Genomic DNA, 72,089 nt, shown 5'->3' with positions numbered 1-72,089 from the left:
CTGTCTATGTTTTGAACCATTCCTGTGACACTAGTTATAGATTCCGATGTTTCACTTCAGGTTCACTGTATCCCTCTGACCTTCTTATTGACGATGAAACACAGAAATTGCTTTGGAGTTAAATATAAAAGGCACAATTCCGACTTAAGTACAAGAAAACTGACTCTTCTTACAGTCAATGTTTTGAACCATTCCTGTGACACTAGTTATAGATTTCGATGCTTCACTTCAGGTTTACTGTATCCCTCTGACCTTCTTATTGACGATGAAACACAGAAATTGCATCGGAATTAAATACAAAAGGCACAATGCCGACTTAAGTACAAGAAAAGTGACTCTTCTTACTGTCTATGTTTTGAACCATTCCTGTGACACTAGTTATAGATTCCGATGCTTCACTTCAGGTTTACTGTATCCCTGTAACCTTCTTCTTGACGATGAAACACAGAAATTGCATCGGAATTAAATACAAAAGGCACAATGTCGACTTAAGTACAAGAAAACTGACTCTTCTTACTGTCTATGATTTCAACCATTCCTGTGACACTAGTTATAGATTCCGATGCTTCACTTCAGGTTTACTGTATCCCTCTGACCTTCTTATTGACGATGAATCACAGAAATTGCTTCGGAATTAAATACAAAAAGCACAATGCCGACTTAAGTACAAGAAAACTGACTCTTCTTTCTGTCTATGTTTTGATCCATTCCTGTGACACTAGTTATAGATTCCGATGCTTCACTTCAGGTTTACTGTATCCCTCTGACCTTCTTATTGACGATGAAACACAGAAATTGCATCGGAATCAAATACAAAAGGCACAATGCCGACTTAAGTACAAGGAAACTGACACTTCTTCCTGTCTATGTTTTGAACCATTCCTGTGACACTAGTTATAGATTCCGATGCTTCACTTCAGGTTTACTGTAATCCTCTGACCATCTTATTGACGATGAAACACAGAAATTGCATCGTAGTTAAATACAAAAGGCACAATGCCGACCTAAGTACAAGAAAACTGACTCTTCTTACAGTCTATGTTTTGAACCATTCGTGTGACACTAGTTATAGATTCCGATGCTTCACTTCAGGTTTACTGCATCCCTCTGACCTTCTTATTGACGAAGAAACACAGATATTGCATCGGAATTCAATACAAAAGGCACAATGCCGACTAAGGTACAAGAAAACTGACTCTTCTTACTGTCTATGTTTTGAACCATTCCTGTGACACTAGTTATAGATTCCGATGCTTCACTTCAGGTTTACTGTATCCCTCAGACCTTCGTATTGACGATGAAACACAGAAATTGCATCGGAATTAAATACAAAAATCACAATGCCGACTTAAGTACAAGAAAACTGACTCTTCTTGCTGTCTATGTTTTGAATCATTCCAGTGACACTAGTTACAGATTCCGATGCTTCACTTCAGGTTTACTGTATCCCCATGACCTTCTTATTGACGATGTAACACAGAAATTGCATCGGAATAAAATACAAATGGCACAATGCCGACTTAAGTACAAGAAAACTGGCTCTCCTTACTGTCTACGATTTGAGCCATTCCTGTGACTCTAGTTATAGATTCCGATGCTTCACTTCATGTTTACTGTATCCCTTGGATTCCGATTCTTCACTTCAAGTTTACTGTATCCCTCTGACCTTCTTAATCCCGATCAAACAGAGAAATTGAATCGGAATTAAATATAAAAGGCACAATGCCGTCTTAAGTACAAGAAAACTGACACTTCTTACTGTCTATGTTTTGAACCATTCCTGTGACACTAGTTATAGATTCCGATGCTTCACTTCAGGTTCACTGTATCCCTCTGACCTTCGTATTGACGATGAAAAACTGAAATTGCATCGGAATTAAATACAAAAGGCACAATGCCGACTTAAGTACTAGAAAACTGACTCTTCTTACTGTCTATGTTTTGAATCATTCCAGTGACACTAGTTATAGATTCCGATGCTTCACTTCAGGTTTACTGTATCCCCATGACCTTATTGACGATGTAACACAGAAATTGCATCGGAATTAAATACAAATGGCACAATGCCGACTTAAGTACATGAAAACTGGCTCTTCTTACTGTCTAAGATTTGAGCCATTCCTGTGACACTAGTTATAGATTCCAATGCTTCACTTCAGGTTTAGTGTATCCCTCTGACCTTCTTATTGACGATCAAACACAAAAATTGCATCGCAATTAAATACAAAAGGCAAAATGCCGACTTAAGTACAAGAAAACTGACTCTTCTTACTGTCTATGTTTTGAACCATTCCTGTGACACTAGTTATAGATTCCGATGTTTCACTTCAGGATCACTGTATCCCTCTGACCTTCTTATTGACGTTGAAACACAGAAAACGCTTTGGAGTTAAATACAAAAGGCACAATTCCGACTTAAGTACATGAAAACTGACTATTCTTACAGTCAATGCTTTGAACCATTCCTGTGACACTAGTTATAGATTTCGATGCTTCACTTCAGTTTTACTGTATCCCTCTGACCTTCTTATTGACGATGAAACACAGAAATTGCATCGGAATTAAATACAAAAGGCACAATGCCGACTTAAGTACAAGAAAACTGACTCTTCTTACTGTCTATGTTTTGAACCATTCCTGTGACACTAGTTATAGATTCCGATGCTTCACTTCAGGTTTACTGTATCCCCATGACCTTATTGACGATGTAACACAGAAATTGCATCGGAATTAAATACAAAAGGCACAATGCCGACTTAAGTACATGAAAACTGGCTCTTCTTACTGTCTAAGATTTGAGCCATTCCTGTGACACTAGTTATAGATTCCAATGCTTCACTTTAGCTTTAGTGTATCCCTCTGACCTTCTTATTGACGATCAAACACAAAAATTGCATCGCAATTAAATACAAAAGGCAAAATGCCGACTTAAGTACAAGAAAACTGACTCTTCTTACTGTCTATGTTTTGAACCATTCCTGTGACACTAGTTATAGATTCCGATGTTTCACTTCAGGATCACTGTATCCCTCTGACCTTCTTATTGACGTTGAAACACAGAAAACGCTTTGGAGTTAAATACAAAGGGCACAATGCCGACTTAAGTACAAGAAAACTGAACCTTCTTTCTGTCTATGCTTTGAACCATTCCTGTGACAACACTTACAGATTCCGATGCTTCACTTCAGGTTTGCTGTATCCCTCTGACCTTCGTATTGACGATGACTCACAGAAATTGCATCGGAATTAAATACAAAAGGCACAATGCTGACTTAAGTAAAAGAAAACTGACTCTTCTTACTGTCTATGCTTTGAACCATTCCTGTGACACTAGTTATAGGTTCCGATGCTTCACTTCATGTTTACTGTATCCCTTAGATTCCGATTCTTCACTTCACGTTTACTGTATCCCTCTGACCATCTTATTCCCGATCAAACACAGAAATTGCATCTGAATTAAATATAAAACGCACAATGCCGCCTTAAGTACAAGAAAACTGACACTTCTTAATGTCTATGTTTTGAACCAATCCTGTGACACTAGTTATAGATTCCGGTGCTTCACTTCAGGTTCACTGTATCCCTCTGACCTTCGTATTGACGATGAAACACTGAAATTGCATCGGAATTAAATACAAAAGGCACAATGCCGACTTAAGTACAAGAAAACTGACTCTTCTTACAGTCTATGTTTTGAACCATTCCTGTGACACTAGTTATAGATTCCGATGTTTCACTTCAGGTTCACTGTATCCCTCTGACCTTCTTATTGACGATGAAACACAGAAATTGCTTTGGAGTTAAATACAAAAGGCACAATTCCGACTTAAGTACAAGAAAACTGACTCTTCTTACAGTCAATGTTTTGAACCATTCCTGTGACACTAGTTATAGATTTTGATGCTTCACTTCAGGTTTACTGTATCCCTCTGACCTTGATATTGACGATGAAACACAGAAATTGCATCGGAATTAAATACAAAAGGCACAATGCCGACTTAAGTACAAGAAAACTGACCCTTCTTACTGTCTATGTTTTGAACCATTCCTGTGACACTAGTTATAGATTCCGATGCTTCACTTCAGGTTTACTGTATCCCTCTAACCTTCTTCTTGACGATGAAACACAGAAATTGCATCGGATTTAAATACAAAAGGCACAATGTCGACTTAAGTACAAGAAAACTGACTCTTCTTACTGTCTATGATTTGAACCATTCCTGTGACACTAGTTATACATTCCGATGCTTCACTTCAGGTTTACTGTATCCCTCTGACCTTCTTATTGACGATGAAACACAGAAATTGCTTCGGAATTAATTACAAAAAGCACAATGCCGACTTAAGTACAAGAAAACTGACTCTTCTTTCTGTCTATGATTTGATCCATTCGTGTGACACTAGTTATAGATTCCGATGCTTCACTTCAGGTTTACTGTATCCCTCTGACCTTCTCATTGACGATGAAACACAGAAATTGCATCGGAATTAAATACAAAAGGCACAGTGCCGACTTAAGTACAAGAAAACTGACTCTTCTTACTGTATATGTTTTGAACCATTCATGTGACTCTAGTTATGGATTCCGATGCTTCACTTTAGGTTTACTGTATCCCCCTGACCTTCTTGTTAACGATGAAACACAGAAATTGCATCGGAAGTAAATACAAAAGGCACACTACCGACTTTAGTACAAGAAAAATAACTCTTCTTACTGTCTATGTTTTGAACCATTCCTGTGACACTAGTTATAGATTCCGATGCTCCACTTCAGGTTTACTGTATCCCTCTACCATCTTATTGACGATGAAACACAGAAATTGCATCGGAGTTAAATACAAAAGGCACAATGCCGACCTAAGTACAAGAAAACTGACTCTTCTTACAGTCTATGTTTTGAACCATTCGTGTGACACTAGTTATAGATTCCGATGCTTCACTTCAGGTTTACTGCATCCCTCTGACCTTCTTATTGACGAAGAAACACAGATATTGCATCGGATTTCAATACAAAAGGCACAATGCCGACCTAAGTACAAGAAAACTGACTCTTCTTACAGTCTATGATTTGAACCATTCCTGTGACACTAGTTATAGATTCCGATGCTTCACTTCAGGTTTACTGTATCCCTCAGACCTTCTTATTGACGATGAAACACAGAAATTGCATCGGAATTAAATACAAATAGAACAATGCCGACTTAAGTACAAGAAAACTGACTCTTCTTGCTGTCTATGTTTTGAATCATTCCAGTGATACTAGTTATAGATTCCGATGCTTCACTTCAGGTTTACTGTATCCCCCTGACCTTCTTCTTGACGATGTAACACAGGAATTGCATCGGAATTAAATACAAAAGGCACAATGCGGACTTAAGTACAAGAAAACTGGCTCTTCTTACTGTCTACGATTTGAGCCATTCCTGTGACACTAGTTATAGATTCCGATGCTTCACTTCATGTTTACTGTATCCCTTAGATTCCGATTCTTCACTTCAGGTTTACTGTATCCCTCTGACCTTCTTATTCCCGATCAAACACAGAAATTGCATCGGAATTAAATATAAAAGGGACAATGCCGTCTTAAGTACTAGAAAACTGACACTTCTTACTGTCTATGTTTTGAACCATTCCTGTGACACTAGTTATAGATTCCGATGCTTCACTTCAGGTTCACTGTATCCCTCTGACCTTCGTATTGACGATGAAACACTGAAATTGCTTCGGAATTAAATACAAAAGGCACAATGCCGACTTAAGTACAAGAAAACTGACTCTTCTTACAGTCTATGTTTTGAACCATTCCTGTGACACTAGTTATAGATTCCGATGTTTCACTTCAGGTTCACTGTATCCCTCTGACCTTCTTATTGACGATGAAACACAGAAATTGCTTTGGAGTTAAATACAAAAGGCACAATTCCGACTTAAGTACAAGAAAACTGACTCTTCTTACAGTCAATGTTTTGAACCATTCCTGTGACACTAGTTATAGATTTCGATGCTTCACTTCAGGTTTACTGTATCCCTCTGACCTTCCTATTGACGATGAAACACAGAAATTGCATCGGAATTAAATACAAAAGGCACAATGCCGACTTAAGTACAAGAAAACTGACCCTTCTTACTGTCTATGTTTTGAACCATTCCTGTGACACTAGTTATAGATTCCGATGCTTCACTTCAGGTTTACTGTATCCCTCTGACCTTCTTATTGACGATGAAACACAGAAATTGCATTGGAATTAAATACAAAAAGCACAATGCCGACTTAAGTACAAGAAAACTGACTCTTCTTGCTGTCTATGTTTTGAATCATTCCAGTGACACTAGTTATAGATTCCGATGCTTCACTTCAGGTTTACTGTATCCCCCTGACCTTCTTATTGACGATGTAACACAGAAATTGCATCGGAATAAAATACAAAAGGCACAATGCCGACTTAAGTACAAGAAAACTGGCTCTTCTTACTGTCTACGATTTGAGCCATTCCTGTGACACTAGTTATACATTCCGATGCTTCACTTCATGTTTACTGTATCCCTTAGATTCCGATTCTTCTCTTCAAGTTTACTGTATCCCTCTGACCTTCTTATTCCCGATCAAACACAGAAATTGCATCGGAATTAAATATAAAAGGCACAATGCCGTCTTAAGTACAAGAAAACTGACTCTTCTTACTGTCTATGTTTTGAACCATTCCTGCGACACTAGTTATAGATTCCGATGTTTCACTTCAGGTTACTGTATCCCTCTGACCTTCTTATTGACGATGAAACACAGAAATTGCTTTGGAGTTAAATACAAAAGGCACAATTCCAACTTATGTACAAGAAAACTGACTCTTCTTACAGTCAATGTTTTGAACCATTCCTGTGACACTAGTTATAGATTTCGATGCTTCACTTCAGGTTTAATGTATCCCTCTGACCTTCTTATTGACGATGAAACACAGAAATTGCATCGGAATTAAATACAAAAGGCACAATGCCGACTTAAGTACAAGAAAACTGACCCTTCTTACTGTCTATGTTTTGAACCATTCCTGTGACACTAGTTATAGATTCCGATGCTTCACTTCAGGTTTACTGTATCCCTCTAACCTTCTTCTTGACGATGAAACACAGAAATTGCATCGGAATTAAATTCAAAAGGCACAATGTCGACTTAAGTACAAGAAAACTGACTCTTCTTACTGTCTATGATTTGAACCATTCCTGTGACACTAGTTATAGATTCCGATGCTTCACTTCAGGTTTACTGTATCCCTCTGACCTTCTTATTGACGATGAATCACAGAAATTGCTTCGGAATTAAATACAAAAAGCACAATGCCGACTTAAGTACAAGAAAACTGACTCTTCTTTCTGTCTATGTTTTGATCCATTCATGTGACACTAGTTATAGATTCCGATGCTTCACTTCAGGTGTACTGTATCCCTCTGACCTTCTTATTGACGATGAAACACAGAAATTGCATCGGAATTAAATACAAAAGGCACAGTGCCGACTTAAGTACAAGAAAACTGACTCTTCTTACTGTATATGTATTGAACCATTCATGTGACTCTAGTTATGGATTCCGATGCTTCACTTTAGGTTTACTGTATCCCCCTGACCTTCTTGTTAACGATGAAACACAGAAATTGCATCGGAAGTAAATACAAAAGGCACACTACCGACTTTAGTACAAGAAAACTGACTCTTCTTACTGTCTATGTTTTGAACTATTCCTGTGACACTAGTTATAGATTCCGATGCTTCACTTCAGGTTTACTGTATCCCTCTGACCATCTTATTGACGATGAAACACAGAAATTGCATCGGAGTTAAATACAAAAGGCACAATGCCGACCTAAGTACAAGAAAACTGACTCTTCTTACAGTCTATGTTTTGAACCATTCGTGTGACACTAGTTACAGATTCCGATGCTTCACTTCAGGTTTACTGCATCCCTCTGACCTTCTTATTGACGAAGAAACACAGATATTGCATCGGAATTCAATACAAAAGGCACAATGCTGACTAAGGTACAAGAAAACTGACTCTTCTTACTGTCTATGTTTTGAACCATTCCTGTGACACTAGTTATAGATTCCGATGCTTCACTTCAGGTTTACTGTATCCCTCAGACCTTCTTATTGACGATGAAACACAGAAATTGCATCGGAATTAAATACAAAAAGCACAATGCCGACTTAAGTACAAGAAAACTGACTCTTCTTGATGTCTATGTTTTGAATCATTCCAGTGACACTAGTTATAGATTCCGATGCTTCACTTCAGGTTTACTGTATCCCCCTGACCTTCTTATTGACGATGTAACACAGAAATTGCATCGGAATTAAATACAAAAGGCACAATGCCGACTTAAGTACAAGAAAACTGGCTCTTCTTACTGTCTACGATTTGAGCCATTCCTGTGACACTAGTTATACATTCCGATGCTTCACTTCATGTTTACTGTATCCCTTAGATTCCGATTCTTAACTTCAAGTTTACTGTATCCCTCTGACCTTCTTATTCCCGATCAAACACAGAAATTGCATCGGAATTAAATATAAAAGGCACAATGCCGTCTTAAGTACAAAAAAACTGACACTTCTGACGGTCTATGTTTTGAACCATTCCTGTGACACTAGTTATAGATTCCGATGCTTCACATCAGGTTCACTGTATCCCTCTGACCTTCGTATTGACGATGAAACACTGAAATTGCATCGGAATTAAATACAAAATTCACAATGCCGACTTAAGTACAAGAAAACTGACTCTTCTTACTGTCTATGTTTTGAATCATTCCAGTGACACTAGTTATAGATTCCGATGCTTCACTTCAGGTTTACTGTATCCCTCTGACCTTCTTATTGACGATGAAACACAGAAATTGCTTTGGAGTTAAATACAAAATTCACAATGCCGACTTAAGTACAAGAAAACTGACTCTTCTATGTTTTGAACCATTCCTGTGACACTAGTTATAGATTCCGATGTTTCACTTCAGGTTCACTGTATCCCTCTGACCTTCTTATTGACGATGAAACACAGAAATTGCTTTGGAGTTAAATACAAAAGGCACAATTCCGACTTAAGTACAAGAAAACTGACTCTTCTTACAGTCAATGTTTTGAACCATTCCTGTGACACTAGTTATAGATTTCGATGCTTCACTTCAGGTTTACTGTATCCCTCTGACCTTCTTATTGACTATGAAACACAGAAATTGCATCGGAATTAAAAACAAAAGGCACAATGCCGACTTAAGTACAAGAAAACTGACTCTTCTTACTGTCTATGTTTTGAACCATTCCTGTGATACTAGTTATATATTCCGATGCTTCAATTCAGGTTTACTGTATCCCTCTGGCCTTCTTATTGACGATGAAACACTGAAATTGCATCGGAATTAAATACAAAAGGCACAACGCCGACTTAAGTACAAGAAAACTGACTCCTCTTACTGTCTATGCTTTGAACCTTTCCTGTGACACTAGTTATAGATTCCGATGCTTCACTTCAGGTTTACTGTATCTCTCTGACCTTCTTATTGACGATGAAACACAGAAATTGCATCGGAATTAAATACAAAAGGCACAATGCCGACTTAAGTACAAGGAAACTGACTCTTCTTCCTGTCTATGTTTTGAACCATTCCTGTGACACTAGTTATAGATTCCGATGCTTCACTTCAGGTTTACTGTATCCCTCTGACCATCTTATTGACGATGAAACACAGAAATTGCATCGGAGTAAAATCAAAAGGCATAATGGCGAACTAAGTACAAGTAAACTGACTCTTCTTACAGTCTATGTTTTGAACCATTCCTGTGACACTAGTTATAGATTCCGATGCTTCACTTCAGGTTTACTGTATCCCTAAGACCTTCTTATTGACGATGAAACACATAAATTGCATCGGAATTAAATACAAAAAGCACAATGCCGACTTAAGTACAAGAAAACTGACTCTTCTTGCTGTCTATGTTTTGAACCATTCCTGTGACATTAGTTATAGATTCCGATGCTTCAGTTCAGGTTTACTGTATACCTCTGAACTTCATATTGACGATCAAACACAGAAATTGGATCGGAATTAAATACAAAAAGCACAATGCCGACTTATGTACAAGAAAACTGACTCTTCTTACTGTCTACGTTTGAATCATTCCTGTGACACTAGTTATAGATTCCGATGCTTCACTTCAGGTTCACTGTATCCCTCTGAGCTTCTTATTGACGATGAAACATAAATATTGCATCGGAATTAAACAGAAAAGGAACAATGCCGACTTAAGTCCAAGAAAACTGACTCTTCTAACTCTCTATGGTTTGAACCATTCCTGTGACTCTAGTTATAGATTCCGATTTTTCACTTCAGGTTTACTGCATCCCTCTGACCATCTTATTGACGATGAAACACAGAAATTGCATCGGAATTAAATGGAAAAGGCACAATGCCGACTTAAGTACAAGAAAACTGACTCTTCTTACTGTCTATGTTTTGAACCCTTCCTGTGACACTAGTTATAGATTCCGATGCTTCACTTCAGGTTTACTGTATCCCTCAGACCTTCTTATTGACGATGAAACACAGAAATTGCATCGGAATTAAATACAAAAAGCACAATGCCGAATTAAGTACAAGAAAACTGACTCTTCTTGCTGTCTATGTTTTGAACCATTTCTGTGACATTAGTTATAGATTCCGATGCTTCAGTTCAGGTTTACTGTATCCATCTGACCTTCATATTGACGATCAAACACAGAAATTGGATCGGAATTAAATACAAAAAGCACAATGCCGACTTAAGTACAAGAAAACTGACTCTTCTTACTGTCTATGTTTGAACCATTCCTGTGACACTAGTTATAGATTCCGATGCTTCACTTCAGGTTCACTGTATCCCTCTGAGCTTCTTATTGACGATGAAACATAGATATTGCATCGGAATTAAATAGAAAAGGAACAATGCCGACTTAAGTACAAGAAAACTGACTCTTCTAACTCCCAATGTTTTGAACCATTCCTGTGACACTAGTTATAGATTCCGATATTTCACTTCAGGTTTACTGCATCCCTCTGACCATCTTATTGACGATGAAACACAGAAATTGAATCGGAATTAAATGGAAAAGGCACAATGCCGACTTAAGTACAAGAAAACTGAATCTTCTTACTGTCTACGTTTTGAACCATTCCTGTGACACTAAATATAGATTCCGATGCTTCACTTCAGGATTACTGTTTCCCTCTGACCTTCTTATTGACGATGAAACACAGAAATTGCATCGGAGTTAAATACAAAAAGCACAATGCCGACTTAAGTACAAGAAAACTGACTCTTCTTTCTGTCTATGTTCTGAACCATTCATGTGACACTAGTTATAAATTCCGATGCTTCACTTCAGGTTTACTGTATCCCTCTGACCTTCTTATTGACGATGAGACACAGATATTGCATCGGAATCAAATACAAAAGGCACAGTGCCGACTAAAGTACAAGAAAACTGACTCTTCTTACTGTATATGTTTTGAACCATTCATGTGACACTAGTTATGGATTCCGATGCTTCACTTCAGGTTTGCTGTATCCCCCTGACCTTCTTGTTGACGATGAAACACAGAAATTGCATCGGAAGTAAATACAAAAGGCACACTACCGACTTATGTACAAAAAAACTGACTCTTCTTACTGTCTATGTTTGAACCATTCATGTGACACTAGTTATATATTCCGATGCTTCAATTCAGGTTTACTGTATCCCTCTGGCCTTCTTATTGACGATGAAACGCAGAAATTGTTTCGGAGTTAAATACAAAGGGCACAATTCCGACTTAAGTACAAGAAAACTGACTCTTCTTACTGTCAATGTTTTGAACCATTCCTGTGACACTAGTTATAGATTCCGATGCTTCACTTCAGGTTCAATGTATCCCTCTGACCTTCTTATTGACGATCAAACACAAAAATTGCATCGCAATTAAATACAAAAGGCACAATGCCGACTTAAGTACAAGAAAACTGACTCTTCTTACTGTCTATGTTCTGAACCATTCCTGTGACACTAGTTATAAATTCCGATGTTTCACTTCAGGTTCACTGTATCCCTCTGACCTTCTTATTGACGATGAAACACTGAAATTGCATCGGAGTTAAATACAAAAGGCACAATGCCGACTTAAGTACAAGAAAACTGACTCTTCTTACTGTCTATGTTTTGAACCATTTCTGTGATACTAGTTATTGATTCCGATGCTACACTTCAGGTTTACTGTATCCCCCTGACCTTCTTATTGACGATGAAACACAGAAATTGCATGGGAAGCAAATACAAAAGGCACACTGCCGACTTATGTACAAGAAACTGACCCTTCTTTCTGTCTATGTTTGAAACATTCATGTGACACTAGTTATAGATTCCGATGCTTCACTTCAGGTTTACTGTATCCCTCTGGCCTTCTTATTGACGATGAAAGACTGAAATTGCTTTGGAGTTAAATACAAAAGGCACAATTCCGACTTAAGTACAAGAAAACTGACTCTTCTTACAGTCAATGTTTTGAACCATTCCTGTGACACTAGTTATAGATTCCGATACTTCACTTCAGGTTTACTGTATCCCTCTGACCATCTTATTGACGATGAAACACAGAAATTGCATCGGAGTAAAATCAAAAGGCACAATGGCGAACTAAGTACAAGAAAACTGACTCTTCTTACAGTCTATGTTTTGAACCATTCGTGTGACACTAGTTATAGATTCCGATGCCTCACTTCAGGTTTACTGGATCCCTCTGACCTTCTTATTGACGAAGAAACACAGATATTGCATTGGAATTCAATACAAAAGGCACAATGCCGACTAAGGTAAAAGAAAACTGACTCTTCTTACTGTCTATGTTTTGAACCATTCCTGTGACACTAGTTATAGATTCCGATGCTTCACTTCAGGTTTACTGTATCCCTAAGACCTTCTTATTGACGATGAAACACATAAATTGCATCGGAATTAAATACAAAAGGCACAATGCCGTCTTAAGTACAAGAAAACTGACTCTTCTTGCTGTCTATGTTTTGAACATTCCTGTGACATTAGTTATAGATTCCGATGCTTCAGTTCAGGTTTACTGTATACCTCTGAACTTCATATTGACGATCAAACACAAAAATTGGATCGGAATTAAATACAAAAAGCACAATGCCGACTTATGTACAAGAAAACTGACTCTTCTTACTGTCTACGTTTGAATCATTCCTGTGACACTAGTTATAGATTCCGATGCTTCACTTCAGGTTCACTGTATCCCTCTGAGCTTCTTATTGACGATGAAACATAAATATTGCATCGGAATTAAACAGAAAAGGAACAATGCCGACTTAAGTACAAGAAAACTGACTCTTCTAACTCTCTATGGTTTGAACCATTCCTGTGACTCTAGTTATAGATTCCGATTTTTCACTTCAGGTTTACTGCATCCCTCTGACCATCTTATTGACGATGAAACACAGAAATTGCATCGGAATTAAATGGAAAAGGCACAATGCCGACTTAAGTACAAGAAAACTGACTCTTCTTACTGTCTATGTTTTGAACCCTTCCTGTGACACTAGTTATAGATTCCGATGCTTCACTTCAGGTTTACTGTATCCCTCAGACCTTCTTATTGACGATGAAACACAGAAATTGCATCGGAATTAAATACAAAAAGCACAATGCCGACTTAAGTACAAGAAATCTGACTCTTCTTGCTGTCTATGTTTTGAACCATTCCTGTGACATTATTTATAGATTCCGATGCTTCAGTTCAGGTTTACTGTATCCATCTGACCTTCATATTGACGATCAAACACAGAAATTGGATCGGAATTAAATACAAAAAGCACAATGCCGACTTAAGTACAAGAAAACTGACTCTTCTTACTGTCTATGTTTGAACCATTCCTGTGACACTAGTTATAGATTCCGATGCTTCACTTCAGGTTCACTGTATCCCTCTGAGCTTCTTATTGACGATGAAACATAGATATTGCATCGGAATTAAATAGAAAAGGAACAATGCCGACTTAAGTACAAGAAAACTGACTCTTCTAACTCTCAATGTTTTGAACCATTCCTGTGACACTAGTTATAGATTCCGATATTTCACTTCAGGTTTACTGCATCCCTCTGACCATCTTATTGACGATGAAACACAGAAATTGAATCGGAATTAAATGGAAAAGGCACAATGCCGACTTAAGTACAAGAAAACTGAATCTTCTTACTGTCTACGTTTTGAACCATTCCTGTGACACTAAATATAGATTCCGATGCTTCACTTCAGGATTACTGTTTCCCTCTGACCTTCTTATTGACGATGAAACACAGAAATTGCATCGGAGTTAAATACAAAAAGCACAATGCCGACTTAAGTACAAGAAAACTGACTCTTCTTTCTGTCTATGTTCTGAACCATTCATGTGACACTAGTTATAAATTCCGATGCTTCACTTCAGGTTTACTGTATCCCTCTGACCTTCTTATTGACGATGAGACACAGATATTGCATCGGAATTAAATACAAAAGGCACAGTGCCGACTAAAGTACAAGAAAACTGACTCTTCTTACTGTATATGTTTTGAACCATTCATGTGACACTAGTTATGGATTCCGATGCTTCACTTCAGGTTTGCTGTATCCCCCTGACCTTCTTGTTGACGATGAAACACAGAAATTGCATCGGAAGTAAATACAAAAGGCACACTACCGACTTTAGTACAAGAAAAATAACTCTTCTTACTGTCTATGTTTTGAACCATTCCTGTGACACTAGTTATAGATTCCGATGCTTCACTTCAGGTTTACTGTATCCCTATAACCTTCTTCTTGACGATGAAACACAGAAATTGCATCGGATTTAAATACAAAAGGCACAATGTCGACTTAAGTACAAGAAAACTGACTCTTCTTACTGTCTATGATTTGAACCATTCCTGTGACACTAGTTATAGATTCCGATGCTTCACTTCAGGTTTACTGTATCCCTCTGACCTTCTTATTGACGATGAATCACAGAAATTGCTTCGGAATGAAATACAAAAAGCACAATGCCGACTTAAGTACAAGAAAACTGACTCTTCTTTCTGTCTATGATTTGATCCATTCGTGTGACACTAGTTATAGATTCCGATGCTTCACTTCAGGTTTACTGTATCCCTCTGACCTTCTTATTGACGATGAAACACAGAAATTGCATCGGAATTAAATACAAAAGGCACAGTGCCGACTTAAGTACAAGAAAACTGACTCTTCTTACTGTATATGTTTTGAACCATTCATGTGACTCTAGTTATGGATTCCGATGCTTCACTTTAGGTTTACTGTATCCCCCTGACCTTCTTGTTAACGATGAAACACAGAAATTGCATCGGAAGTAAATACAAAAGGCACACTACCGACTTTAGTACAAGAAAAATAACTCTTCTTACTGTCTATGTTTTGAACCATTCCTGTGACACTAGTTATAGATTCCGATGCTTCACTTCAGGTTTACTGTATCCCTCTACCATCTTATTGACGATGAAACACATAAATTGCATCGGAGTTAAATACAAAAGGCACAATGCCGACCTAAGTACAAGAAAACTGACTCTTCTTACAGTCTATGTTTTGAACCATTCGTGTGACACTAGTTATAGATTCCGATGCTTCACTTCAGGTTTACTGCATCCCTCTGACCTTCTTATTGACGAAGAAACACAGATATTGCATCGGAATTCAATACAAAAGGCACAATGCCGACTAAGGTACAAGAAGACTGACTCTTCTTACTGTCTATGTTTTGAACCATTCCTGTGACACTAGTTATAGATTCCGATGCTTCACTTCAGGTTTACTGTATCCCTCAGACCTTCTTATTGACGATGAAACACAGAAATTGCATTGGAATTAAATACAAAAAGCACAATGCCGACTTAAGTACAAGAAAACTGACTCTTCTTGCTGTCTATGTTTTGAATCATTCCAGTGACACTAGTTATAGATTCCGATGCTTCACTTCAGGTTTACTGTATCCCCCTGACCTTCTTATTGACGATGTAACACAGAAATTGCATCGGAATAAAACCCAAAAGGCACAATGCCTACTTAAGTACAAGAAAACTGGCTCTTCTTACTGTCTACGATTTGAGCCATTCCTGTGACACTAGTTATACATTCCGATGCTTCACTTCATGTTTACTGTATCCCTTAGATTCCGATTCTTCTCTTCAAGTTTACTGTATCCCTCTGACCTTCTTATTCCCGATCAAACACAGAAATTGCATCGGAATTAAATATAAAAGGCACAATGCCGTCTTAAGTACAAGAAAACTGACTCTTCTTACTGTCTATGTTTTGAACCATTCCTGCGACACTAGTTATAGATTCCGATGTTTCACTTCAGGTTCACTGTATCCCTCTGACCTTCTTATTGACGATGAAACACAGAAATTGCTTTGGAGTTAAATACAAAAGGCACAATTCCAACTTATGTACAAGAAAACTGACTCTTCTTACAGTCAATGTTTTGAACCATTCCTGTGACACTAGTTATAGATTTCGATGCTTCACTTCAGGTTTAATGTATCCCTCTGACCTTCTTATTGACGATGAAACACAGAAATTGCATCGGAATTAAATACAAAAGGCACTATGCCGACTTAAGTACAAGAAAACTGACCCTTCTTACTGTCTATGTTTTGAACCATTCCTGTGACACTAGTTATAGATTCCGATGCTTCACTTCAGGTTTTCTGTATCCCTCTAACCTTCTTCTTGACGATGAAACACAGAAATTGCATCGGAATTAAATTCAAAAGGCACAATGTCGACTTAAGTACAAGAAAACTGACTCTTCTTACTGTCTATGATTTGAACCATTCCTGTGACACTAGTTATAGATTCCGATGCTTCACTTCAGGTTTACTGTATCCCTCTGACCTTCTTATTGACGATGAATCACAGAAATTGCTTCGGAATTAAATACAAAAAGCACAATGCCGACTTAAGTACAAGAAAACTGACTCTTCTTTCTGTCTATGTTTTGATCCATTCGTGTGACACTAGTTATAGATTCCGATGCTTCACTTCAGGTGTACTGTATCCCTCTGACCTTCTTATTGACGATGAAACACAGAAATTGCATCGGAATTAAATACAAAAGGCACAATGCCGACCTAAGTACAAGAAAACTGACTCTTCTTACAGTCTATGTTTTGAACCATTCGTGTGACACTAGTTACAGATTCCGATGCTTCACTTCAGGTTTACTGCATCCCTCTGACCTTCTTATTGACGAAGAAACACAGATATTGCATCGGAGTTCAATACAAAATGCACAATGCTGACTAAGGTACAAGAAAACTGACTCTTCTTACTGTCTATGTTTTGAACCATTCCTGTGACACTAGTTATAGATTCCGATGCTTCACTTGAGGTTTACTGTATCCCTCAGACCTTCTTATTGACGATGAAACACAGAAATTGCATCGGAATTAAATACAAAAAGCACAATGCCGACTTAAGTACAAGAAAACTGACTCTTCTTGATGTCTATGTTTTGAATCATTCCAGTGACACTAGTTATAGATTCCGATGCTTCACTTCAGGTTTACTGTATCCCCCTGACCTTCTTATTGACGATGTAACACAGAAATTGCATCGGAATTAAATACAAAAGGCACAATGCCGACTTAAGTACAAGAAAACTGGCTCTTCTTACTGTCTACGATTTGAGCCATTCCTGTGACACTAGTTATACATTCCGATGCTTCACTTCATGTTTACTGTATCCCTTAGATTCCGATTCTTAACTTCAAGTTTACTGTATCCCTCTGACCTTCTTATTCCCGATCAAACACAGAAATTGCATCGGAATTAAATATAAAAGGCACAATGCCGTCTTAAGTACAAAAAAACTGACACTTCTGACGGTCTATGTTTTGAACCATTCCTGTGACACTAGTTATAGATTCCGATGCTTCACATCAGGTTCACTGTATCCCTCTGACCTTCGTATTGACGATGAAACACTGAAATTGCATCGGAATTAAATACAAAATTCACAATGCCGACTTAAGTACAAGAAAACTGACTCTTCTTACTGTCTATGTTTTGAATCATTCCAGTGACACTAGTTATAGATTCCGATGCTTCACTTCAGGTTTACTGTATCCCTCTGACCTTCTTATTGACGATGAAACACAGAAATTGCTTTGGAGTTAAATACAAAATTCACAATGCCGACTTAAGTACAAGAAAACTGACTCTTCTTACTGTCTATGTTTTGAACCATTCCTGTGACACTAGTTATAGATTTCGATGCTTCACTTCAGGTTTACTGTATCCCTCTGACCTTCTTATTGACTATGAAACACAGAAATTGCATCGGAATTAAAAACAAAAGGCACAATGCCGACTTAAGTACAAGAAAACTGACTCTTCTTACTGTCTATGTTTTGAACCATTCCTGTGACACTAGTTATATATTCCGATGCTTCAATTCAGGTTTACTGTATCCCTCTGGCCTTCTTATTGACGATGAAACACTGAAATTGCATCGGAATTAAATACAAAAGGCACAACGCCGACTTAAGTACAAGAAAACTGACTCCTCTTACTGTCTATGCTTTGAACCTTTCCTGTGACACTAGTTATAGATTACGATGCTTCACTTCAGGTTTACTGTATCTCTCTGACCTTCTTATTGACGATGAAACACAGAAATTGCATCGGAATTAAATACAAAAGGCACAATGCCGACTTAAGTACAAGGAAACTGACTCTTCTTCCTGTCTATGTTTTGAACCATTCCTGTGACACTAGTTATAGATTCCGATGCTTCACTTCAGGTTTACTGTATCCCTCTGACCATCTTATTGACGATGAAACACAGAAATTGCATCGGAGTAAAATCAAAAGGCACAATGGCGAACTAAGTACAAGAAAACTGACTCTTCTTACAGTCTATGTTTTGAACCATTCGTGTGACACTAGTTATAGATTCCGATGCCTCACTTCAGGTTTACTGGATCCCTCTGACCTTCTTATTGACGAAGAAACACAGATATTGCATCGGAATTCTATACAAAAGGCACAATGCCGACTAAGGTAAAAGAAAACTGACTCTTCTTACTGTCTATGTTTTGAACCATTCCTGTGACACTAGTTATAGATTCCGATGCTTCACTTCAGGTTTACTGTATCCCTCAGACCTTCTTATTGACGATGAAACACAGAAATTGCATCGGAATTAAATACAAAAAGCACAATGCCGACTTAAGTACAAGAAAACTGACTCTTCTTGCTGTCTATGTTTTGAACCATTCCTGTGACATTAGTTATAGATTCCGATGCTTCAGTTCAGGTTTACTGTATCCATCTGACCTTCATATTGACGATCAAACACAGAAATTGGATCGGAATTAAATACAAAAAGCACAATGCCGACTTAAGTACAAGAAAACTGACTCTTCTTACTGTCTATGTTTGAACCATTCCTGTGACACTAGTTATAGATTCCGATGCTTCACTTCAGGTTCACTGTATCCCTCTGAGCTTCTTATTGACGATGAAACATAGATATTGCATCGGAATTAAATAGAAAAGGAACAATGCCGACTTAAGTACAAGAAAACTGACTCTTCTAACTCTCAATGTTTTGAACCATTCCTGTGACACTAGTTATAGATTCCGATATTTCACTTCAGGTTTACTGCATCCCTCTGACCATCTTATTGACGATGAAACACAGAAATTGAATCGGAATTAAATGGAAAAGGCACAATGCCGACTTAAGTACAAGAAAACTGAATCTTCTTACTGTCTACGTTTTGAACCATTCCTGTGACACTAAATATAGATTCCGATGCTTCACTTCAGGATTACTGTTTCCCTCTGACCTTCTTATTGACGATGAAACACAGAAATTGCATCGGAGTTAAATACAAAAAGCACAATGCCGACTTAAGTACAAGAAAACTGACTCTTCTTTCTGTCTATGTTCTGAACCATTCATGTGAAACTAGTTATAAATTCCGATGCTTCACTTCAGGTTTACTGTATCCCTCTGACCTTCTTATTGACGATGAGACACAGATATTGCATCGGAATTAAATACAAAAGGCACAGTGCCGACTAAAGTTCAAGAAAACTGACTCTTCTTACTGTATATGTTTTGAACCATTCATGTGACACTAGTTATGGATTCCGATGCTTCACTTCAGGTTTGCTGTATCCCCCTGACCTTCTTGTTGACGATGAAACACAGAAATTGCATCGGAAGTAAATACAAAAGGCACACTACCGACTTATGTACAAAAAAACTGACTCTTCTTACTGTCTATGTTTGAACCATTCATGTGAAACTAGTTATATATTCCGATGCTTCAATTCAGGTTTACTGTATCCCTCTGGCCGTCTTATTGACGATGAAACGCAGAAATTGTTTCGGAGTTAAATACAAAGGGCACAATTCCGACTTAAGTACAAGAAAACAGACTCTTCTTACTGTCAATGTTTTGAACCATTCCTGTGACACTAGTTATAGATTCCGATGCTTCACTTCAGGTTTAATGTATCCCTCTGACCTTCTTATTGACGATCAAACACAAAAATTGCATCGCAATTAAATACAAAAGGCACAATGCCGACTTAAGTACAAGAAAACTGACTCTTCTTACTGTCTATGTTTTGAACCATTCCTGTGACACTAGTTATAAATTCCGATGTTTCACTTCAGGTTCACTGTATCCCTCTGACCTTCTTATTGACGATGAAACACTGAAATTGCATCGGAGTTAAATACAAAAGGCACAATGCCGACTTAAGTACAAGAAAACTGACTCTTCTTACTGTCTATGTTTTGAACCATTTCTGTGAGACTAGTTATTGATTCCGATGCTACACTTCAGGTTTACTGTATCCCCCTGACCTTCTTATTGACGATGAAACACAGAAATTGCATGGGAAGCAAATACAAAAGGCACACTGCCGACTTATGTACAAGAAACTGACCCTTCTTTCTGTCTATGTTTGAAACATTCATGTGACACTAGTTATAGATTCCGATGCTTCACTTCAGGTTTACTGTATCCCTCTGGCCTTCTTATTGACGATGAAACACTGAAATTGCTTTGGAGTTAAATACAAAAGGCACAATTCCGACTTAAGTACAAGAAAACTGACTCTTCTTACAGTCAATGTTTTGAACCATTCCTGTGACACTAGTTATAGATTCCGATGCTTCACTTCAGGTTTACTGTATCCCTCTGACCATCTTATTGACGATGAAACACAGAAATTGCATCGGAGTAAAATCAAAAGGCACAATGGCGAACTAAGTACAAGAAAACTGACTCTTCTTACAGTCTATGTTTTGAACCATTCGTGTGACACTAGTTATAGATTCCGATGCCTCACTTCAGGTTTACTGGATCCCTCTGACCTTCTTATTGACGAAGAAACACAGATATTGCATCGGAATTCAATACAAAAGGCACAATGCCGACTAAGGTAAAAGAAAACTGACTCTTCTTACTGTCTATGATTTGAACCACTCCTGTGACACTAGTTATAGATTCCGATGCTTCACTTCAGGTTTACTGTATCCCTAAGACCTTCTTATTGACGATGAAACACATAAATTGCATCGGAATTCAATACAAAAGGCACAATGCCGACTAAGGTAAAAGAAAACTGACTCTTCTTACTGTCTATGTTTTGAACCATTCCAGTGACACTAGTTATAGATTCCGATGCTTCACTTCAGGTTTACTGTATCCCTCTGACCTTCTTATTGACGATGAAACAGAGAAATTGCTTTGGAGTTAAATACAAAATTCACAATGCCGACTTAAGTACAAGAAAACTGACTCTTCTTACTGTCTATGTTTTGAACCATTCCTGTGACACTAGTTATAGATTTCGATGCTTCACTTCAGGTTTACTGTATCCCTCTGACCTTCTTATTGACTATGAAACACAGAAATTGCATCGGAATTAAAAACAAAAGGCACAATGCCGACTTAAGTACAAGAAAACTGACTCTTCTTACTGTCTATGTTTTGAACCATTCCTGTGACACTAGTTATATATTCCGATGCTTCAATTCAGGTTTACTGTATCCCTCTGGCCTTCTTATTGACGATGAAACACTGAAATTGCATCGGAATTAAATACAAAAGGCACAACGCCGACTTAAGTACAAGAAAACTGACTCCTCTTACTGTCTATGCTTTGAACCTTTCCTGTGACACTAGTTATAGATTACGATGCTTCACTTCAGGTTTACTGTATCTCTCTGACCTTCTTATTGACGATGAAACACAGAAATTGCATCGGAATTAAATACAAAAGGCACAATGCCGACTTAAGTACAAGGAAACTGACTCTTCTTCCTGTCTATGTTTTGAACCATTCCTGTGACATTAGTTATAGATTCCGATGCTTCAGTTCAGGTTTACTGTATCCATCTGACCTTCATATTGACGATCAAACACAGAAATTGGATCGGAATTAAATACAAAAAGCACAATGCCGACTTAAGTACAAGAAAACTGACTCTTCTTACTGTCTATGTTTGAACCATTCCTGTGACACTAGTTATAGATTCCGATGCTTCACTTCAGGTTCACTGTATCCCTCTGAGCTTCTTATTGACGATGAAACATAGATATTGCATCGGAATTAAATAGAAAAGGAACAATGCCGACTTAAGTACAAGAAAACTGACTCTTCTAACTCTCAATGTTTTGAACCATTCCTGTGACACTAGTTATAGATTCCGATATTTCACTTCAGGTTTACTGCATCCCTCTGACCATCTTATTGACGATGAAACACAGAAATTGAATCGGAATTAAATGGAAAAGGCACAATGCCGACTTAAGTACAAGAAAACTGAATCTTCTTACTGTCTACGTTTTGAACCATTCCTGTGACACTAAATATAGATTCCGATGCTTCACTTCAGGATTACTGTTTCCCTCTGACCTTCTTATTGACGATGAAACACAGAAATTGCATCGGAGTTAAATACAAAAAGCACAATGCCGACTTAAGTACAAGAAAACTGACTCTTCTTTCTGTCTATGTTCTGAACCATTCATGTGAAACTAGTTATAAATTCCGATGCTTCACTTCAGGTTTACTGTATCCCTCTGACCTTCTTATTGACGATGAGACACAGATATTGCATCGGAATTAAATACAAAAGGCACAGTGCCGACTAAAGTTCAAGAAAACTGTCTCTTCTTACTGTATATGTTTTGAACCATTCATGTGACACTAGTTATGGATTCCGATGCTTCACTTCAGGTTTGCTGTATCCCCCTGACCTTCTTGTTGACGATGAAACACAGAAATTGCATCGGAAGTAAATACAAAAGGCACACTACCGACTTATGTACAAAAAAACTGACTCTTCTTACTGTCTATGTTTGAACCATTCATGTGAAACTAGTTATATATTCCGATGCTTCAATTCAGGTTTACTGTATCCCTCTGGCCGTCTTATTGACGATGAAACGCAGAAATTGTTTCAGAGTTAAATACAAAGGGCACAATTCCGACTTAAGTACAAGAAAACAGACTCTTCTTACTGTCAATGTTTTGAACCATTCCTGTGACACTAGTTATAGATTCCGATGCTTCACTTCAGGTTTAATGTATCCCTCTGACCTTCTTATTGACGATCAAACACAAAAATTGCATCGCAATTAAATACAAAAGGCACAATGCCGACTTAAGTACAAGAAAACTGACTCTTCTTACTGTCTATGTTTTGAACCATTCCTGTGACACTAGTTATAAATTCCGATGTTTCACTTCAGGTTCACTGTATCCCTCTGACCTTCTTATTGACGATGAAACACTGAAATTGCATCGGAGTTAAATACAAAAGGCACAATGCCGACTTAAGTACAAGAAAACTGACTCTTCTTACTGTCTATGTTTTGAACCATTTCTGTGAGACTAGTTATTGATTCCGATGCTACACTTCAGGTTTACTGTATCCCCCTGACCTTCTTATTGACGATGAAACACAGAAATTGCATGGGAAGCAAATACAAAAGGCACACTGCCGACTTATGTACAAGAAACTGACCCTTCTTTCTGTCTATGTTTGAAACATTCATGTGACACTAGTTATAGATTCCGATGCTTCACTTCAGGTTTACTGTATCCCTCTGGCCTTCTTATTGACGATGAAACACTGAAATTGCTTTGGAGTTAAATACAAAAGGCACAATTCCGACTTAAGTACAAGAAAACTGACTCTTCTTACAGTCAATGTTTTGAACCATTCCTGTGACACTAGTTATAGATTCCGATGCTTCACTTCAGGTTTACTGTATCCCTCTGACCATCTTATTGACGATGAAACACAGAAATTGCATCGGAGTAAAATCAAAAGGCACAATGGCGAACTAAGTACAAGAAAACTGACTCTTCTTACAGTCTATGCTTTGAACCATTCGTGTGACACTAGTTATAGATTCCGATGCCTCACTTCAGGTTTACTGGATCCCTCTGACCTTCTAATTGACGAAGAAACACAGATATTGCATCGGAATTCAATACAAAAGGCACAATGCCGACTAAGGTAAAAGAAAACTGACTCTTCTTACTGTCTATGATTTGAACCACTCCTGTGACACTAGTTATAGATTCCGATGCTTCACTTCAGGTTTACTGTATCCCTAAGACCTTCTTATTGACGATGAAACACATAAATTGCATCGGAATTAAATACAAGAAGCACAATGCCGATTTAAGTACAAGAAAACTGACTCTTCTTGCTGTCTATGTTTTGAACCATTCCTGAGACATTAGTTATAGATTCCGATGCTTCAGTTCAGGTTTACTGTATACCTCTGAACTTCATATTGACGATCAAACACAAAAATTGGATCGGAATTAAATACAAAAAGCACAATGCCGACTTATGTACAAGAAAACTGACGCTTCTTACTGTCTACGTTTGAATCATTCCTGTGACACTAGTTATAGATTCCGATGCTTCACTTCAGGTTCACTGTATCCCTCTGAGCTTCTTATTGACGATGAAACATAAATATTGCATCGGAATTAAACAGAAAAGGAACAATGCCGACTTAAGTACAAGAAAACTGACTCTTCTAACTCTCTATGGTTTGAACCATTCCTGTGACTCTAGTTATAGATTCCGATTTTTCACTTCAGGTTTACTGCATCCCTCTGACCATCTTATTGACGATGAATCACAGAAATTGCATCGGAATTAAATGGAAAAGGCACAATGCCGACTTAAGTACAAGAAAACTGACTCTTCTTACTGTCTATGTTTTGAACCATTCCTGTGACACTAGTTATAGATTCCGATGCTTCACTTCAGGTTTACTGTATCCCTCAGACCTTCTTATTGACGATGAAACACAGAAATTGCATCGGAATTAAATACAAAAAGCACAATGCCGACTTAAGTACAAGAAAACTGACTCTTCTTGCTGTCTATGTTTTGAACCATTCCTGTGACATTAGTTATAGATTCCGATGCTTCAGTTCAGGTTTACTGTATCCATCTGACCTTCATATTGACGATCAAACACAGAAATTGGATCGGAATTAAATACAAAAAGCACAATGCCGACTTAAGTACAAGAAAACTGACTCTTCTTACTGTCTATGTTTGAACCATTCCTGTGACACTAGTTATAGATTCCGATGCTTCACTTCAGGTTCACTGTATCCCTCTGAGCTTCTTATTGACGATGAAACATAGAAATTGCATCGGAATTAAATAGAAAAGGAACAATGCCGACTTAAGTACAAGAAAACTGACTCTTCTAACTCTCAATGTTTTGAACCATTCCTGTGACACTAGTTATAGATTCCGATATTTCACTTCAGGTTTACTGCATCCCTCTGACCATCTTATTGACGATGAAACACAGAAATTGAATCGGAATTAAATGGAAAAGGCACAATGCCGACTTAAGTACAAGAAAACTGAATCTTCTTACTGTCTACGTTTTGAACCATTCCTGTGACACTAAATATAGATTCCGATGCTTCACTTCAGGATTACTGTTTCCCTCTGACCTTCTTATTGACGATGAAACACAGAAATTGCATCGGAGTTAAATACAAAAAGCACAATGCCGACTTAAGTACAAGAAAACTGACTCTTCTTTCTGTCTATGTTCTGAACCATTCATGTGACACTAGTTATAAATTCCGATGCTTCACTTCAGGTTTACTGTATCCCTCTGACCTTCTTACTGACGATGAGACACAGATATTGCATCGGAATTAAATACAAAAGGCACAGTGCCGACTAAAGTACAAGAAAACTGACTCTTCTTGCTGTATATGTTTTGAACCATTCATGTGACACTAGTTATGGATTCCGATGCTTCACTTCAGGTTTGCTGTATCCCCCTGACCTTCTTGTTGACGATGAAACACAGATATTGCATCGGAAGTAAATACAAAAGGCACACTACCGACTTATGTACAAAAAAACTGACTCTTCTTACTGTCTATGTTTGAACCATTCATGTGACACTAGTTATATATTCCGATGCTTCAATTCAGGTTTACTGTATCCCTCTGGCCTTCTTATTGACGATGAAACGCAGAAATTGTTTCGGAGTTAAATACAAAGGGCACAATTCCGACTTAAGTACAAGAAAACTGACTCTTCTTACTGTCAATGTTTTGAACCATTCCTGTGACACTAGTTATAGATTTCGATGCTTCACTTCAGGTTTACTGTATCCCTCTGACCTTCTTATTTACGATGAAACACAGAAATTGCATCGGAATTAAATACAAAAGGCACAATGCTGACTTAAGTAAAAGATAACTGACTCTTCTTACTGTCTATGCTTTGAACCATTCCTGTGACACTAGTTATAGATTCCGATGCTTCACTTCAGGTTTACTGTATCCCTTGGATTCCGATTCTTCACTTCAAGTTTACTGTATCCCTCTGACGTTCTTATTCCCGATCAAACACAGAAATTGCATCGGAATTAAATACAAAAGGCACAATGCCGTCTTAAGTGCAAAAAAACTGACTCTACTTACTGTCTATGTTTTGAAACATTCCTGTGACACTAGTTATAGATTACGATGCTTCACTTCAGGTTCACTGTATCCCTCTGACCTTCGTATTGACGATGAAACACTGAAATTGCATCGGAATTAAATACAAAAGGCACAATGCCGACTTAAGTACAAGAAAACTGACTCTTCTTACTGTCTATGTTTTGAATCATTCCAGTGATACTAGTTATAGATTCCGATGCTTCACTTCAGGTTTACTGTATCCCCCTGACCTTCTTATTGACGATGTAACACAGAAATTGCATCGTTATTAAATACAAAAGGCACAATGCCGACTTAAGTACAAGAAAACTGGCTCTTCTTACTGTCTACGATTTGAACCATTCCTGTGACACTAGTTATAAATTCCGATGTTTCACTTCAGGTTCACTGTATCCCTCTGACCTTCTTATTGACGATGAAACACTGAAATTGCATCGGAGTTAAATACAAAAGGCACAATGCCGACTTAAGTACAAGAAAACTGACTCTTCTTACTGTCTATGTTTTGAACCATTTCTGTGACACTAGTTATTGATTCCGATGCTACACTTCAGGTTTACTGTATCCCCCTGACCTTCTTATTGACGATGAAATACAGAAATTGCATCGGAATTAAATACAAAAGGCACAATGCCGACTTATGTACAAGAAACTGACCCTTCTTTCTGTCTATGTTTGAAACATTCATGTGACACTAGTTATAGATTCCGATGCTTCACTTCAGGTTTACTGTATCCCTCTGGCCTTCTTATTGACGATGAAACACTGAAATTGCTTTGGAGTTAAATACAAAAGGCACAATTCCGACTTAAGTACAAGAAAACTGACTCTTCTTACAGTCAATGTTTTGAACCATTCCTGTGACACTAGTTATAGATTTCGATGCTTCACTTCAGGTTTACTGTATCCCTCTGACCTTCTTATTGACGATGAAACACAGAAATTGCATCGGAATTAAATACAAAAGGCACAATGCTGACTTAAGTAAAAGATAACTGACTCTTCTTACTGTCTATGCTTTGAACCATTCCTGTGACACTAGTTATAGATTCCGATGCTTCACTTCAGGTTTACTGTATCCCCCTGACCTTCTTGTTGACGATGAAACACAGAAATTGCATCGGAAGTAAATACAAAAGGCACAAAGCCGACTTATGTAGAAGAAAACTGACTCTTCTTACTGTCTATGTTTGAACCATTCATGTGACACTAGTTATTTATTCCGATGCTTCAATTCAGTTTGACTCTATCCCTTTGGCCTTCTTATTGACGATGAAACACTGACATTGCATCGGAATTAAATACAAAAGGCACAACGCCGACTTAAGTACAAGAAAACTGACTCCTCTTACTGTCTATGTTTAGAACCATTCCTGTGACACTAGTTATAGATTCCGATGCTTCACTTCAGGTTTACTGTATCCCTCTGACCTTCTTATTGACGATGATACACAGAAATTGCATCGGAATTAAATACTAAAAGCACAATGCTGACTTAAGTAAAAGATAACTGACTCTTCTTACTGTCTATGCTTTGAACCATTCCTGTGACACTAGTTATAGATTCCGATGATTCACTTCAGGTTTACTGTATCCCCCTGACCTTCTTGTTGACGATGAAACACAGAAATTGCATCGGAAGTAAATGCAAAAGGCACACTACCGACTTATGTAAAGAAAACTGGCTCTTCTTACTGTCTACGATTTGAACCATTCCTGTGACACTAGTTATAGATTCCGGTGCTTCACTTCAGGTTTAATGTATCCCTCTCACCTTCTTATTGACGATGAAACACAAAAATTGCATCGCAATTAAATACAAAAGGCACAATGCCGACTTACGTGCAAGAAACCTGACTCTTCTTACTGTCTATGTTTTGAACCATTCCTGTGACACTAGTTATAGATTCCGATGTTTCACTTCAGGTTTACTGTATCCCCCTGACCTTCGTATTGACGATGAAACACAGAAATTGCATCGGAAGTAAATACAAAAGCACACTGCCGACTTATGTACAAGAAAACTGACCCTTCTTACTGTCTATGTTTGAACCATTCATGTCACTAGTTATAGATTCCGATGCTTCACTTCAGGATTACTGTATCCTTCTGGCCTTCTTATTGACGATGAAACACAGAAATTCCTTTGGAGTTAAATACAAAAGGCACAATTCCGACTTAAGTACAAGAAAACTGACTCTTCTTACAGTCAATGTTTTGAACCATTCCTGTGACGCTAGTTATAGATTTCGATGCTTCACTTCAGGTTTACTAAATCCCTCTGACCTTCTTATTGACGATGAAACACAGAAATTGCATCGGAATTAAATACAAAAGGCACAATGCCGGCTTAAGTACAAGAAAACTGACTCTACTTACTGTCTATGTTTTGAACCATTCCTGTGACACTAGTTATAGATTCCGATGCTTCACTTCAGGTTTACTGTATCCCTCTGACCTTCTTATTGACGATGAAACACAGAAATTGCATCGGAATTAAATACAAAAGGCACAATGCCGACTTAAGTACAAGAAAACTGAATCTTCTTACTGTCTATGTTTTGAACCATTCCTGTGACAACACTTATACATTCCGATGCTTCACTTCAGGTTTGCTGTATCCCTCTGACCTTCTTACCGACGATGAAACACAGAAATTGCGTCGGAGTTAAATACAAAATGCCAAATACCGACTTAAGTACAAGAAAACTGACTCTTCTTACTGTCTATGTTTTGAATCATTCCTGTGACACTAAATATAGATTCCGATGGTTCACTTCAGGTTTACCGTATCCCTCTGACCTTCTTATTGACGATGAAACACAGAAATTGAATCCGAATTAAATACACAAAGCACAATGCCGACTTAAGTACATGAAAACTGACTCTTCTTACTGTCTGTGTTTTGAACCATTCCTGTGACACTAGTTACAGATTCCGATGCTTCACTTCAGGTTTACTGTATCCCTCTGGCCTTCTTATTGACGATGAAACACAGAAATTGCTTCGGAGTTAAATACAAAAGGCACAATTCCGACTTAAGTACAAGAAAACTGACTCTTCTTACAGTCAATGTTTTGAACCATTCCTGTGACACTAGTTATAGATTGCGATGCTTCACTTCAGGTTTACTGTATCCCTTAGATTCCGATACTTCACTTCAGGTTTACTGTATCCCTGTGACTTATTCACGATCAAACACAGAAATTGCATTGGAATTAAATACAAAACGCACAATGCCGTCTTAAGTACAAGAAAACTGCCACTTCTTACTGTCTATGTTTTGAACCATTCCAGTGACACTAGTTATAGATTCCGATGCTTCACTTCAGGGTTACTGTTTCCCTCTGACATTCTTATTGACGATGAAACACAGAAATTGGATCGGAATTAAATACAAACGGCACAATGCCGACTTAAGTACAAGAAAACTGACACTTCTTCCTGTCTATGATTTGAACCATTCCTGTGACACTAGTTATAGATTCCGATGCTTCACTTCAGGTTTACTGTATCCCTCTGACGTTCTTATTGACGATCAAACAAAAAAATTGCATCGGAATTAAATACAAACGGCACAATGCCGACTTAAGTACAAGAAAACTGACTCTTCTTACTGTCTATGTTTTGAACCATTCCTGTGACACTAGTTATAGATTCCGATCTTCACTTCAGGTTTACTGTATCCCTCTGACCTTCTTATTGACGATGAATCACAAATATTGCTTCGGAATTAAATACAAAAAGCAAAATGCCGACTTAAGTACAAGAAAACTGACTCTTTTTTCTGTCTATGTTTTGATCCATTCCTCTGACACTAGTTATAGATTCCGATACTTCACTTCAGGTTTACTGTGTCCCTTAGATTCCGATGCTTCACTTCAGGTTTACTGTATCCCTCTGACCTTCGTATTGACGATGAAACACTGAAATTGCATCGGAATTAAATACAAAAGCACAATGCCAACTTAAGTACAAGAAAACTGACTCTTCTTACTGTCTATGTTTTGAATCATTCCAGTGACACTAGTTATAGATTCCGATGCTTCACTTCCGGTTTACTGTAACCCTCTGACCTTCTTATTGACGATGAAACACAGAAATTGCATCGGAATTAAATACAAAAGGCACAATGCCGACTTAAGTACAAGAAAACTGACTCTTCTTACTGTCTACGATTTGAACCATTCCTGTGACACTAGTTATAGATTCCGATGCTTCACTTCAGGTTTACTGTATCCCTCTGACCTTCTTATTGACGATCAAACACAAAAATTGCATCGGAATTAAATACAAAAGGCACAATGCCGACTTAAGTACAAGAAAACTGTCTCTTCTTACTGTCTATGTTTTGAACCATTCCTGTGACACTAGTTATTGATTCCGATGCTTCACTTCAGGTTTACTGTATCCCCCTGACCTTCTTATTGACGATGAAACACAGAAATTGCATCGGAAGTAAATACAAAAATCACACTGCCGACTTAAGTACAAGAAAACTGACTCTTCTTACAGTCAATGTTTTGAACCATTCCTGTGACACTAGTTATAGATTTCGATGCTTCACTTCAGGTTTACTGTATCCCTCTGACCTTCTTATTGACGATGAAACACAGAAATTGCATCGGAATTAGATACAAAAGGCACAATGCCGACTTAAGTACAAGAAAACTGACTCTTCTTACTGTCTATGTTTTGAACCATTCCTGTGACACTAGTTATAGATTCCGATGCTTCACTTCAGGTTCACTGTGTCCCTCTGACCTTCGTATTGACGATGAAACACTGAAATTGCATCGGAATTAAATACAAAAGGCACAATGCGGAATTAAATACAAGAAAACTGCCTCTTCTTACTGTCTATGTTTTGAACCATTCCAGTGACACTAGTTATCGATTCCGATGCTTCACTTCAGGTTTACTGTATCCCTCTGACCTTCTTATTGACGATGAAACACTGAAATTGCATCGGAATTAAATACAAAAAACACAATGCCGACTTAAGTACAAGAAAACTGACTCTTCTTACTGTCTATATTTTGAACTATTCCTGTGACACTAGTTATAGATTCCGATGCTTCACTTCAGGTTTACTGTATCCCTCTGACCTTCTTATTGACGATGAAACACAGAAATAGCTTCGGAATTAAATACAAAAAGCACAATGCCAACTTAAGTACAAGAAAACTGACTCTTCTTTCTGTCTATGATTTGATCCATTACTGTGACACTAGTTACAGATTCCGATGCTTCACTTCAGGTTTACTGTATCCCTCTGACCTTCTTATTGACGATGAAACATAGAAATTGCATCGGAATTAAATTGAAAAGGAACAATGCCGACTTAAGTACAAGAAAACTGACCCTTCTTATTCTCCATGTTTTGAACCATTCCTGTGACACTAGTTATAGATTCCGATGCTCCACTTCATTTTTACTGTATCCCTCTGACCTTCTTATTGACGATGAAACACAGAAATTGCATCGGAGTGAAATAGAAAAGGCACAAAGCCGACTTAAGAACAAGAAAACTGACTCTTCTTACTGTTTATGTTTTGAACCATTCCTGTGACACTAAATATAGATTCCGATGCTTCCCCTCAGGTTTACTGTATCCCTCTGACCTTCTTATTGACGATGAAACACAGAAATTGCATCGGAAGTAAATACAAAAGGCACAATGCCGACTTATGTGCAAGAAAACTGACTCTTCTTACTGTCTGTGTTTGAACCATTCATGTGACACTAGTTATAGATTCCGATGCTTCACTTCAGGTTTACTGTATCTCTCTGACATTCTTATTCACGATCAAACACAGAAACTCCATCGGAATTAAACATAAAAGGCACAATGCCGACTTAAGTACAAGAAAACTGACTCTTCTTACTGTCTATGTTTGAACCATTCCTGTGACACTAGTTATAGATACCGATACCTCACTTCAGGTTTACTGTATCCCTCTGACCTTCTTAGTGACGATGAAACACAGAAATTGCATAGGAATTAAATACAAAAGGCACAATGCCGACTTAAGTACAAGAAAACTGACTCTTCTTACAGTCTATGTTTTGAAACATTCCTGTGACACTAGTTACAGATTCCGATGCTTCACTGCAGGTTTACTGTATCCCTCTGACCTTCGTATTGATGATGAAACACAGAAATTGCTTCGGAGTTAAATACAAAAGGCACAATGCCGACTTAAGTACAAGAAAACTGACTCTTCTCTCAGTCAATGTTTGAACCGTTCCTGTGACACTAGTTATAGATTCCGATGCTTCACTTCAGGTTTACTGTATCCCTCTGACCTTCTTATTGACGATGAAACACAGAAATTGCATCGGAATTAAAAAGAAAAGGCACAATGCCGACTTAAGTACAAGAAAACTGACTCTTCTTACTGTCTATGATTTGAGCCATTCCTGTGACACATGTTATAGTTTCCAATGCTTCACTTCACGTTTGTTGTATCCCTCTGACCTTCTTATTGACGATGAAACACAGAAATTGCATAGGAATTAAATACAAAAGGCACAATGTGACTTAAGTAAAAGAAAACTGACTCTTCTTACTGTCTATGCTTTCAACCATTCCTGTGACACTAGTTATAGATTCCGATGCTTCACTTCAGGTTTACTGTGTCCCTTAGATTCCGATGCTTCACTTCAGGTTTACTGTATCCCTCTGACCTTCTTATTGACGATGAAACACTGAAATTGCATCGGAATTAAATACAAAAGGCACAATGCCGACTTAAGTACAAGAGAACTGACTCTTCTTACTGTCAACGATTTGAACCATTCCTGTGACACTAGTTATAGATTCCGATGCTTCACTTCAGGTTTACTGTATCCCTCTGACCTTCTTATTGACGATCAAACACAAAAATTGCATCTGAATTAAATACAAAATGCACAATGCCGACTTAAGTACAAGAAAACTGACTCTTCTTACTGTCTATGTTTTGAACCATTCCTGTGACACTAGTTACAGATTCCGATGCATCACTTCAGGTTCACTGTATCCCTCTGACCTTCTTATTGACGATGAAACACTGAAATTGCATCGGAGTTAAATACAAAAGGCACAATGCCGACTTAAGTACAAGAAAACTGACTCTTCTTACTGTCTATGTTTTGAACCATTCCTGTGACACTAGTTATTGATTCCGATGTTTCACTTCAGGTTTACTGTATCCCCCTGACCTTCTTATTGACGATGAAACACAGAAATTGCATCGGAAGTAAATACAAAAGGCACACTGCCGACTTATGTACAAGAAAACTGACCCTTCTTACTGTCTATGTTTGAACCATTCATGTGACACTAGTTATAGTTTCCGATGCTTCACTTCACGTTTGTTGTATACCTCTGACCTTCTTATTGACGATGAAACACAGAAATTGCATGTGAATTAAATACAAAAGGCACAATGTGACTTAAGTAAAAGAAAACTGACTCATCTTACTGTCTATGCTTTCAACCATTCCTGTGACACTAGTTATAGATTCCGATGCTTCACTTCAGGTTTACTGTGTCCCTTAGATTCCGATGCTTCACTTCAGGTTTACTGTATCCCTCTGACCTTCTTATTCCCGATCAAACACAGAAATTGCATCGGAATTAAATACAAAAGGTACAATGACGTCTTAAGTACAAGAAAACTGACTCTTCTTACTGTCTATGTTATGAACCATTCCTGTGACACTAGTTATAGATTCCGATGCTTCACTTCAGGTTCACTGTATCCCTCTGACCTTCGTATTGACGATGAAACACGGAAATTGCATCGGAATTAAATACAAAAGCACAATGCCGACTTAAGTACAAGAAAACTGACTCTTCTTACTGTCTATGTTTTGAATCATTCCAGTGACCCTAGTTATAGATTCCGATGCTTCACTTCCGGTTTACTGTATCCCTCTGACCTTCTTATTGACGATGAAACACAGAAATTGCATCGGAATTAAATACAAAAGGCACAATGCCGACTTAAGTACAAGAGAACTGACTCTTCTTACTGTCAACGATTTGAACCATTCCTGTGACACTAGTTATAGATTCCGATGCTTCACTTCAGGTTTACTGTATCCCTCTGACCTTCTTATTGACGATCAAACACAAAAATTGCATCTGAATTAAATACAAAATGCACAATGCCGACTTAAGTACAAGAAAACTGACTCTTCTTACTGTCTATGTTTTGAACCATTCCTGTGACACTAGTTACAGATTCCGATGCATTACTTCAGGTTCACTGTATCCCTCTGACCTTCTTATTGACGATGAAACACTGAAATTGCATCGGAGTTAAATACAAAAGGCACAATGCCGACTTAAGTACAAGAAAACTGACTCTTCTTACTGTCTATGTTTTGAACCATTCCTGTGACACTAGTTATTGATTCCGATGTTTCACTTCAGGTTTACTGTATCCCCCTGACCTTCTTATTGACGATGAAACACAGAAATTGCATCGGAAGTAAATACAAAAGGCACACTGCCGACTTATGTACAAGAAAACTGACCCTTCTTACTGTCTATGTTTGAACCATTCATGTGACACTAGTTATAGTTTCCGATGCTTCACTTCAAGTTTACTGTATCCCCTGGCCTTCTTATTGACGATGAAACACAGAAATTGCTTCGGAGTTAAATACAAAAGGCACAATTCCGACTTAAGTACAAGAAAACTGACTCTTCTTACAGTCAATGTTTTGAACCATTCCTGTGACACTAGTTATAGATTTCGATGCTTCACTTCAGGTTTACTGTATCCCTCTGACCTTCTTATTGACGATGAAACACAGATATTGCATCGGAATTAAATACAAAACGCACAATGCCGACTTAAGTACAAGAAAACTGACTCTTCTTACTGTCTATGTTTTGAACGATTCCTGTGACACTAGTTATAGATTCCGATGCATCACTTCAGGTTTACTGTATCCCTCTGACCTTCTTATTCACGATCAAACACAGAAATTGCATCGGAATTAAATACAAAAGGCACAATACCGACTTAAGTACATGAAAACTGACTCTTCTTACTGTCTATGTTTTGAACCATTCCTGTGACACTAGTTATAGATTCCGATGCTTCACTTCAGGTTCACTGTGTCCCTCTGACCTTCGTATTGACGATGAAACACTGAAATTGCATCGGAATTAAATACAAAAGGCACAATGCCGACTTAAGTACAAGAAAACTGCCTCTTCTTACTGTCTATGTTTTGAACCATTCCAGTGACACTAGTTATAGATTCCGATGCTTCACTTCAGGTTTACTGTATCCCTCTGACCTTCTTATTGACGATGAAACACAGAAAATGCATCGGAATTAAATACAAAACAACACAATGCCGACTTAAGTACAAGAAAACTGACTCTTCTTACTGTCTATGATTTGAACCATTCCTGTGACACTAGTTATAGATTCCGATGCTTCACTTCAGGTTCACTGTATCCCTCTGACCTTCTTATTGACGATGAAACACTGAAATTGCATCGGAATTAAATACAATAGGCACAATGCTGACTTAAGTACAAGAAAACTGACTCTTCTTACTGTCTATGTTTTGAACTATTCCTGTGACACTAGTTATAGATTCCGATGTACCACTTCAGGTTTACTGTAGCCCTCTAACCTTCTTATTGACGATGAAACACAGAAATTGCATCGGAATTAAATACAAAAGGCACAACGCCGACTTAAGTACAAAAAAACTGACTCCTCTTACTGTCTATGTTTTGAACCATTCCTGTGACACTAGTTATAGATTCCGATGCTTCACTTCAGGTTTACTGTTTCCCTCTGACCTTCTTATTGACGATGAATCACAGAAATTGCTTCGGAATTAAATACAAAAAGCACAATGCCGACTTAAGTACAAGAAAACTGACTCTTCTTTCTGTCTATGTTTTGATCCATTCCTGTGACACTAGTTATAGATTCCGATGCTTCACTTCAGGTTTACTGTGTCCCTTAGATTCCGATGCTTCACTTCAGGTTTACTGTATCCCTCTGACCTTCTTATTCCCGATCAAACACAGAAATTGCATCGGAATTAAATACAAAAGGTACAATGCCGTCTTAAGTCCAAGAAAACTGACTCTTCTTACTGTCTATGTTATGAACCATTCCTGTAACACTAGTTATAGATTCCGATGCTTCACTTCAGGTTCACTGTATCCCTCTGACCTTCGTATTGACGATGAAACACGGAAATTGCATCGGAATTAAATACAAAAGCACAATGCCGACTTAAGTACAAGAAAACTGACTCTTCTTACTGTCTATGTTTTGAATCATTCCAGTGACCCTAGTTATAGATTCCGATGCTTCACTTCCGGTTTACTGTATCCCTCTGACCTTCTTATTGACGATGAAACACAGAAATTGCATCGGAATTAAATACAAAAGGCACAATGCCGACTTAAGTACAAGAGAACTGACTCTTCTTACTGTCAACGATTTGAACCATTCCTGTGACACTAGTTATAGATTCCGATGCTTCACTTCAGGTTTACTGTATCCCTCTGACCTTCTTATTGACGATCAAACACAAAAATTGCATCTGAATTAAATACAAAATGCACAATGCCGACTTAAGTACAAGAAAACTGACTCTTCTTACTGTCTATGTTTTGAACCATTCCTGTGACACTAGTTACAGATTCCGATGCATCACTTCAGGTTCACTGTATCCCTCTGACCTTCTTATTGACGATGAAACACTGAAATTGCATCGGAGTTAAATACAAAAGGCACAATGCCGACTTAAGTACAAGAAAACTGACTCTTCTTACTGTCTATGTTTTGAACCATTCCTGTGACACTAGTTATTGATTCCGATGTTTCACTTCAGGTTTACTGTATCCCCCTGACCTTCTTATTGACGATGAAACACAGAAATTGCATCGGAAGTAAATACAAAAGGCACACTGCCGACTTATGTACAAGAAAACTGACCCTTCTTACTGTCTATGTTTGAACCATTCATGTGACACTAGTTATAGTTTCCGATGCTTCACTTCAGGTTTACTGTATCCCCTGGCCTTCTTATTGACGATGAAACACAGAAATTGCTTCGGAGTTAAATACAAAAGGCACAATTCCGACTTAAGTACAAGAAAACTGACTCTTCTTACAGTCAATGTTTTGAACCATTCCTGTGACACTAGTTATAGATTTCGATGCTTCACTTCAGGTTTACTGTATCCCTCTGACCTTCTTATTGACGATGAAACACAGATATTGCATCGGAATTAAATACAAAACGCACAATGCCGACTTAAGTACAAGAAAACTGACTCTTCTTACTGTCTATGTTTTGAACGATTCCTGTGACACTAGTTATAGATTCCGATGCATCACTTCAGGTTTACTGTATCCCTCTGACCTTCTTATTCACGATCAAACACAGAAATTGCATCGGAATTAAATACAAAAGGCACAATGCCGACTTAAGTACAAGAAAACTGACTCTTCTTACTGTCTATGTTTTGAACCATTCCTGTGACACTAGTTATAGATTCCGATGCTTCACTTCAGGTTCACTGTGTCCCTCTGACCTTCGTATTGACGATGAAACACTGAAATTGCATCGGAATTAAATACAAAAGGCACAATGCCGACTTAAGTACAAGAAAACTGCCTCTTCTTACTGTCTATGTTTTGAACCATTCCAGTGACACTAGTTATAGATTCCGATGCTTCACTTCAGGTTTACTGTATCCCTCTGACCTTCTTATTGACGATGAAACACAGAAAATGCATCGGAATTAAATACAAAACAACACAATGCCGACTTAAGTACAAGAAAACTGACTCTTCTTACTGTCTATGATTTGAACCATTCCTGTGACACTAGTTATAGATTCCGATGCTTCACTTCAGGTTCACTGTATCCCTCTGACCTTCTTATTGACGATGAAACACTGAAATTGCATCGGAATTAAATACAAAAGGCACAATGCTGACTTAAGTACAAGAAAACTGACTCTTCTTACTGTCTATGTTTTGAACTATTCCTGTGACACTAGTTATAGATTCCGATGTACCACTTCAGGTTTACTGTAGCCCTCTAACCTTCTTATTGACGATGAAACACAGAAATTGCATCGGAATTAAATACAAAAGGCACAACGCCGACTTAAGTACAAAAAAACTGACTCCTCTTACTGTCTATGTTTTGAACCATTCCTGTGACACTAGTTATAGATTCCGATGCTTCACTTCAGGTTTACTGTATCCCTCTGACCTTCTTATTGACGATGAATCACAGAAATTGCTTCGGAATTAAATACAAAAAGCACAATGCCGACTTAAGTACAAGAAAACTGACTCTTCTTTCTGTCTATGTTTTGATCCATTCCTGTGACACTAGTTATAGATTCCGATGCTTCACTTCAGGTTTACTGTATCCCTCTGACCTTCTTATTGACGATGAAACATAGAAATTGCATCGGAATTAAATAGAAATGGAACAATACCGACTTAAGTACAAGAAAACTGACTATTCTTACAGTCAATGTTTTGAACCATTCCTGTGACACTAGTTATAGATTTCGATGCTTCACTTCAGGTTTACTGTATCCCTCTGACCTTCTTATTGACGATGAAACACAGATATTGCATCGGAATTAAATACAAAACGCACAATGCCGACTTAAGTACAAGAAAACTGACTCTTCTTACTGTCTATGTTTTGAACGATTCCTGTGACACTAGTTATAGATTCCGATGCATCACTTCAGGTTTACTGTATCCCTCTGACCTTCTTATTCACGATCAAACACAGAAATTGCATCGGAATTAAATACAAAAGGCACAATGCCGACTTAAGTACAAGAAAACTGACTCTTCTTACTGTCTATGTTTTGAACCATTCCTGTGACGCTAGTTATAGATTCCGATGCTTCACTTCAGGTTCACTGTGTCCCTCTGACCTTCGTATTGACGATGAAACACTGAAATTGCATCGGAATTAAATACAAAAGGCACAATGCCGACTTAAGTACAAGAAAACTGCCTCTTCTTACTGTCTATGTTTTGAACCATTCCAGTGACACTAGTTATAGATTCCGATGCTTCACTTCAGGTTTACTGTATCCCTCTGACCTTCTTATTGACGATGAAACACAGAAAATGCATCGGAATTAAATACAAAACAACACAATGCCGACTTAAGTACAAGAAAACTGACTCTTCTTACTGTCTATGATTTGAACCATTCCTGTGACACTAGTTATAGATTCCGATGCTTCACTTCAGGTTCACTGTATCCCTCTGACCTTCTTATTGACGATGAAACACTGAAATTGCATCGGAATTAAATACAAAAGGCACAATGCCGACTTAAGTACAAGAAAACTGACTCTTCTTACTGTCTATGTTTTGAACTATTCCTGTGACACTAGTTATAGATTCCGATGTACCACTTCAGGTTTACTGTAGCCCTCTAACCTTCTTATTGACGATGAAACACAGAAATTGCATCGGAATTAAATACAAAAGGCACAACGCCGACTTAAGTACAAGAAAACTGACTCCTCTTACTGTCTATGTTTTGAACCATTCCTGTGACACTAGTTATAGATTCCGATGCTTCACTTCAGGTTTACTGTATCCCTCTGACCTTCTTATTGACGATGAATCACAGAAATTGCTTCGGAATTAAATACAAAAAGCACAATGCCGACTTAAGTACAAGAAAACTGACTCTTCTTTCTGTCTATGTTTTGATCCATTCCTGTGACACTAGTTATAGATTCCGATGCTTCACTTCAGGTTTACTGTATCCCTCTGACCTTCTTATTGACGATGAAACATAGAAATTGCATCGGAATTAAATAGAAATGGAACAATACCGACTTAAGTACAAGAAAACTGACTCTTCTTATTCTCTATGTTTTGAACCATTCCTGTGACACTAGTTATAGATTCCGATGCTTCACTTCAGGTTCACTGTATCCCTCTGACCTTCTTATTGACGATGAAACACAGAAATTGCATCGGAGTGAAATAGAAAAGGCACAGAGCCGCCTTAAGTACAAGAAAACTGACTCTTCTTACGGTTTATGTTTTGAACCATTCCTGTGACACTAAATATAGATTCCGATGCTTCCCCTCAGGTTTACTGTATCCCTCTGACCTTCTTATTTACGATGAAACACAGAAATTGCATCGGAATTAAATACAAATGGCACAATGCCGAATTAAGTACAAGAAAACTGACTCTTCTGACTGTATATGTTTTGAACCATTCATATGACACTTGTTATGGATTCCGATGCTTCACTTCAGGTCAACTGTATCCCTCTGACCTTCTTATTGACGATGAAACTCAGAAATTGTATCGGAAGTAAATACAAAAGGCACAATGCCGACTTATGTGCAAGAAAACTGACTCTTCTTACTGTCTGTGTTTGAACCATTAATGTGACACTAGTTATAGGTTGCGATGCTTCACTTCAGGTTTACTGTATCTCTCTGACCTTCTTATTGACGATGAAACACAGAAACTCCATCGGAATTAAATTTAAAAGGCACAATGCCGACTTAAGTACAAGAAAACTGACTCTTCTTACTGTCTATGTTTGAACCATTCCTGTGACACTAGTTATACATACCGATACCTCACTTCAGGTTTACTGTATTCCTCTGATTTTCTTAATGACGATGAAAAACAGAAATTGCATCGGAATTAAATACAAAAGGCACAATGCCGACTTAAGTACAAGAAAACTGACTCTTCTTACAGTCTATGTTTTGAACCATTCCTGTGACACTAGTTACAGATTCCGATGCTTCACTTCAGGTTTAATGAAACCCTCTGACCTTCTTATTGATGATGAAACACAGAAATTGCTTCGGAGTTAAATACAAAAGGCACAATGCCGACTTAAGTACAAGAAAAGTGACTCTTCTTTCAGTCAATGTTTGAACCATTCCTGTGACACTAGTTATAGATTCCGATGCTTCACTTCAGGTTTACTGTATCCCTCTGACCTTCTTATTGACGATGAAACACAGATATTGCATCGGAATTAAAAAGAAAAGGCACAATGCCGACTTAAGTACAAGAAAACTGACTCTTCATACTGTCTATGATTTGAACCATTCCTGTGACACATGTTATAGTTTCCGATGCTTCACTTCACGTTTATTGTATCCCTCTGACCTTCTTATTGACGATGAAACACAGAAATTGCATCGGAATTAAATACAAAAGGCACAATGACGATTTAAGTACAAAAAAACTGGCTCTTCTTACTGTCTACGTTTTGAACCATTCCTGTGACACTAGTTATAGATTCCGATGCTTCACTTCAGGTTTACTGTATGCCTCTGCCCTTCTTATTGACGATGAAACACAGAAATTGCATCGGAATTAAATACAAAAGGCACAATGCCGACATAAGTACAAGAAAACCGACTCTTCTTACTGCCTACGTTATGAACCATTCCTGTGACACTAGTTATAGATTCCGATGCTTCACTTCAGGTTTACAGTATCCCTCTGACCTTCTTATTGACGATGAAACACCGAAGTTGCATCGGAATTAAATACAAATAGCACAATGCCGACTTAAGTACAAGAAAACTGACTCTTCTTACTGTCTATGTTTTGAACCATTCCTGTGGCACTAGTTATAGATTCCGATGCTACACTTCAGGTTTATTGTATCACTCTGACCTTCTTATTGACGACATAACACAGAAATTACATCGGAATTTAATACAAAAGGCACAATGCGGACTTAAGTACAAGAAAACTAACACTTCTTCCTGTCTAAGTTTTGAACCATTCCTGTGACACCAGTTATAGATTCCGATGCTTCACTTCAGGTTTACTGTATCCCTCTGACCTTCTTATTGACGATGAAACACAGAAATTGCATCGGAATTAAATTCAAAAGGCACAAGAAACCTGACTCTTCTTACTGTCTATGCTTTGAACCATTCATGTGACACTAGTTATAGACTCCGATGCCTCACTTCAGGTTTACTGTATTCCTAGGACCTTCTTATTGACGATGAAACAGAGAAATTGCATCGGAATTAAATACAAAAACACATAACGACTTAAGTACAAGAAAACTGACTCTTCTTACTGTCTAAGTTTTGAACCATTCCTGTGACACTAGTTTTAGATTCCGATGCTTCACTTCAGGTTTACTGTATCTCTCTGACCTTCTTATTGACGATGAAACACAGAAAATGCATCGGAATTAAATACAAAACAACACAATGCCGACTTAAGTACAAGAAAACTGACTCTTCTTACTGTCTATGATTTGAACCATTCCTGTGACACTAGTTATAGATTCCGATGCTTCACTTCAGGTTCACTGTATCCCTCTGACCTTCTTATTGACGATGAAACACTGAAATTGCATCGGAATTAAATACAAAAGGCACAATGCCGACTTAAGTACAAGAAAACTGACTCTTCTTACTGTCTATGTTTTGAACTATTCCTGTGACACTAGTTATAGATTCCGATGTACCACTTCAGGTTTACTGTAGCCCTCTAACCTTCTTATTGACGATGAAACACAGAAATTGCATCGGAATTAAATACAAAAGGCACAACGCCGACTTAAGTACAAGAAAACTGACTCCTCTTACTGTCTATGTTTTGAACCATTCCTGTGACACTAGTTATAGATTCCGATGCTTCACTTCAGGTTTACTGTATCCCTCTGACCTTCTTATTGACGATGAATCACAGAAATTGCTTCGGAATTAAATACAAAAAGCACAATGCCGACTTAAGTACAAGAAAACTGACTCTTCTTTCTGTCTATGTTTTGATCCATTCCTGTGACACTAGTTATAGATTCCGATGCTTCACTTCAGGTTTACTGTATCCCTCTGACCTTCTTATTGACGATGAAACATAGAAATTGCATCGGAATTAAATAGAAATGGAACAATACCGACTTAAGTACAAGAAAACTGACTCTTCTTATTCTCTATGTTTTGAACCATTCCTGTGACACTAGTTATAGATTCCGATGCTTCACTTCAGGTTCACTGTATCCCTCTGACCTTCTTATTGACGATGAAACACAGAAATTGCATCGGAGTGAAATAGAAAAGGCACAGAGCCGCCTTAAGTACAAGAAAACTGACTCTTCTTACGGTTTATGTTTTGAACCATTCCTGTGACACTAAATATAGATTCCGATGCTTCCCCTCAGGTTTACTGTATCCCTCTGACCTTCTTATTTACGATGAAACACAGAAATTGCATCGGAATTAAATACAAATGGCACAATGCCGACTTAAGTACAAGAAAACTGACTCTTCTTACTGTATATGTTTTGAACCATTCATATGACACTTGTTATGGATTCCGATGCTTCACTTCAGGTCTACTGTATCCCTCTGACCTTCTTATTGACGATGAAACTCAGAAATTGTATCGGAAGTAAATACAAAAGGCACAATGCAGACTTATGTGCAAGAAAACTGACTCTTCTTACTGTCTGAGTTTGAACCATTAATGTGACACTAGTTATAGGTTGCGATGCTTCACTTCAGGTTTACTGTATCTCTCTGACCTTCTTATTGACGATGAAACACAGAAACTCCATCGGAATTAAATTTAAAAGGCACAATGCCGACTTAAGTACAAGAAAACTGACTCTTCTTACTGTCTATGTTTGAACCATTCCTGTGACACTAGTTATACATACCGATACCTCACTTCAGGTTTACTGTATTCCTCTGATTTTCTTAATGACGATGAAAAACAGAAATTGCATCGGAATTAAATACAAAATGCACAATGCCGACTTAAGTACAAGAAAAGTGACTCTTCTTTCAGTCAATGTTTGAACCATTCCTGTGACACTAGTTATAGATTCCGATGCTTCACTTCAGGTTTACTGTATCCCTCTGACCTTCTTATTGACGATGAAACACAGATATTGCATCGGAATTAAAAAGAAAAGGCACAATGCCGACTTAAGTACAAGAAAACTGACTCTTCATACTGTCTATGATTTGAACCATTCCTGTGACACATGTTATAGTTTCCGATGCTTCACTTCACGTTTATTGTATCCCTCTGACCTTCTTATTGACGATGAAACACAGAAATTGCATCGGAATTAAATACAAAAGGCACAATGACGATTTAAGTACAAAAAAACTGGCTCTTCTTACTGTCTACGTTTTGAACCATTCCTGTGACACTAGTTATAGATTCCGATGCTTCACTTCAGGTTTACTGTATGCCTCTGCCCTTCTTATTGACGATGAAACACAGAAATTGCATCGGAATTAAATACAAAAGGCACAATGCCGACATAAGTACAAGAAAACCGACTCTTCTTACTGCCTACGTTATGAACCATTCCTGTGACACTAGTTATAGATTCCGATGCTTCACTTCAGGTTTACAGTATCCCTCTGACCTTCTTATTGACGATGAAACACCGAAGTTGCATCGGAATTAAATACAAAAAGCACAATGCCGACTTAAGTACAAGAAAACTGACTCTTCTTACTGTCTATGTTTTGAACCATTCCTGTGGCACTAGTTATAGATTCCGATGCTACACTTCAGGTTTATTGTATCACTCTGACCTTCTTATTGACGACATAACACAGAAATTACATCGGAATTTAATACAAAAGGCACAATGCGGACTTAAGTACAAGAAAACTAACACTTCTTCCTGTCTAAGTTTTGAACCATTCCTGTGACACCAGTTATAGATTCCGATGCTTCACTTCAGGTTTACTGTATCCCTCTGACCTTCTTATTGACGATGAAACACAGAAATTGCATCGGAATTAAATACAAAAGGCACAAGAAAACTGACTCTTCTTACTGTCTATGCTTTGAACCATTCATGTGACACTAGTTATAGACTCCGATGCCTCACTTCAGGTTTACTGTATTCCTAGGACCTTCTTATTGACGATGAAACAGAGAAATTGCATCGGAATTAAATACAAAAACACATAACGACTTAAGTACAAGAAAACTGACTCTTCTTACTGTCTAAGTTTTGAACCATTCCTGTGACACTAGTTTTAGATTCCGATGCTTCACTTCAGGTTTACTGTATCTCTCTGACCTTCTTATTGACGATGAAACACAGAAAATGCATCGGAATTAAATACAAAACAACACAATGCCGACTTAAGTACAAGAAAACTGACTCTTCTTACTGTCTATGATTTGAACCATTCCTGTGACACTAGTTATAGATTCCGATGCTTCACTTCAGGTTCACTGTATCCCTCTGACCTTCTTATTGACGATGAAACACTGAAATTGCATCGGAATTAAATACAAAAGGCACAATGCCGACTTAAGTACAAGAAAACTGACTCTTCTTACTGTCTATGTTTTGAACTATTCCTGTGACACTAGTTATAGATTCCGATGTACCACTTCAGGTTTACTGTAGCCCTCTAACCTTCTTATTGACGATGAAACACAGAAATTGCATCGGAATTAAATACAAAAGGCACAACGCCGACTTAAGTACAAGAAAACTGACTCCTCTTACTGTCTATGTTTTGAACCATTCCTGTGACACTAGTTATAGATTCCGATGCTTCACTTCAGGTTTACTGTATCCCTCTGACCTTCTTATTGACGATGAATCACAGAAATTGCTTCGGAATTAAATACAAAAAGCACAATGCCGACTTAAGTACAAGAAAACTGACTCTTCTTTCTGTCTATGTTTTGATCCATTCCTGTGACACTAGTTATAGATTCCGATGCTTCACTTCAGGTTTACTGTATCCCTCTGACCTTCTTATTGACGATGAAACATAGAAATTGCATCGGAATTAAATAGAAATGGAACAATACCGACTTAAGTACAAGAAAACTGACTCTTCTTATTCTCTATGTTTTGAACCATTCCTGTGACACTAGTTATAGATTCCGATGCTTCACTTCAGGTTCACTGTATCCCTCTGACCTTCTTATTGACGATGAAACACAGAAATTGCATCGGAGTGAAATAGAAAAGGCACAGAGCCGCCTTAAGTACAAGAAAACTGACTCTTCTTACGGTTTATGTTTTGAACCATTCCTGTGACACTAAATATAGATTCCGATACTTCCCCTCAGGTTTACTGTATCCCTCTGACCTTCTTATTTACGATGAAACACAGAAATTGCATCGGAATTAAATACAAATGGCACAATGCCGACTTAAGTACAAGAAAACTGACTCTTCTTACTGTATATGTTTTGAACCATTCATATGACACTTGTTATGGATTCCGATGCTTCACTTCAGGTCTACTGTATCCCTCTGACCTTCTTATTGACGATGAAACTCAGAAATTGTATCGGAAGTAAATACAAAAGGCACAATGCCGACTTATGTGCAAGAAAACTGACTCTTCTTACTGTCTGTGTTTGAACCATTAATGTGACACTAGTTATAGGTTGCGATGCTTCACTTCAGGTTTACTGTATCTCTCTGACCTTCTTATTGACGATGAAACACAGAAACTCCATCGGAATTAAATACAAAAGGCACAATGCCGACTTAAGTACAAGAAAACTGACTCTTCTTACTGTCTATGTTTTGAACCATTCCTGTGACACTAGTTATAGATTCCGATGCTTCACTTCAGGTTCACTGTGTCCCTCTGACCTTCGTATTGACGATGAAACACTGAAATTGCATCGGAATTAAATACAAAAGGCACAATGCCGACTTAAGTACAAGAAAACTGCCTCTTCTTACTGTCTATGTTTTGAACCATTCCAGTGACACTAGTTATAGATTCCGATGCTTCACTTCAGGTTTACTGTATCCCTCTGACCTTCTTATTGACGATGAAACACAGAAAATGCATCGGAATTAAATACAAAACAACACAATGCCGACTTAAGTACAAGAAAACTGACTCTTCTTACTGTCTATGATTTGAACCATTCCTGTGACACTAGTTATAGATTCCGATGCTTCACTTCAGGTTCACTGTATCCCTCTGACCTTCTTATTGACGATGAAACACTGAAATTGCATCGGAATTAAATACAAAAGGCACAATGCTGACTTAAGTACAAGAAAACTGACTCTTCTTACTGTCTATGTTTTGAACTATTCCTGTGACACTAGTTATAGATTCCGATGTACCACTTCAGGTTTACTGTAGCCCTCTAACCTTCTTATTGACGATGAAACACAGAAATTGCATCGGAATTAAATACAAAAGGCACAACGCCGACTTAAGTACAAAAAAACTGACTCCTCTTACTGTCTATGTTTTGAACCATTCCTGTGACACTAGTTATAGATTCCGATGCTTCACTTCAGGTTTACTGTATCCCTCTGACCTTCTTATTGACGATGAATCACAGAAATTGCTTCGGAATTAAATACAAAAAGCACAATGCCGACTTAAGTACAAGAAAACTGACTCTTCTTTCTGTCTATGTTTTGATCCATTCCTGTGACACTAGTTATAGATTCCGATGCTTCACTTCAGGTTTACTGTATCCCTCTGACCTTCTTATTGACGATGAAACATAGAAATTGCATCGGAATTAAATAGAAATGGAACAATACCGACTTAAGTACAAGAAAACTGACTATTCTTACAGTCAATGTTTTGAACCATTCCTGTGACACTAGTTATAGATTTCGATGCTTCACTTCAGGTTTACTGTATCCCTCTGACCTTCTTATTGACGATGAAACACAGATATTGCATCGGAATTAAATACAAAACGCACAATGCCGACTTAAGTACAAGAAAACTGACTCTTCTTACTGTCTATGTTTTGAACGATTCCTGTGACACTAGTTATAGATTCCGATGCATCACTTCAGGTTTACTGTATCCCTCTGACCTTCTTATTCACGATCAAACACAGAAATTGCATCGGAATTAAATACAAAAGGCACAATGCCGACTTAAGTACAAGAAAACTGACTCTTCTTACTGTCTATGTTTTGAACCATTCCTGTGACGCTAGTTATAGATTCCGATGCTTCACTTCAGGTTCACTGTGTCCCTCTGACCTTCGTATTGACGATGAAACACTGAAATTGCATCGGAATTAAATACAAAAGGCACAATGCCGACTTAAGTACAAGAAAACTGCCTCTTCTTACTGTCTATGTTTTGAACCATTCCAGTGACACTAGTTATAGATTCCGATGCTTCACTTCAGGTTTACTGTATCCCTCTGACCTTCTTATTGACGATGAAACACAGAAAATGCATCGGAATTAAATACAAAACAACACAATGCCGACTTAAGTACAAGAAAACTGACTCTTCTTACTGTCTATGATTTGAACCATTCCTGTGACACTAGTTATAGATTCCGATGCTTCACTTCAGGTTCACTGTATCCCTCTGACCTTCTTATTGACGATGAAACACTGAAATTGCATCGGAATTAAATACAAAAGGCACAATGCCGACTTAAGTACAAGAAAACTGACTCTTCTTACTGTCTATGTTTTGAACTATTCCTGTGACACTAGTTATAGATTCCGATGTACCACTTCAGGTTTACTGTAGCCCTCTAACCTTCTTATTGACGATGAAACACAGAAATTGCATCGGAATTAAATACAAAAGGCACAACGCCGACTTAAGTACAAGAAAACTGACTCCTCTTACTGTCTATGTTTTGAACCATTCCTGTGACACTAGTTATAGATTCCGATGCTTCACTTCAGGTTTACTGTATCCCTCTGACCTTCTTATTGACGATGAATCACAGAAATTGCTTCGGAATTAAATACAAAAAGCACAATGCCGACTTAAGTACAAGAAAACTGACTCTTCTTTCTGTCTATGTTTTGATCCATTCCTGTGACACTAGTTATAGATTCCGATGCTTCACTTCAGGTTTACTGTATCCCTCTGACCTTCTTATTGACGATGAAACATAGAAATTGCATCGGAATTAAATAGAAATGGAACAATACCGACTTAAGTACAAGAAAACTGACTCTTCTTATTCTCTATGTTTTGAACCATTCCTGTGACACTAGTTATAGATTCCGATGCTTCACTTCAGGTTCACTGTATCCCTCTGACCTTCTTATTGACGATGAAACACAGAAATTGCATCGGAGTGAAATAGAAAAGGCAAAGAGCCGCCTTAAGTACAAGAAAACTGACTCTTCTTACGGTTTATGTTTTGAACCATTCCTGTGACACTAAATATAGATTCCGATGCTTCCCCTCAGGTTTACTGTATCCCTCTGACCTTCTTATTTACGATGAAACACAGAAATTGCATCGGAATTAAATACAAATGGCACAATGCCGAATTAAGTACAAGAAAACTGACTCTTCTGACTGTATATGTTTTGAACCATTCATATGACACTTGTTATGGATTCCGATGCTTCACTTCAGGTCAACTGTATCCCTCTGACCTTCTTATTGACGATGAAACTCAGAAATTGTATCGGAAGTAAATACAAAAGGCACAATGCCGACTTATGTGCAAGAAAACTGACTCTTCTTACTGTCTGTGTTTGAACCATTAATGTGACACTAGTTATAGGTTGCGATGCTTCACTTCAGGTTTACTGTATCTCTCTGACCTTCTTATTGACGATGAAACACAGAAACTCCATCGGAATTAAATTTAAAAGGCACAATGCCGACTTAAGTACAAGAAAACTGACTCTTCTTACTGTCTATGTTTGAACCATTCCTGTGACACTAGTTATACATACCGATACCTCACTTCAGGTTTACTGTATTCCTCTGATTTTCTTAATGACGATGAAAAACAGAAATTGCATCGGAATTAAATACAAAAGGCACAATGCCGACTTAAGTACAAGAAAACTGACTCTTCTTACAGTCTATGTTTTGAACCATTCCTGTGACACTAGTTACAGATTCCGATGCTTCACTTCAGGTTTAATGAAACCCTCTGACCTTCTTATTGATGATGAAACACAGAAATTGCTTCGGAGTTAAATACAAAAGGCACAATGCCGACTTAAGTACAAGAAAAGTGACTCTTCTTTCAGTCAATGTTTGAACCATTCCTGTGACACTAGTTATAGATTCCGATGCTTCACTTCAGGTTTACTGTATCCCTCTGACCTTCTTATTGACGATGAAACACAGATATTGCATCGGAATTAAAAAGAAAAGGCACAATGCCGACTTAAGTACAAGAAAACTGACTCTTCATACTGTCTATGATTTGAACCATTCCTGTGACACATGTTATAGTTTCCGATGCTTCACTTCACGTTTATTGTATCCCTCTGACCTTCTTATTGACGATGAAACACAGAAATTGCATCGGAATTAAATACAAAAGGCACAATGACGATTTAAGTACAAAAAAACTGGCTCTTCTTACTGTCTACGTTTTGAACCATTCCTGTGACACTAGTTATAGATTCCGATGCTTCACTTCAGGTTTACTGTATGCCTCTGCCCTTCTTATTGACGATGAAACACAGAAATTGCATCGGAATTAAATACAAAAGGCACAATGCCGACATAAGTACAAGAAAACCGACTCTTCTTACTGCCTACGTTATGAACCATTCCTGTGACACTAGTTATAGATTCCGATGCTTCACTTCAGGTTTACAGTATCCCTCTGACCTTCTTATTGACGATGAAACACCGAAGTTGCATCGGAATTAAATACAAATAGCACAATGCCGACTTAAGTACAAGAAAACTGACTCTTCTTACTGTCTATGTTTTGAACCATTCCTGTGGCACTAGTTATAGATTCCGATGCTACACTTCAGGTTTATTGTATCACTCTGACCTTCTTATTGACGACATAACACAGAAATTACATCGGAATTTAATACAAAAGGCACAATGCGGACTTAAGTACAAGAAAACTAACACTTCTTCCTGTCTAAGTTTTGAACCATTCCTGTGACACCAGTTATAGATTCCGATGCTTCACTTCAGGTTTACTGTATCCCTCTGACCTTCTTATTGACGATGAAACACAGAAATTGCATCGGAATTAAATTCAAAAGGCACAAGAAACCTGACTCTTCTTACTGTCTATGCTTTGAACCATTCATGTGACACTAGTTATAGACTCCGATGCCTCACTTCAGGTTTACTGTATTCCTAGGACCTTCTTATTGACGATGAAACAGAGAAATTGCATCGGAATTAAATACAAAAACACATAACGACTTAAGTACAAGAAAACTGACTCTTCTTACTGTCTAAGTTTTGAACCATTCCTGTGACACTAGTTTTAGATTCCGATGCTTCACTTCAGGTTTACTGTATCTCTCTGACCTTCTTATTGACGATGAAACACAGAAAATGCATCGGAATTAAATACAAAACAACACAATGCCGACTTAAGTACAAGAAAACTGACTCTTCTTACTGTCTATGATTTGAACCATTCCTGTGACACTAGTTATAGATTCCGATGCTTCACTTCAGGTTCACTGTATCCCTCTGACCTTCTTATTGACGATGAAACACTGAAATTGCATCGGAATTAAATACAAAAGGCACAATGCCGACTTAAGTACAAGAAAACTGACTCTTCTTACTGTCTATGTTTTGAACTATTCCTGTGACACTAGTTATAGATTCCGATGTACCACTTCAGGTTTACTGTAGCCCTCTAACCTTCTTATTGACGATGAAACACAGAAATTGCATCGGAATTAAATACAAAAGGCACAACGCCGACTTAAGTACAAGAAAACTGACTCCTCTTACTGTCTATGTTTTGAACCATTCCTGTGACACTAGTTATAGATTCCGATGCTTCACTTCAGGTTTACTGTATCCCTCTGACCTTCTTATTGACGATGAATCACAGAAATTGCTTCGGAATTAAATACAAAAAGCACAATGCCGACTTAAGTACAAGAAAACTGACTCTTCTTTCTGTCTATGTTTTGATCCATTCCTGTGACACTAGTTATAGATTCCGATGCTTCACTTCAGGTTTACTGTATCCCTCTGACCTTCTTATTGACGATGAAACATAGAAATTGCATCGGAATTAAATAGAAATGGAACAATACCGACTTAAGTACAAGAAAACTGACTCTTCTTATTCTCTATGTTTTGAACCATTCCTGTGACACTAGTTATAGATTCCGATGCTTCACTTCAGGTTCACTGTATCCCTCTGACCTTCTTATTGACGATGAAACACAGAAATTGCATCGGAGTGAAATAGAAAAGGCACAGAGCCGCCTTAAGTACAAGAAAACTGACTCTTCTTACGGTTTATGTTTTGAACCATTCCTGTGACACTAAATATAGATTCCGATGCTTCCCCTCAGGTTTACTGTATCCCTCTGACCTTCTTATTTACGATGAAACACAGAAATTGCATCGGAATTAAATACAAATGGCACAATGCCGACTTAAGTACAAGAAAACTGACTCTTCTTACTGTATATGTTTTGAACCATTCATATGACACTTGTTATGGATTCCGATGCTTCACTTCAGGTCTACTGTATCCCTCTGACCTTCTTATTGACGATGAAACTCAGAAATTGTATCGGAAGTAAATACAAAAGGCACAATGCAGACTTATGTGCAAGAAAACTGACTCTTCTTACTGTCTGAGTTTGAACCATTAATGTGACACTAGTTATAGGTTGCGATGCTTCACTTCAGGTTTACTGTATCTCTCTGACCTTCTTATTGACGATGAAACACAGAAACTCCATCGGAATTAAATTTAAAAGGCACAATGCCGACTTAAGTACAAGAAAACTGACTCTTCTTACTGTCTATGTTTGAACCATTCCTGTGACACTAGTTATACATACCGATACCTCACTTCAGGTTTACTGTATTCCTCTGATTTTCTTAATGACGATGAAAAACAGAAATTGCATCGGAATTAAATACAAAATGCACAATGCCGACTTAAGTACAAGAAAAGTGACTCTTCTTTCAGTCAATGTTTGAACCATTCCTGTGACACTAGTTATAGATTCCGATGCTTCACTTCAGGTTTACTGTATCCCTCTGACCTTCTTATTGACGATGAAACACAGATATTGCATCGGAATTAAAAAGAAAAGGCACAATGCCGACTTAAGTACAAGAAAACTGACTCTTCATACTGTCTATGATTTGAACCATTCCTGTGACACATGTTATAGTTTCCGATGCTTCACTTCACGTTTATTGTATCCCTCTGACCTTCTTATTGACGATGAAACACAGAAATTGCATCGGAATTAAATACAAAAGGCACAATGACGATTTAAGTACAAAAAAACTGGCTCTTCTTACTGTCTACGTTTTGAACCATTCCTGTGACACTAGTTATAGATTCCGATGCTTCACTTCAGGTTTACTGTATGCCTCTGCCCTTCTTATTGACGATGAAACACAGAAATTGCATCGGAATTAAATACAAAAGGCACAATGCCGACATAAGTACAAGAAAACCGACTCTTCTTACTGCCTACGTTATGAACCATTCCTGTGACACTAGTTATAGATTCCGATGCTTCACTTCAGGTTTACAGTATCCCTCTGACCTTCTTATTGACGATGAAACACCGAAGTTGCATCGGAATTAAATACAAAAAGCACAATGCCGACTTAAGTACAAGAAAACTGACTCTTCTTACTGTCTATGTTTTGAACCATTCCTGTGGCACTAGTTATAGATTCCGATGCTACACTTCAGGTTTATTGTATCACTCTGACCTTCTTATTGACGACATAACACAGAAATTACATCGGAATTTAATACAAAAGGCACAATGCGGACTTAAGTACAAGAAAACTAACACTTCTTCCTGTCTAAGTTTTGAACCATTCCTGTGACACCAGTTATAGATTCCGATGCTTCACTTCAGGTTTACTGTATCCCTCTGACCTTCTTATTGACGATGAAACACAGAAATTGCATCGGAATTAAATACAAAAGGCACAAGAAAACTGACTCTTCTTACTGTCTATGCTTTGAACCATTCATGTGACACTAGTTATAGACTCCGATGCCTCACTTCAGGTTTACTGTATTCCTAGGACCTTCTTATTGACGATGAAACAGAGAAATTGCATCGGAATTAAATACAAAAACACATAACGACTTAAGTACAAGAAAACTGACTCTTCTTACTGTCTAAGTTTTGAACCATTCCTGTGACACTAGTTTTAGATTCCGATGCTTCACTTCAGGTTTACTGTATCTCTCTGACCTTCTTATTGACGATGAAACACAGAAAATGCATCGGAATTAAATACAAAACAACACAATGCCGACTTAAGTACAAGAAAACTGACTCTTCTTACTGTCTATGATTTGAACCATTCCTGTGACACTAGTTATAGATTCCGATGCTTCACTTCAGGTTCACTGTATCCCTCTGACCTTCTTATTGACGATGAAACACTGAAATTGCATCGGAATTAAATACAAAAGGCACAATGCCGACTTAAGTACAAGAAAACTGACTCTTCTTACTGTCTATGTTTTGAACTATTCCTGTGACACTAGTTATAGATTCCGATGTACCACTTCAGGTTTACTGTAGCCCTCTAACCTTCTTATTGACGATGAAACACAGAAATTGCATCGGAATTAAATACAAAAGGCACAACGCCGACTTAAGTACAAGAAAACTGACTCCTCTTACTGTCTATGTTTTGAACCATTCCTGTGACACTAGTTATAGATTCCGATGCTTCACTTCAGGTTTACTGTATCCCTCTGACCTTCTTATTGACGATGAATCACAGAAATTGCTTCGGAATTAAATACAAAAAGCACAATGCCGACTTAAGTACAAGAAAACTGACTCTTCTTTCTGTCTATGTTTTGATCCATTCCTGTGACACTAGTTATAGATTCCGATGCTTCACTTCAGGTTTACTGTATCCCTCTGACCTTCTTATTGACGATGAAACATAGAAATTGCATCGGAATTAAATAGAAATGGAACAATACCGACTTAAGTACAAGAAAACTGACTCTTCTTATTCTCTATGTTTTGAACCATTCCTGTGACACTAGTTATAGATTCCGATGCTTCACTTCAGGTTCACTGTATCCCTCTGACCTTCTTATTGACGATGAAACACAGAAATTGCATCGGAGTGAAATAGAAAAGGCACAGAGCCGCCTTAAGTACAAGAAAACTGACTCTTCTTACGGTTTATGTTTTGAACCATTCCTGTGACACTAAATATAGATTCCGATACTTCCCCTCAGGTTTACTGTATCCCTCTGACCTTCTTATTTACGATGAAACACAGAAATTGCATCGGAATTAAATACAAATGGCACAATGCCGACTTAAGTACAAGAAAACTGACTCTTCTTACTGTATATGTTTTGAACCATTCATATGACACTTGTTATGGATTCCGATGCTTCACTTCAGGTCTACTGTATCCCTCTGACCTTCTTATTGACGATGAAACTCAGAAATTGTATCGGAAGTAAATACAAAAGGCACAATGCCGACTTATGTGCAAGAAAACTGACTCTTCTTACTGTCTGTGTTTGAACCATTAATGTGACACTAGTTATAGGTTGCGATGCTTCACTTCAGGTTTACTGTATCTCTCTGACCTTCTTATTGACGATGAAACACAGAAACTCCATCGGAATTAAATATAAAAGGCACAATGCCGACTTAAGTACAAGAAAACTGACTCTTCTTATTGTCTATGTTTGAACCATTCCTGTGACACTAGTTATACATACCGATACCTCACTTCAGGTTTACGGTATTCCTCTGATTTTCTTATTGACGATGAAAAACAGAAATTGCATCGGAATTAAATACAAAAGGCACAATGCCGACTTAAGTACAAGAAAACTGACTCTTCTTACAGTCTATGTTTTGAACCATTCCTGTGACACTAGTTACAGATTCCGATGCTTCACTTCAGGTTTACTGAAACCCTCTGACCTTCTTATTGATGATGAAACACAGAAATTGCTTCGGAGTTAAATACAAAATGCACAATGCCGACTTAAGTACAAGAAAACTGACTCTTCTTTCAGTCAATGTTTGAACCATTCCTGTGACACTAGTTATAGATTCCGATGCTTCACTTCAGGTTTACTGTATCCCTCTGACCTTCTTATTGACGATGAAACACAGATATTGCATCGGAATTAAAAAGAAAAGGCACAATGCCGACTTAAGTACAAGAAAACTGACTCTTCATACTGTCTATGATTTGAACCATTCCTGTGACACATGTTACAGTTTCCGATGCTTCACTTCACGTTTATTGTATCCCTCTGACCTTCTTATTGACGATGAAACACAGAAATTGCATCGGAATTAAATACAAAAGGCACAATGACGATTTAAGTACAAAAAAACTGGCTCTTCTTACTGTCTACGTTTTGAACCATTCCTGTGACACTAGTTATAGATTCCGATGCTTCACTTCAGGTTTACTGTATGCCTCTGCCCTTCTTATTGACGATGAAACACAGAAATTGCATCGGAATTAAATACAAAAGGCACAATGCCGACATAAGTACAAGAAAACCGACTCTTCTTACTGCCTACGTTATGAACCATTCCTGTGACACTAGTTATAGATTCCGATGCTTCACTTCAGGTTTACAGTATCCCTCTGACCTTCTTATTGACGATGAAACACCGAAGTTGCATCGGAATTAAATACAAAAAGCACAATGCCGACTTAAGTACAAGAAAACTGACTCTTCTTACTGTCTATGTTTTGAACCATTCCTGTGGCACTAGTTATAGATTCCGATGCTACACTTCAGGTTTATTGTATCACTCTGACCTTCTTATTGACGACATAACACAGAAATTACATCGGAATTTAATACAAAAGGCACAATGCGGACTTAAGTACAAGAAAACTAACACTTCTTCCTGTCTAAGTTTTGAACCATTCCTGTGACACCAGTTATAGATTCCGATGCTTCACTTCAGGTTTACTGTATCCCTCTGACCTTCTTATTGACGATGAAACACAGAAATTGCATCGGAATTAAATACAAAAGGCACAACAAAACTGACTCTTCTTACTGTCTATGCTTTGAACCATTCATGTGACACTAGTTATAGACTCCGATGCCTCACTTCAGGTTTACTGTATTCCTCCGACCTTCTTATTGACGATGAAACAGAGAAATTGCATCGGAATTAAATACAAAAAGCACATAACGACTTAAGTACAAGAAAACTGACTCTTCTTACTGTCTAAGTTTTGAACCATTCCTGTGACACTAGTTTTAGATGCCGATGCTTCACTTCAGGTTTACTGTATCCCTCTGACCTTATAATTGTTGATGAAACACAGAAATTGCATGGGAATTAAATACAAAAGGCACAATGCCGACTTAAGTACAAGAAAACAGACTCTTCTTACTGTCTATGTTATGAACCATTCCTGTGACACTAGTTACAGATTCCGATGCTTCACTTCAGGTTTACTGTATCCCTCTGACCTTATTGACGATGAAACACAGAAATTGCAACGGAATTAAATACAAAAGGCACAATGCCGACCTAAGTACAAGAAAAATGACTCTTCTTACTGTATATGTTTTGAACCATTCATGTGACACTAGTTATGGATTCCGATGCTTCACTTCAGGTTTACTGTCTCCCTCTGACCTTCTTATTGACGATGAAACACAGAAATTGCATCGGAAGTAAATGCAAAAGGCACAATGCCGACTTATGTACAAGAAAACTGACTCTTCTTACTGTCTATGTTTGAACCATTCATGTGACACTAGTTATAGATTCCGACGCTTCACTTCAGGTTTACTGTATCTCTCTGACCTTCTTATTGACTATGAAACACAGAAATTGCATCGGAATTAAATTCAAAAGGCACAACGCCGACTCAAGTGCAAGAAAACTGACTCTTCTTACTGTCTATGTTTTGAACCATTCCTGTGACACTAGTTATAGTATGCTTTGAACCATTTCTGTGACACTAGTTATAGATCCCGATGCTTCACATCAGGTTTACTGCATCCCTCTGACCTTCTTATTGACGATGAAACACAGATATTGCATCGGAATTCAATACAAAAGGCACAATGCCGACTAAGGTACAAGATAACTGACTCTTCTTACTGTCTATGTTTTGAACCATTCCTGTGACACTAGTTATAGATTCCGATGCTTCACTTCAGGATTACTGTATCCCTCACACCTTCTTATTGACGATGAAACACAGAAATTGCATCGGAATTAAATACAAAAAGCACAATGCCGACTTAAGTACAAGAAAACTGACTCTTCTTCCTGTCTATGTTTTGTACCATTCCTGTGACTTTAGTTATAGATTCCGATGCTTCAGTTCAGGTTTACTGTATCCCTCTGACCTTCATATTGTCGATCAAACACAGAAATTGGATCGGAATTAAATACAAAAGGCACAATGCCGACTTCAGTACAAGAAAACTGACTCTTCTTATTGTCTATGTTTTAACCAATCCTGTGACACTAGTTATAGATTCCGATGCTTCACTTCAGGTTCACTGTATCCCTCTGAGCTTCTTATTGACGATGAAACATAGATATTGCATCGGAATTAAATAGAAAAGGAACAATGCCGACTTAAGTACAAGAAAACTGACTCTTCTAACTCTCTATGTTTTGAACCATTCCTGTGACACTAGTTATAGATTCCGATGCTTCACTTCAGGTTTACTGCATCCCTCTGACCATCTTATTGACGAAGAAACACAGAAATTGCATCGGAATTAAATTGAAAAGGCACAATGCCGACATAAGTACAAGAAAACTGAATCTTCTTACTGTCTACGTTTTGAACCATTCCTGTGACACTAAATATAGATTCCGATGCTTCACTTCAGGATTACTGTTTCCCTCTGACCTTCTTATTGACGATGAAACACAGAAATTGCATCGGAGTTAAATACAAAAAGCACAATGCCGACTTAAGTACAAGAAAACTGACTCTTCTTACTGTCTATGTTCTGAACCATTCATGTGACACTAGTTATAAATTCCGATGCTTCACTTCAGGTTTACTGTATCCCTCTGACCTTCTTATTGACGATGAAACACAGAAATTCCATCGGAATTAAATACAAAACGCACATTGCCGACCTAAGTACAAGAAAACTGACTCTTCTTACAGTCTAAGTTTTGAACCATTCCTGTGACACTAGTTATAGATTCCGATGCTTCACTTCAACTATACAGTATCCCTCTGACTTTCTTATTGACGATGAAACACGGAAATTGCATCGGAATTAAATACAAAAGGCACAATGCCGACTTAAGTACAAGAAAACTGAATCTTCTTACTGTCTATGTTTTGAAAAATTCCTGTGACAACACTTATAGATTCCGATGCTTTACTTGTGGTTTGCTGTATCCCTCTGACCTTCTTACTGACGATGAAACACAGATATTGCGTCGGAGTTAAATACAAAAGGCCAAATGCCGACTTACGTACAAGAAAACTGACTCTTCTTACTGTCTATGTTTTGAACCATTCCTGTGACACTAAATATAGATTCCGATGCTTTACTTCAGGTTTACCGTATCCCTCTGACCTTCTTATTGACGATGAAACACAGAAATTGCATCGGAATTAAATACACAATGCACAATGCCGACTTAAGTACAAGAAAACTGTCTCTTCTTACTGTCTGTGTATTGAACCATTCCTGTGACACTAGTTATAGATTGCGATGCTTCACTTCAGGTTTACTGTATCCCTTAGATTCCGATGCTTCACTTCAGGTTTACTGTATCCCTCTGACATTCTTATTCACGATCAAACACATTAATTGAATCGGAATTAAATACAAAAGGCACAATGCCGTCTTAAGTACAAGAAAACTGCCTCTTCTTACTGTCTATGTTTTGATCCATTCCAGTGACACTAGTTATAGATTCCGATGCTTCACTTCAGGTTTACTGTATCCCTGTGACCTTCTTATTGACGATGAAACACAGAAATTGGATCGGAATTAAATACAAAAAGCACAATGCCGACTTAAGTACAAGAAAACTGACTCTTCTTACTGTCTACGTTTTGAACCATTCCTGTGACACTAGTTATAGAGTTCGATGCTTCACTTCAGGTTTACTGTATCCCTGTGACCTTCTTATTGACGATCAAACACAAAAATTGCATCGGAATTAAATACAAACGGCACAATGCCGACTTAAGTACAAGAAAACTGACTCTTCTTACTGTCTATGTTTTGAACCATTCCTGTGACACTAGTTATAGATTCCGATGCTTCACTTCAGGTTTACTGTATCCCTCTGACCTTCTTATTGACGATGAAACACAGAAATTGCATCGGAATTAAATACAAAAGGCACAACGCCGACTTAAGTACAAGAAAACTTACTCTTCTTACTGTCTATGTTTTGAACCATTCCTGTGACACTAGTTATAGATTCCGATGCATCACTTCAGGTTTACTGTATCCCTCTGACCTTCATATTGACGATGAAACACAGAAATTGCAACGGAATTGAATACAAAAGGCACAACGCCGACATAAGTACAAGAAAACTGACTCTTCTTACTGTCAATGATTTTATCCATTCCTGTGACACTAGTTATAGATTCCGATGCTTCACTTCAGGTTTACTGTATCCCTCTGACCTTCTTATTGACGATGAAACACAGAAATTGCATCGGAATTAACTACAAAAGGCACAGTGCCGACTTAAGTACAAGAAAACTGACTCCTCTTACTGTATATGTTTTGAACCATTCATATGACACTAGTTATGGATTCCGATGCTTCACTTCAGGTTTACTGTATCCCCCTGACCTTCTTGTTGAAGATGAAACACAGTAATTGCATCGGAAGTAAATACAAAAGGCACACTACCGACTGATGTACAAGAGAACTGACTCTTCTTACTGTCTATCTTTGAACCACTCATGTCACACTAGTTATATATTCCGATGCTTCAATTCAGGTTTACTGTATCCCTCTGGCCTTCTTATTGACGATGAAACACAGAAATTGTTTCGGAGTTAAATACAAAAGGCACATTTCCGACTTTAGTACAAGAAAACCGACTCTTCTTACAGTCAATGTTTTGAACCATTCCTGTGACACTAGTTATAGATATCGATGCTTCACTTCAGGTTTACTATATCCCTCTGACCTTCTTATTGACGATGAAACACAGAAATTGCATCGGAATTAAATACAAAAGGCACAATGCTGACTTAAGTACAAGAAAACTGACTCTTCTTACTGTCTATGCTTTGAACCATTCCTGTGGCACTAGTTATAGATTCCGATGCTACACTTCAGGTTTATTGTATGACTCTGACCCTCTTATTGACGACATAACACAGAAATAACATCGGAATTTAATACAAAAGGCACAATGCGGACTTAAGTACAAGAAAACTAACACTTCTTCCTGTCTAAGTTTTGAACCATTCCTGTGACACCAGTTATAGATTCCGATGCTTTACTTCAGGTTTACTGTATCCCTCTGAACTTCGTATTGTTGATGAAATACAGAAATTGCATCGGAATTAAATACAAAAGGCACAATGCCGACTTAAGTACAGGAAAACTGACTCTTCTTACTGTCTTTGTTTTGAACCATTCCTGTGACACTAGTTATAGATTCCGATGCTTCACTTCAGGTTTACTGTATCCCTTAGATTCCGATGCTTCACTTCAGGTTTACTGTATCCCTCTGACATTCTTATTCACGATCAAACACAGAAATTGCATCGGAATTAAATACAAAAGGCACAATGCCGTCTTAAGTACAAGAAAACTTCCCCTTCTTACTGTCTATGTTTTGATCCATTCCAGTGACACTAGTTATAGATTCCGATGCTTCACTTCATGTTTACTGTTTCCCTCTGACCTTCTTATTGACGATGAAACACAGAAATTGGATCGGAATTAAATACAAAAGGCACAATGCCGACTTAAGTACAAGAAAACTGACTCTTCTTACTGTCTATGTTTTGAACCATTCCTGTGACACTAGTTATAGATTCCGATGCTTCACTTCAGGTTTACTGTATCCCTCTGACGTTCTTATTGACGATCGAACACAAAAATTGCATCGGAATTAAATACAAACGGCACAATGCCGACATAAGTACAAGAAAACTGACTCTTCTTACCGTCTATGTTTTGAACCATTCCTCTGACACTAGTTATAGATTCCGATGCTTCACTTCAGGTTTACTGTATCCCTCTAACCTTCTTATTGACGATGAAACACAGAAATTGCATCGGAATTAATTACAAAAGGCACAACGCCGACTTAAGTACAAGAAAACTGACTCATCTTTCTGTCTATGTTTTGAACCATTCCTGTGGCACTAGTTATAGATTCCGATGCTATACTTCAGGTTTATTGTATCACTCTGACCATCTTATTGACGACATAACACAGAAATAACATCGGAATTTAATACAAAATGCACAATGCGGACTTAAGTACAAGAAAACTAACACTTCTTCCTGTCTAAGTTTTGAACCATTCCTGTGACACCAGTTATAGATTCCGATGCTTTACTTCAGGTTTACTGTATCCCTCTGAACTTCGTATTGTTGAAGAAATACAGAATTTGCATCGGAATTAAATACAAAAGGCACAATGCCGAATTAAGTACAAGAAAACTGACTCTTCTTAATGTCTATGTTTTGAACCATTCCTGTGACACTAGTTATAGATTCCGATGCTTCACTTCAGGTTTACTGTATCCCTCTGACCATCTTATTGACGATGAAACACAGAAATTGCATCGGAATTAACTTGAAAAGGCACAATGCCGACATAAGTACAAGAAAACTGAGTCTTCTTACTGTCTACGTTTTGAACCATTCCTGTGACACTAAATATAGATTCCGATGCTTCACTTCAGGTTTACTGTATCTCTCTGACCTTCTTATTGACTATGAAACACAGAAATTGCATCGGAATTAAATTCAAAAGGCACAACGCCGACTCAAGTACAAGAAAACTGACTCTTCTTACTGTCTATGTTTTGAACCATTCCTGTGGCACTAGTTATAGATTCCGATGCTACACTTCAGGTTTATTGTATCACTCTGACCTACTTATTGACGACATAACACAGAAATAACATCGGAATTTAATACAAAAGGCACAATGCGGACTTAACTACAAGAAAACTAACACTTCTTCCTGTCTAAGTTTTGTACCACTCCTGTGACACCAGTTATGGATTCCGATGCTTCACTTCAGGTTTACTGTATCCCTCTGAACTTCGTATTGTTGATGAAATACAGAAATTGCATCGGAATTAAATACAAAAGGCACAATGCCGACTTAAGTACAAGAAAACTGACTCTTCTTACTGTCTATGTTTTGAACCATTCCTGTGACACTAGTTATAGATTCCGATGCTTCACTTCAGGTTTTCTGTATCCCTTAGATTCCGATGCTTCACTTCAGGTTTACTGTATCCCTCTGACATTCTTATTCACGATCAAACACAGAAATTGCATCGGAATTATATACAAAAGGCACAATGCCGTCTTAAGTACAAGAAAAGTGCCTCTTCTTACTGTCTATGTTTTGATCCATTCCAGTAACACTAGTTATAGATTCCGATGCTTCACTTCAGGATTACTGTATCCCTCTGACCTTCTTATTGACGATGAAACACAGAAATTGCATCGGAATTAAATAGAAAAGGAACAATGCCGACTTAAGTACAAGAAAACTGACTCTTCTTATTCTCAATGCCTTGAAATATTCCTGTGACACTAGTTATAGACTCCGATGCTTCACTTCAGGTTTACTGTATCCCTCAGACCTTCTTATTGACGATGAAACACAGAAATTGCATCGGAATTAAATAGAAAAGGCACAATGCCGACTTAAGTACAAGAAAACTGACTCTTCTTACTGTCTATGTTTTAAACCACTCCTATGACACTAAATATAGATTCCGATGCTTCACTTCAGGTTTACTGTATCCCTCTGACCTTCTTATTGGCGATGAAACAGAGAAATTGCATCGGAATTAAATACTAAGAACACATGCCGACTTAAGTACAAGAAAACTGACTCTTCTTACTGTCTGTGTTTTGAACCATTCCTGTGACACTAGTTATAGTATGTTTTGAACCATTCCTGTGACACTAGTTATAGATTCCAATGCTTCACTTCAGGTTCACTGTATCCCTCAGTCCTTCTTATTGACGATGAAACACAGAAATTGCATCGGAATTAAATACAAAAAGCACAATGCCGACTTAAGTACAAGAAAACTGACTCTTCTTACTGTCTATGTTTTGAACCATTCCTGTGACATTAGTTATAGATTCCGATGCTTCAGTTCAGGTTTACTGTATCCCTCTGACCTTCATATTGTCGATCAAACACAGAAATTGGATCGGAATTAAATACAAAAGGCACAATGCCGACTTAAGTACAAGAAAACAGAATCTTCTTACTGTCTATGTTTTGAACCATTCCTGTGATAACACTTATAGATTCCGATGCTTTACTTCTGGTTTGCTGTATCCCTCTGACCTTCTTACTGACGATGAAACACAGATATTGCGTCGGAGTTAAATACAAAAGGCCAAATGCCGACTTAAGTACAAGAAAACTGACTCTTCTTACTGTCTATGTTTTGAACCATTCCTGTGACACTAAATATAGATTCCGATGCTTCACTTCAGGTTTACCGTATCCCTCTGACCTTCTTATTGACGATGAAACACAGAAATTGCATCGGAATTAAATACACAAAGCACAATGCCGACTTAAGTACAAGAAAACTGACTCTTCTTACTGTCTGTGTTTTGAACCATTCCTGTGACACTAGTTACAGATTCCGATGCTTCACTTCAGATTTACTGTATCCCTCTGGCCTTCTTATTGACGATGAAACACAGAAATTGCTTCCGAGTTAAATACAAAAGGCACAATTCCGACTTAAGTACAAGAAAACTGACTCTTCTTACAGTCAATGTTTTGACCCATTCCTGTGACACTAGTTATAGATTGCGATGCTTCACTTCAGGTTTACTGTATCCCTTAGATTCCGATGCTTCACTTCAGGTTTACTGTATCCCTCTGACATTCTTATTCACGATCAAACTCAGAAATTGCATCGGAATTATATACAAAAGGCACAATGCCGTCTTAAGTACAAGAAAACTGCCTCTTCTTAATGTCTATGTTTTGATCCATTCCAGTGACACTAGTTATAGATTCCAATGCTTCACTTCAGGTGTACTGTATCACTCTGACCTTCTTATTGACGATGAAACACAGAATTTGGATCAAATTAAATACAAAAGGCACAATGCCGACTTAAGTACAAGAAAACTGACTCTTCTTACTGTCTATGTTTTGAACCATTCCTGTGACACTAGTTATAGATTCCGATGCTTCACTTCAGGTTTACTGTATCCCTCTGACCTTCTTATTGACGATCAAACACAAAAATTGCATCGGAATTAAATACAAACGGCACAATGCCGACTTAAGTACAAGAAAACTGACTCTTCTTACTGTCTATGTTTTGAACCATTCCTGTGACACTAGTTATAGATTCCGATGCCTCACTTCAGGTTTACTGTATCCCTCTAACCTTCTTATTGACGATGAAACACAGAAATTACATCGGAATTAAATACAAAAAGCACAATGCCGACTTAAATACAAGAAAACTGACTCTTCTTACTATCTATCTTTTGATCCATTCCTGTGACACTAGTTATCGATTCCGATGCTTCACTTCAGGTTTACTGTATCCCTCAGACCTTCTTATTGACGATGAAACACAGAAATTGCATCGGAATTAAGTAGAAAAGGCACAATGCCGACTTAAGTACAAGAAAACTGACTCTTCTTACTGTCTATGTCTTAAACCACTCCTATGACACTAAATATAGATTCCGATGCTTCACTTCAGGTTTACTGTATCCCACTGACCTTCTTATTGACGATGAAACAGAGAAATTGCATCGGAATTAAATACAAAAATCACATGCCGACTTAAGTACAAGAAAACTGACTCTTCTTACTGTCTATGTTTTGAACCATTCCTGTGACACTAGTTATAGTATGTTTTGAACCATTTCTGTGACACTATTTATAGATCCCGATGCTTCACATCAGGTTTACTGCATCCCTCTGACCTTCTTATTGACGATGAAACACAGATATTGCATCGGAATTCAATACAAAAGGCACAATGCCGACTAATGTACAAGAAAACTGACGCCTCTTACTGTCTATGTTTTGATCCATTCCTGTGACACTAGTTATAGATTTCGATGCTTCACTTCAGGTTTACTGTATCCCTCAGACCTCCTTATTGACGATGAAACACAGAAATTGAATCGGAATTAAATACAAAAAGCACAATGCCGACTTAAGTACAAGAAAACTGACTCTTCTTACTGTCTATGTTTTGAACCATTCCTGTGACATTAGTTATAGATTCTTATGCTTCAGTTCAGGTTTACTGTATCCCTCTGACCTTCATATTGTCGATCAAACACAGAAATTGGATCGGAATTAAATACAAAAGGCACAATGCCGACTTAAGTACAAGAAAACTGACTCTTCTTACTGTCTATGTTTGAACCAATCCTGTGACACTAGTTATAGATTCCGATGCTTCACTTCAGGTTCACTGTATCCCTCTGAGCTTCTTATTGACGATGAAACATAGATATTGCATCGGAATTAAATAGAAAAAGAACAATGCCGACTTAAGTACAAGAAAACTGACTCTTCTAACTCTCTATGTTTTGAACCATTCCTGTGACACTAGTTATAGATTCCGATGCTTCACTTCAAATTTACTGCATCCCACTGACCATCTTATTGACGATGAAACACAGAAATTGCATCGGAATTAAATTGAAAAGGCACAATGCCGACTTAAGTACAAGAAAACTGAATCTTCTTACGGTCTACGTTTTGAACCATTCCTGTGACACTAAATATAGATTCCGATGCTTCACTTCAGGATTACTGTTTCCCTCTGACCTCCTTATTGACGATGAAACACAGAAATTGCATCGGAGTTAAATACAAAAAGCACAATGCCGACTTAAGTACAAGAAAACTGACTCTTCTTACTGTCTATGTTCTGAACCATTCATGTGACACTAGTTATAAATTCCGATGCTTCACTTCAGGTTTACTGTATCCCTCTGACCTTCTTATTGACGATGAAACACAGAAATTCCATCAGAATTAAATACACAGGGCACAATGCCGACCTAAGTACAAGAAAACTGACTCTTCTTGCAGTCTATGTTTTGAACCATTCCTGTGACACTAGTTATAGATTCCGATGCTTCACTTCAACTTTACAGTATCCCTCTGACTTTCTTATTGACGATGAAACACAGAAATTGCATCGGAATTAAATACAAAAGGCACAATGCCGACTTAAGTACAAGAAAACTGAATCTTCTTACTGTCTATGTTTTGAACCATTCCTGTGACAAAACTTATAGATTCCAATGCTTTACTTCTGGTTTGTTGTATCCCTCTGACCTTCTTACTGACGATGAAACACAGATATTGCGTCGGAGTTAAATACAAAAGGCCAAATGCCGACTTAAGTACAAGAAAACTGACTCTTCTTACTGTCTATGTTTTGAACCATTCCTGTGACACTAAATATAGATTCCGATCCTTCACTTCAGGTTTACCGTATCCCTCTGACCTTCTTATTGACGATGAAACACAGAAATTGCATCGGAATTAAATACACAAAGCACAATGCCGACTTAAGTACAAGAAAACTGACTCTTCTTACTGTCTGTGTTTTGAACCATTCCTGTGACACTAGTTACAGATTCCGATGCTTCACTTCAGGTTTAATGTATCCCTCTGGCCTTCTTATTGACGATTAAACACAGAAATTGCTTCGGAGTTAAATACAAAAGGCACAATTCCGACTTAAGTACAAGAAAACTGACTCTTCTTACAGTCAATGTTTTGACCCATTCCTGTGACACTAGTTATATTTTCCGATGCTTCACTTCAGGTTTACTGTATCCCTCTGACCTTCTTATTCCCGATCAAACACAGAAATTGCATCGGAATTAAATACGAAAGGCACAATGCTGTCCTAAGTACAAGAAAACTGACTCTTCTTACTGTCTATGTTTTGAACCATTCCTGTGACACTAGTTATAGATTCCGATGCTTCACTTCAGGTTCACTGTATCCCTCTGACCTTCGTATTGACGATGAAACACTGAAATTGCATCGGAATTAAATACAAAAGCACAATGCCGACTTAAGTGCAAGAAAACTGACTCTTCTTACTGTCTATGTTTTGAATCATTCCAGTGACACTAGTTATAGATTCCGATGCTTCACTTCAGGTTTACTGTCTCCCTCTGACCTTCTTATTGACGATGAAACACAGAAATTGCATCGGAATTAAATACAAAAGCCACAATGCTGACTTAAGTACAAGAAAACTGACTCTTCTTACTGTCTACGATTTGAACCATTCCTGTGACACTAGTTATAGATTCCGATGCTTCACTTCAGGTTTACTGTATCCCTCTGACCTTCTTATTGACGATCAAACACAGAAAATGCATCGGAATTAAATACAAAAGGCACAATGCCAACTTAAGTACAAGAAAACTGACTCTTCTTACTGTCTATGTTTTGAACCATTCTTGTGACACTAGTTATAGATTCCGATGCTTCACTTCAGGTTCACTGTATCCCTCTGACCTTCTTATTGACGATGAAACACTGAAATTGCATCGGAGTTAAATACAAAAGGCACAATGCCGAATTAAGTACAAGAAAAGTGACTCTTCTTACTGTCTATGCTTTGAACCATTCCTGTGACACTAGTTATAGATTCCGATACTTCACTTCAGGTGTACTGTATCCCTCTGACCTTCTTATTGACGATGAAACACAGAAATTGCATCGGAATTAAATACAAAAGGCACAATGCCGACTTAAGTACAAGAAAACTGAATCTTCTTACTGTCTATGTTTTGAACCATTCCTGTGACAAAACTTATAGATTCCAATGCTTTACTTCTGGTTTGTTGTATCCCTCTGACCTTCTTACTGACGATGAAACACAGATATTGCGTCGGAGTTAAATACAAAAGGCCAAATGCCGACTTAAGTACAAGAAAACTGACTCTTCTTACTGTCTATGTTTTGAACCATTCCTGTGACACTAAATATAGATTCCGATGCTTCACTTCAGGTTTACCGTATCCCTCTGACCTTCTTATTGACGATGAAACACAGAAATTGCATCGGAATTAAATACACAAAGCACAATGCCGACTTAAGTACAAGAAAACTGACTCTTCTTACTGTCTGTGTTTTGAACCATTCCTGTGACACTAGTTACAGATTCCGATGCTTCACTTCAGGTTTAATGTATCCCTCTGACCTTCGTATTGACGATGAAACACTGAAATTGCATCGGAATTAAATACAAAAGCACAATGCCGACTTAAGTGCAAGAAAACTGACTCTTCTTACTGTCTATGTTTTGAATCATTCCAGTGACACTAGTTATAGATTCCGATGCTTCACTTCAGGTTTACTGTATCCCTCTGACCTTCTTATTGACGATGAAACACAGAAATTGCATCGGAATTAAATACAAAAGCCACAATGCTGACTTAAGTACAAGAAAACTGACTCTTCTTACTGTCTACGATTTGAACCATTCCTGTGACACTAGTTATAGATTCCGATGCTTCACTTCAGGTTTACTGTATCCCTCTGACCTTCTTATTGACGATCAAACACAGAAAATGCATCGGAATTAAATACAAAAGGCACAATGCCAACTTAAGTACAAGAAAACTGACTCTTCTTACTGTCTATGTTTTGAACCATTCTTGTGACACTAGTTATAGATTCCGATGCTTCACTTCAGGTTCACTGTATCCCTCTGACCTTCTTATTGACGATGAAACACTGAAATTGCATCAGAGTTAAATACAAAAGGCACAATGCCGAATTAAGTACAAGAAAAGTGACTCTTCTTACTGTCTATGCTTTGAACCATTCCTGAGACACTAGTTATAGATTCCGATGTATCACTTCCAGTTTACTGTATCTCTCTGACCTTCTTATTGACGATGAAACACAGAAACTCCATCGGAATTAAATATAAAAGGCACAATGCCGACTTAAGTACAAGAAAACTGACTCTTCTTACAGTCTATGTTTTGAACCATTCCTGTGACACTAATTACAGATTCCGATGCTTCACTTCAGGTTTACTGTATCCCTCTGACCTTCTTATTGATGATGAAACACAGAAATTGCTTCGGAGTTAAATACAAAAGGCACAATGCCAACTTAAGTACAAGAAAACTGACTCTTCTTTCAGTCAATGTTTGAACCATTCCTGTGACACTAGTTATAGATTCCGATGCTTCACTTCCGGTTTATTGTATCCCTCTGACCTTCTTACTGTCGATGAAACACAGATATTGCATCGGATTTAAAAAGAAAATTCACAATGCCGACTTAAGTACAAGAAAACTGACTCTTCTTACTGTCTATGTTTTGAACCATTCCTGTGGCACTAGTTATAGATTCCGATGCTACACTTCAGGTTTATTGTATCCCTCTGACCTTCTTATTGACGACGAAGCACAGAAATAACATCGGAATTAAATACAAAAGGCACAATGCCGACTTAAGTACAAGAAAACTAACACTTCTTACTGTCTAAGATTTGAACCATTCCTGAGACACCAGTTATAGATTCCAATGCTTCACTTCAGGTTTAATGTATCCCTCTGAACTTCTTATTGTTGATGAAACACAGAAATTGCATCGGAATTAAATACAAAATGCACAATGGTGACTTAAGTACAAGAAAACTGACTCTTCTTACTGTCTATGTTTTGAACCATTCCTGTGACACTAGTTATAGATTCCGATGCTTCACTTCAGGTTTACTGTATCCCTCTGACCTTCTTATTGACGATGAAACACAGAAATAGCATGGGAATTAAATACAAAAGGCACAAGA

Source organism: Schistocerca serialis, chromosome 9, assembly GCF_023864345.2.
Source record: "Schistocerca serialis cubense isolate TAMUIC-IGC-003099 chromosome 9, iqSchSeri2.2, whole genome shotgun sequence".
NCBI classification, from domain to species: Eukaryota; Metazoa; Arthropoda; class Insecta; order Orthoptera; family Acrididae; genus Schistocerca; species Schistocerca serialis.
Note: the sequence above shows the minus strand (reverse complement) of the source record.